Source organism: Oryctolagus cuniculus, chromosome 7, assembly GCF_964237555.1.
Source record: "Oryctolagus cuniculus chromosome 7, mOryCun1.1, whole genome shotgun sequence".
Classification (NCBI taxonomy): Eukaryota; Metazoa; Chordata; class Mammalia; order Lagomorpha; family Leporidae; genus Oryctolagus; species Oryctolagus cuniculus.
The window spans coordinates 117,025,075-117,097,163 of record NC_091438.1 but is presented as its reverse complement, the minus strand read 5'-3'; the positions used below and the strand labels follow the sequence as shown (position 1 = coordinate 117,097,163).

General features: G+C 40.4%; 1 long non-coding RNA gene across 2 annotated transcripts; it reads right to left on the bottom strand.

Moving 5' to 3' along the window:
* Nucleotides 1-37,199: 37,199 nt before the first annotated feature.
* LOC127493454 (uncharacterized) lies at nt 37,200-53,708 on the bottom strand. Of its 2 annotated transcripts, none has more exons than XR_007923624.2 (3): nt 51,768-53,708; nt 46,815-46,943; nt 37,200-40,613 (listed from the first exon to the last, which is right to left on the bottom strand). It is a non-coding gene; the product is annotated as an uncharacterized lncRNA (long non-coding RNA). The 2 variants fall into 2 exon arrangements; XR_011390163.1 differs by lacking the exon at nt 51,768-53,708 and adding an exon at nt 49,571-49,786.
* Nucleotides 53,709-72,089: the final 18,381 nt, after the last annotated feature.

The window sequence follows — 72,089 nt, the reverse complement described above, 5'->3', positions numbered from 1 at the left end:
CCAAAGACATTCTTCGCAGATCTAGAAAAAATGATGCTGAAATTCATATGGAGGCACAAGAGACCTCGAATAGCTAAAGCAATCTTGTACAACAAAAACAAAGCCGGAGGCATCACAATACCAGACCTCAGGACATACTACAGGGCAGTTGTAATCAAAACAGCATGGTACTGGTACAGAAACAGATGGATAGACCAATGGAACAGAATTGAAACACCAGAAATCAATCCAAACATCTACAGCCAACTTATATTTCATCAAGGATCTAAAACTAATTCCTGGAGCAAGGACAGTCTATTCAATAAATGGTGCTGGGAAAACTGGATTTCCAAGTGCAGAAGCATGAAGCATGACCCCTACCTTACACCTTACACAAAAAACCACTCAACGTGGATTAAAGACCTAAATCTACATCCTGACACCATTAAGTTATTAGAGAACATTGGAGAAACCCTTCAAGATATTGGCACAGGCAAAGAATTTCTGGAAAAGACCCGGGAGGCACAGGCAGTCAAAGCCAAAATCAACTATTGGGATTGCATCAAATTGAGAAGTTTCTGTACTGCAAAAGAAACAGTCAGGAGAGTGAAGAGACAACCGACAGAATGGGAAAAAATATTTGCAAACTATGCAACAGATAAAGGGTTAATAACCAGAATCTACAAAGAGATCAAGAAACTCCACAAAAACAAAACCAACAGCCCACTTAAGAGATGGGCCAAGGACTTCAATAGACATTTTTCAAAAGAGGAAATCCAAATGGCCAACAGGCACATGAAAAAATGTTTAAGATCACTAGCAATCAGGGAAATGCAAATCAAAAACACAATGAGGTTTCACCTCACCCCGATTAGAATGGCTCACATACAGAAATCTACCAACAACAGATGCTGGCGAGGATGTGGGGAAAAAGGGACACTAACCCACTGTTGGTGGGAATGCAAACTGATCAAGCCACTATGGAAATCAGTCTGGAGATTCCTCAGAAACCTGAATATAACCCTACCGTTCGACCCAGCCATCCCACTCCTTGGAATTTACCCAAAGGAGTTTAAATTGATAAACAAAAAAGCGGTCTGCACCCTAATGTTTATTGCAGCACAATTCACAATAGCCAAGACCTGGAACCAACCTAAATGCCCATCAACGGTAGACTGGATAAAGAAATTATGGGATATGTATTCTTTAGAGTACTATACCGCAGTAAGAAACAACGAAATCCAGTCATTTGCAACAAAATGGAGGAATCTGGAACACATCATGCTGAGTGAAGTAAGCCAGTCCCAAAGGGACAAATACCATATGTTCTCCCTGATCGGTGACAACTGACTGAACACCAAAAAGGAAACCTCCTGAAGTGAAATGGACACTATGAGAAATGGTGACTTGATCAGCATAGCCCTGACTGCTAATGGACAACTTAATACATTATCCCTCATAGTATTTTTTTTTGTCTGTTCTACTTAATATGACTGGTTTAATTCTGTAATTATCACACAGTTATTCTTAAGTGTTGAAAATTAACTGAAATGTGATCCCTGTTAAACATAAGAGTGGGAATAAGAGAGGGAAGAGATGTATAATTTGGGGCATGCTCGGGCTGACTTGCCCCAATTGGTAGAGTTGGAAACATACCAGGGGATTCCAATTCAATCCCATCAAGGTGGCATGTGCCAATGCCATCTCACTATTCCAAGTGATCAATTTCAGTTCACAATTGATCATAATGAAAGGACTAAGAGTCAAAGGGAGCACATAAACAAGTCTAGTATCTGCTAACACCAACCGATAGAATAAATAAAGGGGAGAGTGATCCAACATGGGAAGTGAGATACTCAGCAGACTCATAGAATGGCGGATGTCCTAAATAGCACTCTGGCCTCAGAATCAGCCCTAAAGGCACTCGGATCTGGCTGAAAAGCCCATGAGAGTATTTCAGGCATGGAAAGCCAAGACACTCTGGCAAAAAGATCTCTGTGAGTGAGATCCCAGTGGAAAGAACAGGTCTTCAAAGAGGGAGGTGCCTTTCTCTGAAGGGAGGAGAGAACCTCCACTTTGACTATGACCGTGTCTAAACAAGATAAGAGTCGGAGAACTCAAGGGGCTTCCATAGCCTTGGAAACTCATAACCGGTGCATAGGGAGATTACTGATGCCATAAACAGGAGTGTCAATTTGTAAAGTCAACAACAGGAGTCACTGTGCACTTACTCCTCATGTAGGATCTCTGTCCTTAACGTGCTGTACACTGAGGCTTAATGCTATAACGAGTACTCAAACAGTATATTCCACTTTGTGTTTCTATGGGGGTGCAAACGATTGAAATCTTTACTTAATGTACACTAAACTGATCTTCTGTAAAAAAAAAAAAATTATCAATTCCCAACTTGATTCTCACTGGGATTAAACATGACAATAGGTCTGATCTGATTTCATCATCATTTAAAAAAAAATCATCTATTATATTTCACTTTATGTTTCTGTGTGTGAGCAAACTGTTGAAATCCTTACTTAAGGTATACTAAGCTGATCTCCTGTATATTAAGATAATCGAAAATGAATCTTGATGTGAATGGAAGGGGAGAGGGAGTGGGAAAGGGGAGGGTTGTGGGTGGGAGGGACGGTATGGGGGGGAAGCCATTGTAACACATGAGTCGTACTTTGGAAATTTATATTCATTAAATAAAAGATAAAAAAAAACAGATTTAAAGGCAGAAAATTAAATTTGAATACTACCCTTTCATCTTTCACTTTTAACAAGACAACATTGTGCATATCACTTGACTTCTTAGCCTGTAACTCTTCTAGATCCATAAATAAGTCATGATGTACATGTCAAAAAAGTTGCTGCTGTGACCAGAGATATTTTGAGATTAAACCTTGTAAGTTGAAATCTCAGCTCTAAAACATATGGTATATGATCTTCGGCAAGTTATTTAACTCGGGTAATTTTCTTATTTTCTAGAATTGCAATTGTATATATGTACATAGTATCCATTTATCTTTCTACTTTAATGAGGAATAAGTGAAGCAATGCCTATAAAGCATTCAGCACAGACACCAATACATAGATAGTCTTTGTTATGGACTGAATGTACGTGTTCACCCCGCCCCACATCCCAGATTCCTATATTGACACCTAAACCCCAGAGCTGCTGCATTTAAAAGGAATTAATTAATGTTAAATGAGACCCTAAGGATGAGTCCCTGATCTGATAGGAGTAGTGACATTATAAGATAAGGCTCTCTTTCTCTCTCTCCTCTCATCCTCCCTTTCTTCCTGCCTGCCCATCTCTCTCTTTCTCCTTCCACCCTGACAGTGCACACCAAGCAGGGGTTGTGAGGGAACACAGCAAAAAAGTAGGGTCATCTGCAACGAAAGGGGAGAACACTCGCCAGAAATCAACACTTGATCTTGGACGCCCAATCTCATTAACTGTAAAGACATAAATTGCTGTTGTTTCAGATACCAGTCTGTGGTACTTGACTATGGCAGCCCAAGCAGACTAATTTAGCACTCAACGAATGTTTTCAATTACCTTCATCATTGTTGTTAGCATCACCCTAGCGTGATCATCACTATTATAACTGACATAATATAGTCCCTGACATATTAGTTATCCAATAACTTTCCTCTGTCATTATTAAAATTAGAATTAAAGGGAAAAATATCTTTACTACTGAAGCCAGTAAACATTGTCCTACTTGCAGGTAGTCACTATACATTTGAGGTAAACAATCTTGTTGTAACTACAACTCCTTAAAATATATACACTAAATGGCATTTTCCATAGCTTTTTTTTTCAGAAACAAAAATGAAAGTGGCAGATTATGGAAATAAAGTCATTTTGTCTGTGGTCAACTAGCCAGTTCCAGCTGCAGCCAGACTGATACTCTGTCATTTAAATCTTAGACCAACTGAAGCCTCAACTGTGTCATTATCATGGAGTCTTACAGCCAACATGGAAGCAAATATCGAAAGATCTGGATTTGGATTTGAAAACAAATTTGGCCAGTTTTCAGTCACATCACTTTGCCCTAGATGATTAACTTCATCCATGCCTTGATTTCCCAGACCATCATTGGAGGGTTATCACAGTGAAGGGCCTTACAGGAAGCTGGTGGTACACACAAGTGAGATGAGTAAAACTAGCCAATGAATGGACCACAAAAGGGTAGACAGGGCTGGAAAACCAACGTTACACAGTGCAGCATAAGGGCAGGGGCAGGCAGACCTTGGAGAAACCATAACCGCTCCTAGGTTGTGCCTTGATGCTCTACCAGGAACCCTAGGAATAGGACCTCCTGGAAGGAGCCACGACCTTCAGAAGAAGTACTCCAGCAATTCAGAACCTAGCAGGATGGATTCCAAAAACATGATTGGTGGACCTCGCTTTTCTCCTGTCCTCTGGTTATCTGCTATGAGAAGCAGAAGCCATGGGAGCCCACTTCACCCTTAGATATCAGTCTCCAGGGGCACAGAGCAGGGTTTCAAAAGATGAGAGCAGATCCAGAGGGGCAAGGGAAAAATCTGCACCACCACGGATCACAGCCTACCCTCTCCGAGGGAACGCACATTGTCATCCACAGAGCTCAGAAGACAAAAGCCTTCTCCTCTCGCCCACGTGACTGTTCCGTGAAGCCAGAAGATAGAAGTTTTCATCTTCTATATTGCCAAAGAAGAAACGCCTAGTTCATCTCAGAGAAGTGACATTTCACCTGCTGACTGGCATTTAAACACTTATCTCCACCACTCTGAAATCTTTACTCCCTTTACTATTTTAAGCAGCCTCTCTTTCCATGTGAACACATCTGTGGTAGCTTAAAGGCACCTTTCATTTTCAGAGACAGTATGCATTTCCATTATCCCCTCTCATGCCGCTTTCCCGAGAGCATGGCATCACGCGCAGGCACACGTTGCCTTCTGATGAGCTTCCCCTGTTTGAGTTACCCCAGCACACCCCCCAGGCAGCAGAGCTGAGCTTGTTTTTCACACACTCCCAGCAGTGAGAGCTGCCCAATCTATTTGGACAAGGGGTGTGGAGGCTGCCCTGGCAGCATGACGCCCTCGAAGATAAGGGAGACAGGATGCCACATAACCTTCTGACATTTGCCACAGCACAGACTGGCAGGCATTCGCGAGGGTGTGGTCGTGCCGAGCTAATCGGGCAAAGCAGACTAAACAAGCCTACACTTTCGGACCATTTCCTTCCTCGGGGTTTTTAATGAAAGTTCTTTTTCCCCAAGAGCAAAAACAGTCATTTGTTCATTCATTTAACAAGCACTGAGCACCTACCTTGAGACAGACCTGGTGCTGGCCACGAAATGAGGCCATACAAGGAATGCAGTCCTTCCCTGTAAAGAGGCCAGAGTTTGGTGGGGAGGACAGGCAGGTGAAATAGACAACCAGGAGACAGGGAGATGGGTGCTGTCCCAGCCTGGGGGGAGGCACTGAGGAAAAGCAGTGCTCTGTCTGGGACTGGAGCTCCCGGTGGAGCTCACACTGCAAGAGAGATTAAAAGGGAAGTAGGAATCTACCAAAACAAGGTTAATAAGTGTGACAATAATTCTTGTACTGTGTTGACTGCCCATCATGAATCCAAACAGGCTAGGTGCTTCATAGCCTCCAAGAGTAACTCTCAAGCTAATCACATTTCAGAAACACAGAGCTAGAATCGGGGCCCACACTACGGCCTAGCAACTTAAACCACAGCCTGCTTCCCATATAGATGTCAGTTCGAGACTTGGCTGCTCCACTTCTGGTCTGGCTGCCTGCTAATGCACCTGGCAAAGCAGCAGAACATGGCCCAATTACTTGAGCCACTGCCCTGATATGGGAGACCCAGATGGAGCTCTGGGCTACTGCTTCAGCCTGGCCCAACCCTTGGTCATTTGTAGCCATCTGGGGAGTAAACCAGTGGATGGAAGACCTCTCTCTGTTTCTCTCTCTCTCCCTTTTTCTCTGTAAGTCTGCCTTTCAAATAAAACAAATCAATCTTAGAAACAAAACAAAACAGAGCTGGGATTCAGAGAAGTAGCAACTCATGCCAAATCCACAGGAGTGGTGGATGGTGGAGGTCAGTCTTGGGCCCAGGAGTTCCTGGCTCTGAGAACTGAGTCCCTTCAGTCTTGCTATTTACTTTATTTTATTTTATTTTGACAGGCAGAGTGGACAGTGAGAGAGAGAGAGAAAGAGAGAAAGGTCTTCCTTTTTCTGTTGGTTCAACCCCAATGGCCGCTGTGGCCAGCGCGCTGAGGCAGGCACACCGCGCTGATCTGAAGCCAGGAGCCAGGTGCTTCTTCCTGATCTCCCATGCAGGTGCAGGGCCCAAGCACTTGGGCCATCCTCCACTGCACTCCCGGGCCACAGCAGAGAGCTGGCCTGGAAGAGGGGTAACCGGGACAGAATCCGGCGCCCTGACCAGGACTAGAACCCGGTGTGCCGGCGCTGCAGGTGGAGGATTAGCCTAGTGAGCCGTGGCGCCGGCCCCAGTCTTGCTATTTCAGATGACGCTGATCAAGGCAGAAGGATGCCTGCAGGTAGAAGTGGGGTGTTTCGCATAACTGAGACATTCATTCAGCCAACGAGGAAAAGATGTGAGTGCTGAGGCTGGGGGATGGCAGTGAGCTCCGATAGTGAAAGTCCTTGTAGGTGTCACCCTTTTAGATTCTCTTCCCTTGGAATTATCAGAAAGCTGTAATTGGATTTATAGTTAAGGAGCATCACTGAGGCAGAAATGAAAAGCTAGAGCTGATGGAAGGCTGGGAGACCAAGCAAAAAGCTGTGGCTTCCTCCAGGCCGGAATCATTTGCGACCTGAATGAAGAATGTACCTAACAAGGGTAGTGACAGCAAAATCAGCCTGAGCCGGGGCAGCAGGGCGGAACGTGACTGTGCTTTCACTTTCCATAAGCCCTTTTGGTCATCTGCGTTTCGCAGATGGGAAGTTGGGCCCAGAACGATGAGGAAGTGCACAGAGACAGTGAGCCCCGGAGCTCAGGCCCACCTCCTGGCCCACATTGGCTCTGACGCCCCCTCCTCTAGGCATGACAGCCATTCATGGATGCTATAACACAGGCCCTCACCTCCGCGTCCCTGGACATTCCCTCCTGTGGGTTGTGGCCGTCTCTCTTTCCCAGCAAGTCTTTCTGGAACATCTCCCAGCACATGGACAAGATCCAACCTTCTAGGAAGCCTGATGGGAGGAAGCCCCTAACAGTGAGCAAATGTTCGGGGAAAACCCCTAGTGACTCCCCAACATGAGCTGAGGCAAAGCAAAGCTGCCCGGAGCTGACGCTTCACTGAGCAGGCAGCTTGCCCGAGCAGGACCAGGGGATGAGAAAAGGCAGAGTGGCGTGGTCTGCAGCCCTGGAGACAGGCTTTGAAGCCGAGGCCCAAGCGCAGCCATTATCAGGAAGATCGCTTCCCTTCCTCTGTGTGCCAAGGATGAGTGAGGGAGTGGGGGAATGCTGTGCAGAGGAGCTCTCTAGCTGGACACCTGGGGCGGGTAAAGACCTCGCTCTGTGCTCACAGTGACCACACCAGTTCCAACATCCTGCACAGACTCTCACTGGCCTCCTTCGGCCACCTGCCCAGCGTCCCAGGAGGCTCTGCTGGTTAGCTCACATTTCCTCTTTGCCAAGCCATTAGCAACCTGATCCACAGCAGACAGAGGGCTGATCTCATTCTTACCTCCCATTGAGCCCTCTGCCTCGGAAGGGGGCATCTGCCCGCCGCAGGGAGAACACAGCCTGTGGGCCAGTGGTAGGGTGCCTTTCCCAGCTCACCAGAGCCTTGTTTCGGGTAGTGTCCTCAGCCTCCTGGCAAGCACAGCCTGGGAATGACACCACACCCATGCCCCTTGGCTGGAAAGGACCTGACTGCCAACAGCCAGTGACCCCAGGGCCTTGCTTGTCTCACAGGAAAGGGAATGCGTCGACATTAGGTAGTTAAGTGAGTAGAAAGTAATACAGGAAAAAGCATAAAGCCACAATAAAAAGGATACAAGGAACCAAGGGAGGCAATGAACAGGGCACATGGAGGACCCCCAGAGCGGAGTAGAGCACCTGCGACAGCACAGGGGTCTCAGTGCGGCTTACTTGGGGGAGGCAGTTTCTTCTCACAAGGCCAAGAAGGGAAACAAGGCCTGCTGCTCCTCTGTAGTTCTCTCCCACAACTCGCCTGTAAGCACCTTCGGTGGAGCCAGTGTTGTGCACACCCCCTGGAAGTGTTCTGGCCACTTCCACCGCTCCGCCTCCCTTCCTTTCTCTTTCCTGCTCAGCATCTTCTCATCTTCCCCTTGACTCTTGCTCACAGTTAATATTCCAACTCATTTTGCACCCTCCCTCTTATACAGCTTTCTGCCTTAGTTTGGGTCACCCAAACACAGACCACACATACACACACACATACTCACACACACACACACACACTCACACACACACACACAATAGCTTTCATCGGAGACCTGCATGCTAGTAATTTAAAAGTGATCTGATTCTAAGCAGAAATGTGAGAGTGAGGAGTGAAACAGGGAAGAGAAAAGTGATGTAAGGTATTTGTCAAGGTTGCCATTGCCAGGACCACCTAAGGAGTAGATGAGAGGCCTCCCAGAATTATCCATCAGTTGGAAGGGAGACTGGGGTATTTATTTGCAGACTCTCTGCCTTCACATCCTCTCCTACTCACTGGAATTGACCCGAGAGCACTGTCTTTGTTTACTTAGCTTCCCCTAGAAGCTGATCCTAAGAAAAGGATCCAAGTGAGTCATTCAAGTCATCCACCTATATGGAGTAGGGGCTTGATACTGGGAGGGAAGGAAGCCGATCGTGGGTGTGTCAGCAAGAGAGTTATCCCTATGGGCACCTGGAGCTTAATCCTTCTGGGGAATGAATGAAGGGAGCTAGTGCAGAAACTTGCCTTGGAGTTGCCCTGCAGAGAGGAGAGGGACTCCAGGACTCCCGGCATCCACTGCTCCTTGCTGAGGTCTGGAGCCTGCTCCAAGGTTCAGGTGGGAGTTTAATTCTCCAGCTTTTCCAGCATTCCCAGCATGCATGCATGTAGAATGGTTGTAGAAAAAAGCTAGCAAGCAAAGGATTACAGCTACTGGCTTTTGGAAGTCATGTCCACTCAGGCTAAGGAACATGGGTGTGGCCTCACTCAGTATGGACAGAAGGCTCCCTGGATCTGGAAAGCTCCAATGCAAGAAGCTGAAACACAGGGACTCTCACAGTGCAGTAGGCCTGAGGTGTCTGCCGCAAGCATGGCTGAGACTAGAGGTGGGACAAAAGCAAGCGGGGTACCAAGGGTCTGTCCAACACCACTGCTTGCAATGCCAAGCCATGCCAACTTGCCCTCTAAACTTGTCCTATTTTCCCAGTAATCATTAGGCTGTATACAGATTCCCCTATATAAACAGGTAAGTTGAATACTTGAAACAGGTGAAAACATTTTGGAATGAGGGTCTCTGGCTTAGTCTACTCAGCGTGTAACCCCAGGTCCTGTACCTAATTGTGACTTGGTTTACCGTTGCAGGGAAAGTGAAGCAATACTGCAGGATCTCCTTCCCCTGACTATCTCTAAGGTTATGCTCATACAGAACCACATAACATTATGTCCTCACACATCCTCCCGGTCTGACCTCTGCTATTTCTTACTTGGAAACAGGAAGAATATGATCACTTTCCCTGATTAAGACAAGCCCGTCTACTCATACTTTTGATGTTGCTGACTTTGCTTCTCTCCCAGGAATCCTCACATCTTCCAAATTGTCTGTGGAGCAGGTGTTTGGGCCATGGGGGACCTGCAGTCTGGATCATCCCACCCCATTTCTGCTTTGCTTGCGTTGGGATAGAGTGCAGGATCCACGGTGAGCACTCAGGTCTGCCTCCGGCAGGGCAGCCCCAAGGCCTGCATCCCATTGAGCCTGGCAAGAGACTCCCTTTGGCATAATCAGTTGTGTAACATCAGCCTGGGAAAGGGGGCACCTGCTTTCTCTTTCCCTTCAGTCCTGACAGGGTGAGGACAAACACGACGAGCTTGCAGGGCTGGAATGAGGCGTGAAAATGCCCTAGTCATGCCCAGTGCACGTTCCCTGCCCAGCCTCTCCAATTCTGAGGCCTGTTATTTCCTAAGACCCAGCTTAACCTTCCAAAAATGAATGGCTCCTTGTCAAAATCATTAGGATTCCTTTACCATATAGAAGCGTCCTCTTGTCCTCCATGAAATCTAGAAGATTAAGTGGCTTCAAGATGTCGAGTATGGATCTGAGAAGTACCATATCCTATCTGTCACATCTTCTGCCTCCTCGATACCTTTAGGGAGTAAGATTGGAAGTGAACGCACAGCCCTTCATACCTTTGGAACAATTAAATCAGGCATGGCACTGTCCTTGTTCGGCTCCGTCTTTTTCCTCTTTCTAATTCTCATTCCTCATTCTTTCTTGACACCAGCCCTCGTGCTAATGAGTTTGAAATGTGTCCTTATCCATCTAGATTTGTAAAATATGTAGTGTTGGCTTGGTGTATACATGTCTTTCTGTGAATTCATTCTGTGTCTTACTTCTATCAGTCAGTCAACGGTAGGGTTTTTGGGAGATAAGAGGATTTTCATGTTTGTTTAATCTTTCATTTCATTTTGTTTGAAGTGTATCACAGACACAAAAGAGTACATGGACTTAATTTTCTTTAAAAGATTTATTTAGTTATTTGAAAGGCAGAGTGACAGGTATGCAGAGACAAAGAAAGAACTTTCATCTGATAATTCACTCCCCAAATGGGCAAGAGCCAGGGCTACTCCTCCAAGCTACAACCAGGTTCCAGGAACTCCATCCTAGTATCCCACATGGATGGCAAGGGCCCAAGTACTCGCACCACCTTCCTCTGCTTTCCAAGAATTGGAAGTGGAACAGCTGGGACTCTGATGTGGGATGCTGGTATGGCAAGCAGTGGTTTAACCCACTGTGCCGCAAGGCTGGTCCAGTGTCCAGGGACTTTAAAAACCCCATATACTGCAGCCCTTTCTGATATCACTCCCCTCTCCTGACTACAGAAATTCTTTAGGGGCCGACAATTTGGTGTATTGGGTAAAGACACTGCCTGTGACACCTGCATCCCATATGGGCAATGGTTCAAGTCCCAGCTGCTCCAATTCTTTTATTTTTAAAAGATTTATCTATTTATTTGAAAGGTGCAGTTGCAGAGGCAAAGGCAGGGGCAGAGAGAGAGAGAGGTCTGTCATCTTCTGGCTCACTCCCCAAATGGGCCGTAATGACCAGAGATGGTCTGATCCAAAGCCAGGAGCCAGGAGCTTCTTCCAGGTCTCCCACATGGGTGCAGGGGCCCAAGCACTTGGGCCATCTTGTACTGCTTTCCCAGGCCATAACAGTGAGTTGGATAGGAAGTGGAGCAGCCAGGGCAAGAACTGGTGCCTATATGGGATGCCAACACTGCAGGCGGCGGCCCTATCCAGTACACCACAGAGTCAGCCTCTGCTTCACTTCTGATTCAGCTTCCTGTTAATACACCTGGGATAGCCCAAGTGCTTGAGTGCCTGCACCCATATGGGAGACCCTGAAGAAGCTCCTGGCTCTTGGCTTTGGCCTGGCCAAGTCCTGGCTGTTGCAGCCATTTGGAGAGTGAATCAGCAGATGGATGGCCTCTCCATCTCTGTCTCTCCCTCTCTCTTTCTCTCTGTAACTCTGCCTTTCAAATAATAAAGCAAATCTTACAATTGTGAAAAAAAAAAACACAATTCTTTAAACTAAATCGCTGTTTTGCTGTTTTATCTCTGTGCAGTATTCCATTGATTGTCCCTGGTCTGGGCTGTATACAGGCTGTATTCCTCTGTGACTTGCTGTGATAACTCAACATTATCTTTTTTAATTTTCCATGTTGATGAAGTAGTATTCATTTTCATTGTTGCATAATATGAGTGTACTTCAAAAAAGTTCACAGAAATGGAATTAAAAGTTTTTATTTTGGAGTAAAATATTCCTAAAATTCATGCAGAGTTTTTCATAACATGCACTTTCTGTGAACTTGAAGATCACTTATGTGCATGAATCTTAAGATATTTGCATCAAAATAAACTTATCTTTAACTATCCTTTTCCATGAACTTGTTGACATACTCTCATATGTTGTTGTATGACTACATTATAGGTGGATATTTGGATGCACTGTTGTTTCTGCTCTGAATAATGCTGTTATGAACATTTTGACCAATATCCATCTACAATTGGAGTGGAGTTTATCAACGGTACATAGCTGGAATTGAAATCGCAGTGTAACAGAGCAGACACAATTCTGTTTCAAGCAATACCATGCTGCTTTCCAAGGATAGAATGCTCAATCAGTCTCTGATATGTTTGTTTCCTTGTCCATACCCTTGGCTGCACTGAATTTGCCAAAATGTTATTATTGTCCATGCGGTGGCTATGAAAAGATAATTATCAGAGTTTCAATATGTATCCCCTTTATGGCTAATGACCTTGAGCATCTTTATATAACTTAAGGGAACATTCATATTATCATTATATAAAATTCCTGGGTATTCCGAATATCTTCTTCCAGTCTGGGGCTTTAATTTGAGTTTTATCAGTTGATCTTTAATGAGTAAAAATATCTAATTTTATTGAGACAGTATTTATCAATTGTGTTTGTGCTGTGTCTTGCATGACAAATTCTCCTTTCCCTGATGATCATTAAGATATTCTTCCATCTAAATCAAACATTAAGAGGGAACATTACTATGGTCTTACTAATGTTTTGACTTTCTGTGAAACTTGATATGTGAAATTCTTAGGAGTTTCATAAAGATTGTAAGTGACAAGTATGTGTGCAAGAGTCTAGCAAAGCTCTTAGCACATCATTAACACTCAGTGGATGTTAGTTCATCCAATGGAGTACGGGCCTGGTTCTATTTTTCAAAGCTGCTTGATTTTTGTAAGGAACCTAATTTTTGATTCAGGTTGCATTGATTATATAACTGGATATTTTAGCAAATGTTGCATCTTTCACAACACCTGAAAAGAATCTGAGAATTCTGAGATGAGGTCATTAAGGGTCAGAAAGAATCAATGATTTGCCTTGGATCACACAGCCTCTAAATGGCAAAATCATCACTTATCTTTTGTAACCTGCAAGGCTTTCTATGAAATATTTTATATTTATATCTTTGTTCTGAGAATAGGCAGAGCCCTGTGGCATTAGAAAGGAAATTCTATCTATCAGTGTGTGGTGTATGCCTGGGGACGTGGCAGAGAGACGGGAAAGATGGTCTATACGACATCATTCTGCACTTTGCTGAGCATTGGTGTGGTTTGCCCAGTCTGCATTCTCCATTCCCTGAGACCAGATCACTCTTTGAAAGCCACCCACCCACCCTGTTCAGGGACTGTCTTGAGCTTGCAGTTTTCTGCTTTGCATCCTGAAGACGGTGCTCAAACTGTAACCAACCACATTGCTCCTCTCCAGGGAATTCCACATCAAGCAGAACCTCACTGCCGTCATCATGAAACTGGACTCCAGTGATTATCTTCCTGTCAGAACCTGAAGTCACGCGGGACACATGTGTCAACAGGGCTTGAGACTCTCTTTGCCTCCCCAGATACAGATTGAAACAGGACCGGCCACTGCCAAACTGCCCAGACAACCAAGGGACTCAGGAACCACTTGCTAAAGCTAACACTCTCTTGGCATTCAACTTTCCACCAGATGAATATAACATAGTATACACTGGGTTCATTGAGATCACTGCCTGTTAGATTTGGAAGGACCTTGGGAGTCATCTGGACATTAGAGCACATTAGAGTCATCCACATTAGAGCAATAAGGGAGCAAAATTTGAAGACTGAACACATGGGAATAAAGTCTTTACTTCAAATGTACATCGCTGGTTGAAGGACATTGTATGATTGGATTTCCTTTGTCTATAAAACAAAGACTAGAAAAAAAAACTATCCTTCCTGTATTATATGGTTGTTGTGAGAATCAAATCAAATAATATCTGTGCTTCTGGGCAGATCTGCTTTAATCCAAATACTTAATAACTATGGGTAATGGGTTTCAGGACACCCTCAGAAATGCCTAAATCTATGGATGTTCAAGCCCCTTATATAAAAGTTGTAATATTTGCATATGACCTACAAATATTCTCCCACATGCTTTAAACCATCTCTAGATTATTATAATACCTAATACAATGTAAAAGCTATGTAAATAATTGCATTCGTCAGGGAATAATTATAAAAAACAAGTCTGTGTATAGTCAGGACAGAGGAACTTTTTGTAAATATTTTCTATCTGTAGTTGATTGAATCCATGAATGTGGCATCCATAGATCCAAAAGGCCAAACTGTATGAAACTGGGGACACAACAGAAGAAGAGCAAATACAAATATTTATGGGTTACTCAAGGTTTCTAAAAAAATCAAGTTTAAATAAATCAATTGTTCCATAAAATGCATAACAAAATATTAGAAATTTGGATAATTTTTCCTTGTGCCTAGATGGACATTATGAAGCAAAGATCCAGGCACACATCAGATTTCACACACACACAAGCACACACACACACATACAAAATTTCAGTAATTCTCAATTTTAAGATGTATCTACAGAGAAGATAAATGCCATCATTCTGTGCTATCCATGCCTATGAAAGACATTGCTAATCAATAATAGATCTCCTTGAGGTTGGCATTCTGGCTTGGTGGGCCTGAACTCTATCTGTGGCCCTGGCATCCCATGTAGGTGCTGGTTTGTGTCCCAGATGCTTCTTTTCTAATCGATCTCTCTGCTTATGGCCTAGAAATGCAGTGGAAGATGGTCCAGGTACTTGGGCCCCTGTACCCCTGTGGGAGACCTGGAGAAGGCTCCTGGGTCCTGGATTTGGATCAGCTCAGTCTGGCAGTTGGATGAGCTCAGCTCCAGCAGTTGTGGCCATTTGGCAAGTGAACCAGCAGATGTAAGACCTTCTCTCTGTCTTTCCTTCTCTCTGTAGCTCTAACTTTCAAATAAATGAATAAAATCTTAAAAATTTATTAGTTCTCCTTTTAAATGATCACTGACATACCTTTAGAACCTTTCAACACAGCATTTCCAGAAGCCACTCTCAAATATTTTTTGAACTTTAATTTTTGTTAGTGTTATAAAACAGTGAGTTCAAGGCTATATTATACGATGAATTCCTGAATTAAATTGTTTTGCTTGTCTTTTGCTGGTTAACTCACAGTCTCAAAGCAACAGCAACTAATTTTTTAATTGGGTTGGGGTTCCTCTGATGAGTTTGTCTAGGTTTCTTGTGCATCAGTGTTCTGCTAAAGATCTTCTAGTTTGAAATGTCCAAGATGGTTTCACTCACACACTTGGTTGCTAATGTTGGCCATTAGTTGGGGTGCCTCAGTTCTCTTTCCTGGGGCCACTAATCTCCTAAGAGACTAGATTGATTTTGCTTAGATGGTATCTCAGGGCAAAATTCTAAGGGGAAGGCAGAAGCAGCAATGTCTTCTAATACGTAGCCTCGGAAGTCATATAACTGAACTTCTGGCAATGCTCCTGGTGGAAGCAAGTCGCTAGGATGTATAGATTCAAGAGCATATATTTGCAAATTCTCCACCTCTGGATGAGAGGAGCAGCATAGTCACATTATAAAAGGGGCAACACACGGGGTGGGAGGAATCTGTGGCCAATAAGCAATCTTCCTCTTAAATGTATTCACTTCCAAACAAAGCTTCAGAAGTCTCCTCCCAACTGTTTGTCATCTATAGCTTCAGGACAAATCATCCCCAGTGTTAGCTATCTTTAACTATACTAAGCATTGACTATCTCACACCATTATGACAGTCAAAAATTCAGCAGGTTGGTTGGGTGCTTCTGGGTCAGAGTCTCTCGTGAGGTTTCAGTCAAAATGACAGCCAGAGTTGTAGTCATAGGAAGGCTTAAAACATGTCAGAGGATCTCCTTTCATGATAATTCAAGCATATGGATGTGGACAAGAGGTTTCAGTTGCTACCTAGATGGACTTAGCATGCAGCTGTGTAAGTGTTACCACAACATGGAAGCTGGCTTTCCCCAGAGTGAGTGATAGAAAAGGTGAAAAAAAAAAATCTGAAGTGTTTATATGTGACCTTGCCTTGGAAGACCTACAAGTACATAGTTTCGTAATATTCATTCGTTACCCAGCCCCATGCACTTGGAAGAGGCTGCAAAAGGGGTCATTTTGGAGGCTGATAACCATAGAACCTCTGGAGACCTATGAACCAAGGAGACAATATATCTTTGCCAGACACACCAATGTCTGACAATCAGATAGGGAGAACTTATCTATAAAACATAATCCTATCATACTTGGAGGCTGGGAGACACAAAGAAGTCACACATGCCTACAAATTCTGTCCAGATGTCACACTTGCCAGGTTCCCTCCCTCCTCTGGGGGCAGGAAATAGACTTTGGCCAGGAATTGGTTCTTCCCCTGGGAGCAAACTCAGTGATCTCCTCAGTTCTTCACTCCATTTCCCAGATTCTTTTTTCTGAAAGACTTTTTCTTTTCCAAAAGAAATGGCTTATACTTGTATCTGAGCAGCTTTCCTCAAAAGTTTGTGCTTCCTGCTTTCTACAAACCTTTTTTCATTTGTGTTATCTCTATCTCTTTCAGTTCAAGTTACCTAAATCCAGGTTACCAATGCTGTTGGCAACATAATTCTCTTAAAAGCCTTGTGGATTTCCCATTAATCTTACCATTGTTTAGTACATATCCCCAACAGCCAAATCCATAATTCTTTTTGACAGAGATCTCTTTCTACTTTAGAAATTATTCAAGCTTCTTTTGTCCAATGCAATTCTTATGAATAGAAGCCCTGTGTCTAGCTAAGACAATTAGGCACCTTAAAGTTAATAAGATTGTAACAAAAGATAATATAATTGCACCTTTTTAAAAAAAATTATTTATTTATTTATTTTTTACAGGCAGAGTTGATAGTGAGAGATATAATTGCACCCTTGATTTGATTAGACCTTTTCCCTGAATCTATTTTTTCCTTGATAATATTCTGTTAACTGGAGACATATAAAAATAAGTTTTATTTTCCAAACCAATAAGTCCACATTCTTAATATTTTTTAAAATTCTTGCAAATATTATGGTTCTTTCAATTGCTCATCTATTCTCCCACCCTTATATGCACTTAAAGATGTCATTTGGTATTTTTATCATTCCATCTTAGTATCTCTGTACCCGAATCCAACAAATTCATTGATTAAATTTTTCTTTTCCAAAAAACTAAATTTCTGTCCCTTTCGACCAAAGGTTGTCTTTTCTTTCCTTGCCTCTGGTAGTAAGTTCCTTTCTGCTTCTCCTTCCTCTCTTTTTTTCTTCTGTTTCCAGCTTCTCTCCACCATCGGGTTTCAAAGCCAATGCCACATAGTTAAGGTTTTTGTTAGAGCAGCTTCTTGCTTCTATTTACCTATCTGATTCCATTTTCTATTGCTGTGTAACAAATAGTGAAGGGCGGAGTATGAGCTTAACCACACACGTGTAAGAGCCCCTAACCCAGGTACTTTTTTGGTGAATAGTTCATCTGGATTGTTGATCTTCATTCTTTTCAATATTAAAACCAGATCCAGACAATAGTCTAAACTCTCCTCTATTTATTTCTTCTTTCGCCCTTTTCTTCGTAGCTTAGCTGTCTTTCCTAGAAATACAGCTCAAGGCAAGGATTAAAGTGCTAATGCTTTATTTGGGAGATCTAATTCTATCACTGCAAAACTGAGAAAACAGGAAGTGAGGCAGACAAGAATGTGAAGCAATGCAGGTAATGTGTTTCATAGGGGCATTGACCTAGTTCTATAAGATATTTTAAAGTAGGGTGATGCTCCTTGGCTATTGGAAGAAGAGGAAATTTATTCAGCAGATTTCTCAAATCCCCTGAATTCTACTGCTCAAAGTTTGTCTTCCAGACACTTAACTACCCCACACTCTTGGGTAGCATATCCCAGCCCCTTTAGCTGCTGCTCAGGAAACCAGTTCTCATGCCTGCAGCTTGGTCTTCATCTGAATCCAGAAGTGCTGTGAGATATGCATGATTGCATGGCTTCAGGCAGCTCCTCCTTAAGTTACCACATGGTCAGACAGCTACAGCAGCTGGAGTGATACAGGAAATCAGGGATTCAAGATACGGGGACATGCGATATGCCTGACAGACTCCTCAGTGTTCTCACTGTAACCCACTTCATTGAAAGGAAATCGTTCTAGTTTGGATGAGCTAGTCTATCACTTGGCAGCTGTAACGTGTCAAGAAGAAACCCCAAATCAAACCAGCTAAAATAGCAAGGAAATTTTTTGGCTCACATAACTGATAGTCCACAAAGTCAGCAACTCAATCATTTTTTAAGTTTTTTTTTTATTTATTTGAGAAGTAGAGTTACAGACAGAGAGAGGGACAGAGAGAAAGGTCTTCCATCAGCTGGTTCACTCCCCAAATGGCCGCAACAGCCAGAGCTGTGCCGATCCGAAGCCAGGACCCAGGAGATTCCTCCAGGTCTCCCATGAGGGTGCAGGATCCCAAGGACTTGTGCCATCCTCCATTGCTTTTCCAGGCCATAACAGAGATCTGAATGGGAAGAGGAGAAGCCGGGACTAGAACCAGTGCCTGCATGGGATGCTGGTTGCACAGGCGGAGGATTAACTTACGGTGGCGTTGGCCCCCACAACTCAATCCTTATTAGGCATCCTTCATAGAGCAACATTCTGTTGAGGCTATGACTGGAATGATTGCAACAACTCTAGGTCTCCCAGCCACACTGTCCACTTCCAGATATCCAGAGCAAGTAACATACTGTCTCTCCATTTGGTTCTCTCTTAAAAATCAAGAAACATTTTTAAAGGGACCATTAGTAAAAATCTCTTACAATTTTCTTTGCTGAAGCTAGGGGACATCCATTCCTTGGCAGTTCCCTTTTCAGGGACTTTAAACGTATTGATGGGCAGGGGCCTAGGTTGCTGAACTAATCACTATTGAGAAAGAGGTCTCACTGTAATTGCTTAAATCAACCAGGGCCCACCTAGAGGTGTGCACTTAACTCCTAATGTACGTAGGAAAGCAACAGAGGATGGGCCACGTGCTTGGACCTTTGCACCCACATGGGAGACCTGGATGAAATTCCTTGCTCCTGGTGTTGGTCTGGCAAGCCTGACTTTTGGAGTCATCTGGGGAGTGAATCGATAGATGAAGCATCTCACCCCTTCCCTGCCCTGGGCCCCTCTAATACTGTCTTTCAAATACATAAATCTTGAAAAAAATTACAGTGTCAACATAATTCAAAAGTTTCTAAAGAAATCAAGAACCTACAAGAACAAGAACAAACCAAAATCAAAATTAGTAGGAGAAAAGAAATAATTAAAATTAGAGAAGAAATAAACAAAATTAAACCAAAACAGATACAAAAAAGAGTGAAATGAAGAACTATTTTTTGAAAAAATAAGCAAAATTGATATACTATTGGCCCAACTAAACAAAAAAAGGCAGGGGGTGAAGCCCCAAATTAATAAAATCAAAGAAGAAAAAAATAATGTTACAATAGATATCCCAGAAAAAAAAGAATTACCAAAAATTACTACAAACAGCTATATGCCATCAAACTAGAAAAATATAGAAAAATGGCTAGATTTCTGAAAACATTCAATCTACCAAAATTGAATCATAAAGGCATAAAAAACCTAAGTATACCAACAACCAAGACAGAATTTGAATCAATAAGAAAGACCCTCCCAACAAAGAAAAGCCCAGGACTAGATGGATTCTACCAAACTCTTAAAACTTTTAAGAAGAACAAATTCCAATTCTGAGGAATGCCTCCCAAACTTCTCTGAGGTTAACATCACCTTAACTCCAAAACCAGAAAAAGATACAAGAAAGAAAGATAACTCTAGACCAATTTCTTATGAACATAGATGCAACAATCCTCAACAAAATACTAGTTAATTGAATCCAACAACATATAAGAAAGATCATTCACCCAGATCAAATGGGATTTACTCCTGGTATATGGGGATGGTTCAACATATGCAAATCAATAATTGTGATACACTATGTTAACAAACTGAGGAATAAAAGCCATATGATTATCTCAATAGATGCAGAGAAAGCATTTGATAAAATACAACATCTTTTCACTATAAAAACCTTAAACAAATTGGGTATTGAAGCAACAGTCCCTATCACAATCAAGGCAATATATGACAACCCCACAACCAGCATCATATTGAATGAGGAAAAGTTGGAAACATTTCTTTTTTTAAAGATTTATTTATTTATTTGAAAGTCAGAGTTACACAGAGATGCAGAGAGAGAGAGAGAGAGAGAGAGAGAGAGAGATCTTCCATCCGATGGTTCACTCCCCAATTGGCCACAACAGCCAGAACTGCTCCGATCCAAAGCCAGGAGCCAGGAGATTCTTCCAGGTCTCCCACATGGGGTGCAGGGGCCTATGGACCCAGGCCATCTTCTACTGCTTTCCCAGGCCATAGCAGAGATCTGGATTGGAATTGGAGCAGTGCGATGACGGTGCTTCAGGCCAGGGCGTTAACCCTCTGCACCACAGTGCCGGCCCTGGAAACATTTCTATATAGGTCCAGAACCAGGCAAGGATGGCCACTCTCACCACTGCTATTCCTTATAATTCTGGAAGTTTTAACCAGAGCCATTAGGCAAGAAAAAGAAATCAAAGGATACAAATTGGGAAGTAGGAAGTCAAACTATCCCCATTTGCAGATGACAAAATTCTACATAGAGAGAAACCAAAAGATTCCACTCAAAGACTTTTGGAACTCAGAAGAGATCTTGTTAAAGTTGTAGGGAATAAACTCAACACAAAAAAATCAATAGCCTTTGTATACACAGACAATGCCCTAGCTGGGAAAGAACTTGTAAGATCAGTATCATTCAAAATACCTACAGAAACTTTAAATACCCTGGAAAATAAAGTTGATTAAGATGTGAAAGATATCTACAATGAAAATATACAAAGCATTAAAGAAAAAAATAGAAGACACCAAAAAATGGAAAAATATTCCATGCTCATAGATTGGAAGAATTATTTCATCAGAATGAACAGAGCTCAAAAAAATGTAACATGGGACCTGCACTGTGGCATAGCAGGTTAAGCCACTGACCGCAGTGCCAGCATCCCATACATGCAGCAGTTCAAGTCAAGTCTGCTCTACTTCCGATCCAGCTCCTTACTAAAGCTAGGAAGGCAGCATAGGACGGTCCAAGTTCCTGGGTCTTTTCACCTCCATGGGAGACCTAGAAGAAGCCTATGGCTCCTGGCTTCTGCCTAGAACAGCCCTGAACATTGGGGCCATTTGGAGAGAGAACCAGCAGATGGAAGATCTCTCTCTATCTCTCCTTCTCTCTGTGTCAGTGCCTTTCAAATAAATAAATAAATCTTTTTTTAAAAAAAAAGTACACGATCAATATTTTCAAAATGCACTTCTTGGACCCAGAGGCTCTGTAGAGTTCTCTCAGATGTGGCTTTAGAAGACAAGAAAGAAGAACTGAATAGTGGCACCTTAAGCCACCACCACACCCACTCAAGCAAAGCAGTTCTGAATTCATTTATTTTACATAGTCACATATTTCACTTTAATTTACCTTTTTAGAAAGGATTTCTTGGGGATATGAAAATATTAAGAATAAAAAATCATATTATGCTAATGAGAGAAGTGGAGCTCAGAGAGGAAGCTGAAGGATGTGCAGAAGGTTGCAGTGCACGTCTGACCATCTTCCTGCAAACACCTATGCCACTACTGCAAAAGACCCATCATCTCGTGCCTCCTGAACCTTCTCTCTTCCCAATGGCTCTGGCTTCTTCAAATCTCACCCATAATGAAGAAATTCCAAATAATCTCACCAATCCATTCCTCAACTCCTTGTTAAAGTCACACTTCAAATGAGCTGCCAGAAAATGAGCATGATGGGAGAGGAGCAGGCATGGCCTGTGCGTTGCCAGAACATTGCACTCCTAATAATGTAGCCAGGGGCCACATGAGCTAGCTGGCAGGCACAAAGCACCATTGCCTCATTCTTTCTATTAAAACTCTTTTTCTGTATGTTGCTGCAAAAACTCTTCTCCCCATCCTGTTTTCATCTTCTTGATTACTTGGACTCAGCTGTAGGACTTAACATTTATTTTATTTATTCCATGTTTCTACAATTCTAAGTGCCCATAGGTGCATTTTAGGGCATTTCATTGGTGCAGTTGAAATTTCAGGGCAATTGATAATAAAGGCAGCTACTTTAAGCAGCCAGGCAGGTAAGGAAGGAGGTTATCTAAAATAAAAAAAATGAAAGTTTCCAAGAATCATTTGAACCCATAAGGTAGGAACACTGGTGAACTGGAGAACTTGGGGAACACATTTTGCTTAGCCTCAGTTAGTCATTGCCATACATGGAATAAGCCCAAGGTTGCCTGGTTTTTCAAAAACAGTTGGTATATGGATGTTTACTGGAAACAATAGGTTTTTTAAATGTTGGCTACTAATTCACAAAGCTCTAATACACTTCAAAGACCAAACAAAGCACATCTGCAGGCTGGGTTCAGCCTGTGAAATTGAAGTTTCTGAAATTTGCCCTATGGGGATGAGGGAGTCGAGCAGCACTGTTTATTGAGAAGAACATGCAAAATGATTCATATTATCTTATATTTCATAACATAACATTATTTTTAATACTCTCTTGCTAATCAAAGGCTTGAGCATTATTAAGTAGGAAAGAATCTCTGAGATTATACTGCTTAATCCTGCTGTTTTAAAAGAAGTAAGCTTTAATTACTTCTAAAGGTACAGTTTAAAAACTTGTCATGGTATTCCAAATCCCATTAAGCTGGGTGGCAAAAATGCCATCTTAAATGTTAGAGTGATCATATTAAGTGATAAGTGAGCATATAGATAGGATTAAGTGTTAAAGGCATCATATAAATAGGATAGAGTGTCTGGTACTAATAATACATAGGATTAAAAAGGAAAGAATATTCCAACATAGGAAGCAGTCCACACAGCACACTCATAGAATGACAATCACTTTAAGTAATACTCTGACCTCAGAATCAGCCCTTAAGTCTTCTGGTCTGGCTGAAAAGCCCATAAGAGCATTTCAGGCATGAAATGTGGCAAAAAATGTTCCATTCGAAGAATCTCTGTGAGTGAGACCCCAGTGGAAAGAAGCAGTCATCAAAGAAGGATTTACTTTTCTCTGAAGGGAGGGGAGAACTTCTACTTAGCTTATGGCCTTGTCCAAATACTGATGGAGTCTGTGGGCTCAAAGGGCTTCCATAGGCTAGGCAGCTCATGTCAAGAGCCTCAGGTGGTCAATGATGTCATACATAAGAGTGTTAATTATCAAATTAACAACAAGAGTCAATGTGCACTAACTTCCCATGCAGGACCTCTGTCCTCAATGAGTTGTATTATGAGAATTAACTGTAAAACTAGTTCTTGGATTTTTTTGTGTGCCTGTGTGTGCAAATTTTTGAAATCTTTACTTAGTATAGAGTTGGTCTTCTGTGTACAAAGTTAATTGAAAATGAATCTTAATGGATAATTGGACTGGAAAGGGGAGAGGGAAGAGGAGGAGGGGTGAAAGTGTGTGTGGGAGGACAAGTATGGTGGGAAGAAAATTATAATACTAAATTTGTACTTATGAAATTTGTATGTTAAAAAAATAATCAATCATTTAATTAATTAAAAAGAAGGAACCTTTGATTCAAAGAGAAGTCACTTGGATTTTAATTAAATATATTCATGCAAAATGAATATTAAAATCAGATTCTCAGAAGTAGGGGGAGTTATATATTGATCCACCTGTCTTAGGTTTCTCAACCTAAGTACAACTAACATTTTAATTAGATAACTCTTTGTTATAGATTGTTGCCTGATGTCCCTAGCTTCTACCCACCAGGTGCCAGTAACACATTTAGTCCAGAGCAGCAAAATAGAGGAAAAAATGTCTCTGGGTGTTATCAAATGTTCCTTGGGAAACAAAGTCACCACTGCCCTTGGAAAACCACTACCTTTCCCCAATCGTATTTTCTTATACATCAGGGAACTCAGAAAACTCAACTTTGCCCAAGATCACATAGGGAGTTATTGGCACAGCTGCTACCAAGACTGATGTCTCCTAATTCCTGATAGCACATTCTGTTTACCAAACCTGCAAGTCTGAACAACAATTCTCTCAATAACACTGCATCATTTTAGAGAAAGATGATGCATTGTATGCAATGCTGGCTATGAAATAGGGACTCAGTAAATGGAAGCTACTATCATTGCTATTACTATTAACTAAACTTTGGGTCAGAAAATGCAGCTCACCAACTGAATTCAGCCTTCTTGTTTTTATAGCCAGTAAGTTAAGAATGATTTTTTTTTTTACATTTTTAAGTGTTAAAAAAAAAACAGCAGTGGGCATTTGGCTTAGCAGTTAAGACACTGATGTCCCATATTGGAGTTTCTGAGTTCAAGTCCCAGCTCTAGGTCATGACTCCAACCTACTAATGCAGACTTTGTTAGCCAGTGGTTCTGACTCAAGTAATTGGGTTCCTACCATCCACATGTGAAACATGGATTGAGTTCCTGGCCCTAGCCCTGTCCTTGTAAACTTTTGGGAAGTATATCAATAGATGGGAGTACTCTTTCTCTGTCTGTCCATTTCACTCTCAGCCTCACAAATATTAATATTAATAATGACAAATTTTTAAAGAACAAAAGAACAATATCATCCTCTGACACATGAAATTCAAAGGTCAGTGTCTATAAACAAAGTTTTACTAGAAAAATAGTGACATGTACTCACTTACATATAGTCTATGGCTGCTCTCATGCAATAACAGCAGTTAAACACTTGCAACGGAGATCAGACAGTAGACAAAGATGAAAATATTTACAGTCTGGCCCTCTATAGAAAAAGATACTCTTAGTCTCCTTGTAGAAAAGCAGGCAGCCATAATCTTCATAGAGCCCTCTGGAGTGCAGAGGTAACAGCAAAATAGTTCATGGTTGCTTTCTGATGCATCCTGCAGTTACTGCACCTCTGGCCATTGTTGTGAATGCACTTGAGACATTTCCCAGCATTTGTGGATGCCCAGTATTTCCAGGAAACACAGGTTCCCAAGTCATCCAGGGGACATGAAAACCCTTTGCTTTTTATAGATGCTTTCTCTTGAATAAATCTCATTGTAGAAGTAGTGCTTAGAGGTATTTTTTTTAAATCTGGAATATTTATCAAAAGGAAAGGAAACGGCTTGCTCAGTGTTAAGCCAACCACATATTTTAAGTGTTGCGCTACTTGGACAGGACAATAACGAAGGAAATCCGGGAAAAGGGGAAATAGATAAGAGCCATCTGCCAAGACTGAAATTTAAGAGATGTTGTCATGTCACCTTCTTTTTAAAATACCTTGAGCATCTTGGTTATGATTTAGTCTTACCAGAGGCTGAGTTTAAATGTCAGGAAACCTGTTTACAGCCCTAGCCATGCCACTAACTAGATTTGTGGTCTCCAGAATTCCTTTTCAACTCAATACTATGCATATATTGTGTGTCTAATACATGCCAGGTGCTATGCTGTGCATCAGAATTGCAAAGATAAATTAAATATGGTCCTTACCCTAAAAGATTTCCCTGCAGATCTGGTCAAGGCATTGGACTTCTTTGAGTGTCATTTTCCCATTTATAAGAGTAGAGCTTAGAACTAAATATTGTATTCACTCCAAAAATTTTATTGGCTCCATTGCCTTGTCATATACTCTAGTAGATATTAAAATATGAAAAAAGGATTGTATCTCCATGATCATTCAATTATACAGTAGGCCTAATCTCTGTCCTTTGATGTAGCTCATAGTTTATGTGGGAAGTGAGTGAAAGGAAGCACCTTTTTTCTGAATGAGGAAGGACAGACATCAAAGGAGAAGTAACATTAGGATAAGTTTTAAATGATGTGCTTGTTACAGATGTGATGTGTTGGGAGGGGATACAGCCAGATGACAATATCTGGTGATGTAGCTGGTGAAAAAGATTGGCCAATAGAGCCAGCCCCTCCCTCAGTGGAGCTGGCAATTCAAGACCAAGTCCAAAGGGAAATGTCAAGATTCACACTAATCTAATACAAGATAAGGGTGAATATGGCCCAAAGGAATGAGACAAGGCATCTGATTCAGACTTCAGAGTATTTGAGATTTTGGATTTTACAAACAATTCAAAAAGGGTCACTTTGGCAGCACATATACTAAAAAGACTCATTCTAAAAGATTCAATAGAAGCAAGGCACCAGGTTCCACCGAGGAAAGGGTTAAGAAGAACTGGGATGGAATTAGGCCCAATATCTCACGACTTAGTTTTTAGGATTCCACACTGGACCAATAGGAAAGAAACAGGCACCCAGGATCAGAATCTAGGAACAGCAACCCTGCGCTCATGGGTGTCTGGAAAACCATGCAAGTGTGAAGTCACAGAGAATTCCTAGACCTCTTGTGCCTGTGACAAGGGAGCTTTGTGTGGTTTCTCATTCCTAGAGGATCATAATCTTCCTATGCTGAATATGATACAGGAAACTCATGCAGTGAAGGGGAAGGAGCAGGCAGTTTGTTGTGAAGATATAGAAGGAGGAAAGGACTTTTTAACTGGAAGCACAATGTGCACAAAAGCACAGTGATGTGCTTCTAACTCTCAGTGGATACCAGCCTTCCTGTTAGTGCCCTCCCAGTTACCACCTGCAAAAGCGGCTGCAGTACTGATGAGGGCACTACATCGTGACTCTCCATTTAATGAGTCCTGAGTAGTTTGGCAAAAGAAGCAGGACTTCTTCATATGCATTGTTTAATGCTGTTCTGATTAAACTTAATTGAATTCCAAACTTTCGATCCCATTGCACAAGGCACAGGACAGAGCCAGATCTGCCTTCCTTGGGAAGGATCCCTCAACATTCAGACCCTTGAGGACTCTGCAGAAGTTTTTGGATGCCTCTGCCTAACTCAATGAGTACATCTTCCCTCTTCCCTGTTTCTCATTATAACATTTCCAAGTGTCCTTTGCAAAGGCCAGTTCAGAGCACACCTGGCCTCAGCAGACCTCAACCTCTGCCCCCATCCCACCACTGCTCATGGGACCCAAGTTTTGCTAAGTTCCTGATGTGCTGTGCCAAAGCCTTCCTTTCTACCCCACACCCCACATCCCACACCCAACCTCCAATCCTCTCTTAGGCCACAGTGAACTTGGGGGAAATTCAATCCATATGTTTCCTTTTCTTTCTACAGAACGCATCCAGCCATTGTTTAAAGAGGGAGGCAACAGCCAAGAAGAGCCATGTGAGGCCTCTCTTGGCCTTGCAGTACTTCATCAGGGAACAGCAAATGGAAGACTTTGCCAAGAGCAAACCTGAAACATTCCTTTGGGTTTGGTTCAATGTCTGTAAGTCACGTTTCTTTACAAAATCGTCCCCAGGACTGAGGATGCAAGCACTATCAAAGGAGTCTCTTGGATGAAGAGATGGTAAAACTGCCACCACTACTGGCCAGGCTCTGTGATGTGTGTAAAGGCATCAGTTGACAAGAAATGTTTTACAGCATTACCTTCCAAAGCTGACATGTGCCCTCTCTGAGAGGAGCAACTCTCCTGGTTATAAGCACTCACTGTCAGAGAATCAGCAATTCTAAAGTGCAAAGGGGCCTGAGATCTCTATTAGTTCTCAGTCATCTCAAGAGAAAACTTAAGATGACAAGAGACTTGTCAAAGCTACAAGAGCTGATGAGAGTTTCATTGACTTAAAGGTTCAGGACTTGTGATTACAAATTCAGGGTTCTGACCTCAGGGTCTTGTGCCCTGAACTTACACAGATACGAGGTGTCCGATAGAGACAAAGCACATTTTTGTTCTTTAGCTTTTGTTTACTCACCTTATCTATTTTTGTTGTATTCTTAAAATAAAACCTGTGGCAATTGGAGACCTAAGATTCTGCTACTAAAGCACAAGAAAGAAATCTTAAGTATAATACTGTATCCCTCAAAAGCTGAGTAATTACTAACAAGAATTGTAGTAAAAAATTAATTTATGCTATTGAGATGACAAATCAATAAATCTAGTTTTTTAAAAGCAAGGTCCTGTGTGAATTTTTAAATATACTTTTTCACACACATCTATTAGGGATCTTCTATGTACCAACTTTTCTTTTGGAGAGTTGAGGATTGCATGAACATCAACAAGGTTCATTCTCAGGGTATTTTAGTCTGAAACCTCTGTGGCTTAAAGGAGGAATATTGATTTGATTAAGATGGCAGAGTAGGGAGGGAGCTTGCTGCTCTAGTCTAAGAGAAGATAGTTTTTAAAAAGTGGAGAGAGTGCAGAAGAGTTAGGGAGAAAACAGCAGAGGAAACTCTACTAAAATTGGAGGGACACAGTGGACCTACATGGAGACACACACAATCCAGGACCCTAACAATCAAAAGCCTCCTCACCAGTGCTGGAGAGTGAGGTGAGACCAGATTGCAACAGCCCAAGAGGTACTCTGGCTTGGAGCTCCGTGGGGATAGTGTACTAACAAACTAGAGGAGAACAAGCAAAAGGGGGGACCACATTTTACCTCTCCCCAGTCATCCTTCAAAGGTGTCCTGTAACAAACACAGAATGTAGGAGCCATTTTGGACACATGTAATAGCTGTGCCAGCTAATTTCTGCGCACAGCAATGAGACAAGCAGAGCCTCCTGAATCTGGTGGGGACAACAGACAAGAGGCTAGGTACTCATGACTATGGGAGGCTTGTGTACTGGGACTGTGAAAACACTGAGGCTTCATGGGAAGACTCAGGGTGCAGCTGGGACTTTGGGCAGTCACTGTGGGAAGCTAAACATGATCAAGGCTCCCTGGTAATCTGGCAAGGGACATTGCTGGGAATCCAAGCTTACTCTGAGGACTTCTCAGATCATTTGTGTGATACTTGTGACAGAGCAGAAGAATAATACACCCACTAGGGCTAGCGCCTAGGCAGGGGTCTCCTTTGAGGAGAGAAGCTCACCTGAGCCTATGCCAACAGATGAGAACAAACATCCTCTCTGATTAAAAAAAAGAGGAGATGGAGGAATTTGGAAAACATCATGCTGAGTGAATTAAGCCAGTCCCAAAGGGACAAATATATGTTCTCCCTGATCGGCGACAACTAACTGAGCACCAAAGGGGAAACTTGTTGAAGTGAAATGGACACTATGAGAAACAGTGACTTGATCAGCTCTTGTCCTGACTGTTGATGTACAATGTAATACTTTATCCATTTTAGTATTTTTTTTGTTCTAGTACCATTGGTTGAACTCTGTAATTAACACACAATTATTCTTAGGTGTTTAAATTTTAACTGAAAAGTGATCCCTGTTAGGAATTTGGAAAACATTATGTTGAGTGAAATAAGCCAATCCCAAAGGGACAAATACCACTTGTTCTCCTTGACAGGTGACAACTAACTGAGCACCAAAAAGGAAACCTGTTAAAGTGAAATGCACACTATGAGAAACGGTGACTTGATCAGCCCTCACCCTGACTGTTGATGAGCAACTTAATATGTTATCCCTCTTAGTATTTTTTTCGTTTGTTCTACTTAATACTTTTGGTTGAATACTGTAATCAATACACAATTCTTCTTAAGTGCTGAAACTTAACTGAAAAGTGATCGCTGTTAAATATAAGAGTGGGAATAAGAGAGGGAAGAGATGTGCAATTCGGGACATGCTCAAGCTGACTTACCTCAAATGGTAGAGTTAGAAATATACCAGGGGATTCGAATTCAATCCCATCGAGGTGGCATGTACCAATGCCATCTCACTAGTCCAAGTGATCAATTTCTCTTCACAATTGATCATAATGATAGGACTAAGAGCCAAAGGGATCACATAAACAAGACTAGTGTCTGCAAGTACTAGCTGATAGAATAAAAAAGGGAGAGAATGATCCAACATGGGAAGCGGAATACACAGCAGAGTCATAGAATGGCGGATGTCCTAAACAGCACTCTGGCCTCAGAATCAGCCCTTAAGGCATGCGGATCCAGCTGAAAAGCCCCTGAGAGTATTTCAGGCATGGAAAGCCAAGACACTCTGGGGGAAAAAAAAAAAAAACCTAAATGAAAGATCTCTGCGAGTGAGATCCCAGTGGAAAGAACGGGTCATCAAGGAAGGAGGTACCTTTCTCTGAAGGGAGGAGAGAACTTCCACTTTGACCATGGCCTTGTCTAAATATGATCAGAGTCGGTGAACTCAGGGGGCTTCCATAGCCTTGGCAGCTCATGACAAGAGCCTAAGGTGATTACTGATGCCATAAACAAGAGTGTCAATTTGTTAAGTCAACAACAGGAGTCACTGTGCACTTACTCCTCATGGAGGATCTTTGTCCTTAGTGTGCTGTACATTGAGATTTAATGCTATAATTAGTACTCAAACAGTATTTTTCACTTTCTATTTCTGTGTGGGAGCAAACTGTTGAAATCTTTACTTAATGTATGCTAAACTGATCTTCTGTATATAAAGAGAATCAAAAATGAATCTTGATGTGAATGGAAGGGGAGAGGGAGTGGGAAAGGGGAGGGTTGCGGGTTGGAGGGACATTATGGGGGGAAGCCATTGTAATCCATAAGCTGTACTTTGGAAATTTATATTCATTAAATAAAAGTTTAAAAAAATCCAAACATCTACAACCAACTTATATTTGATCAAGGATCTAAAACCAATTCCTGGAGCAAGGATAGTCTATTCAACAAATGGTGCTGGGAAAAATGGATTTCCACATGCAGAAGTATGAAGCAGAACCCCTACCTTACACCTCACACAAAAATCCATTCAAAATGGATCAAAGACCTAAATCTACAAACAGATACCATCAAATTATTAGAGAACATTGGGGAATCCCTCTAAACATTGGCATAGGCAAAGACTTCTTTGTAAAGACCCCAGAGGCACAGGCAATCAAAGCCAAAATTAACAAATGGGATTACATCATATTGAGAAGCTACTGTATTTCAAAAGAAACACTCAGGAAACTGAATTGAAGAGGCAACCGATAGAATGGGAGAAATTATTTGCAAGCTAGGTAACTGATAAAGGATTAATAACCAGAATATATAAAGAGATCAAGGAACTCCACAACAACAAAACAAACAACCCAGTGAAGAAATGGGCAAAGCACTGAAACAGATATTTTTCAAAGAGGAAATCTAAATGGCCAACAGACACATGAAAAAGTGTTCAGGATCACTAGCCATTAGGGAAATGCAAATCAAAACCACAATGAGGTTTACCTCACCCCAGTTAGAATGGCTTTTTTTTTTTTACAGGCAGAGTGGACAGTGAGAGAGAGAGACAGAGAGAAAGGTTTCCTTTACCGTTGGTTCACCCTCCAATGGCCACCACAGCCAGTGCACTGTGCTGATCCGAAGCCAGGAGCCAAGTGCTTTTCCTGGTCTCCCATACAGGTGCAGGGCCCAAGCACTTGGGCCATCCTCTACTGCACTCCTGGGCCACAGCAGAGAGCTGGCCTGGAAGAGGGGCAACCAGGACAGAATCTGGCGCCCTGATGGGGACTAGAACCCGGTGTGCCGGCACTGCAAGGCGGAGGATTAGCCTATTGAGCCATGGCACTGGCCCATACAGAAATCAACAATAACTAATGCTGGTGAGGATGTGGGAAAAAAGGTTCCCTAATCCACTGTTGGTGGGAATGTAAACTGATAAAGCTACTATGGAATACAGTATGGAAATATCTCAGAAATCTGAATATAGACCTACCATATGACCCAGCCATCTCACTCCTGGCATTTACCCAAAGGAAATGAAATCAGTATATGAAAGAGTTATCTGCACCCAAATGTTTATTGCAGCTCAATTCACAATAACTAAGACATGTAATCAACCTAAATGCCTGTCGACTGAAGATTGGATAAAGAAAGTATGGGCTTTGTACACCATGGAATACTACTCAGTGATAAAAAAAAAGTGAAATCTGGTCATTTGCAGCAAAATGATGAATTTAGAAAATATCAAACTAGTGAAATAAGCCAGTTCCAAATGGATAAATAGCATATCTTCTCTCTGATCTCTGATAACTAATAGAGCACCTAGAAGGAAATCTGTAGAAGTGAAATTGACACTTTGAGAAGCAATGACTTGAACAATCCTTGTCTTGACTGGGAAGGGAAAGAGTTTTTTTTTTCTTTTCTTCTCCATACTTTTTGTTGAACTCTTGACTTTTAATAGAGTTAATCATATGTGTAGAAATATAGTTGAAAATAGATCTCAGTAAAAAATCAGAGCACGAATTAGAGAGGGAGGAGAAAATTTATAACTGTAAAGCTATGTAGTTCTGCATACATTTCTATGGACTTACTTCTAAGGGTACAGCTTAAAAACTTGCCATGGAACCCCAAATCCCATTAAGCTATGTGGTAAAAATGTCATCTTTACTGTAAAATGATCATATTAAGTGTTAAAGTGATTATATAGATAGGATTAAGAGTTAAAGGAATCATACAAATAAGATCAAGTCCCTGGTAATAATAGATAGAATTAATAAGGAGAGAACGTTCCAACATGGGAGGCAGTTTACACAGCTGAATCATATAATGACAATCACTTTAAATAGCAGTCTGACCTCAGAATCAGCCCTTAAGGCTTCCATGTCTGGCTGAAAAGCCCATGAGAACATTTCAGGCAAGGAAAGCCAAGACACCGTGGCAAAAAAGTGTCCTACATGAAGGGTCTCTGTGAGTGAGACCCCAGTAGAAAGAAGTGGTCATCAATGAAGGATTTACTTTTCTCTGAAGGGAGGGGAGAGCTTCCACTTTGCTTATGGCTTTGTCTGAACACTAACAGAGATCGTGGATTCACAAGCCTTCCACAGTCTAGGCAGCTCATGTCAAGAGCCTCAGGTGGTCAGTGAAATCATACATAAGGGTGTTAATTGTTAAATTAACAACAGGAGTCACTATATATCTAATTCCTTTGTAGGACATTTGTCCTCAATAATTTGTGTTATGAGAATTAACTGTAAAACTTTTTCTCAGTTTTGTGTGTGTGTGTGCATATTGTTCAAATCTTTTTTTTTAACATTTATTTAGCAAATACAAATTTCCAAAGTACAGCTTATGGATTACAATGGCTTCCCCCCCCCCATAACTTCCATCCTGCCCGCAAGCCTCTCAACTCCCACTTCCTCTCCCATTCCATTCACATCAAGATTCATTTTCAATTATCTTTATATACAGAAGAACAATTTAGTATATATTAAGTAAAGATTTCAACAGTTTGCACCCACACAGAACATAAAGTGTAAAATACTGTTTGAGTACTAGTTATAGCATTAATTCACATTGAACAACACATTAAGGACAGAGATCCTACATGAGGAGTAAGTGCACAGTGACTCCTGTTGTTGACTTAACAAATTGACACTCTTGTTTATGGCATCAGTAATCTCCCTAGGCTCTTGTCATGAGTTGCCAAGGCTATGGAAGCCTCTTGAATTCACCGACTTCGATCTTATTTAGACAAGGTCATAGTCAAAGTGGAGGTTCACTCTTGCCTTCAGAGAAAGGTACCTCCTTCCTTGATGGCCCGTTCTTTCTACTGGGATCTCACTTGCAGAGATCTTTCATTTAGGGTTTGGGTTTTTTTTTTGTTTTTTTTTTGTTTGTTTTTGGGTTTGTTTTTTTTTTTTTTTTTTTTGCCAGAGTGTCTTGGCTTTCCATGCCTGAAATACTCTCATGGGCTCTTCAGCCAGATCCGAATGCCTTAGGGCTGATTCTGAGGCCAGAGTGCTGTTTAGGACATCTGCCATTCTATGGGTCTGCTGTGTATCTCACTTCCCATGTTGGATCATTCTCTCCCTCTTTGATTCTATCAGTTAGTATTTGCAGACACGAGTCTTGTTTATGTGATCCCTTTGACTCTTAGTCCTATCATTATGATCAATTGTGAAGAGAAATTGATCACTTGGACTAGTGAGATGGCATTGGTACATGCCACCTTGATGGGATTGAATTAGAATCCCCTGGCACATTTCTAACTCTACCGTTTGGGGCAAGTCTGATTGAGCATGTGCCAAACTGTACATCTCCTCCCTCTCTTATTCCCACTCTTATATTTAACAGAGATCACTTTTCAGTTAAATTTAAACACCTAAGAGTAATTGTGTGTTAATTACAGAGTTCAACCAATGGTATTAAGTAGAACAAAAAAAAAAAAAAACACTAAAAGGGATAAAGTATTAAGTTGTACATCAACAGTCAGGACAAGGTCCGAAAAATCTTTACATAGTATAGAGTTGGTCTTCTGTGTACAAAGTTAATTGAAAATGTATCTTAATGGGGAAGGTGACTAGGAATGGGAGAGAGGGCAGGAGGTGGGTTGGGAGGGTGAGTATGGTGGGAAGAAACACTATATTCCTAAAGTTGTGCTTAAAAAATTTGCACTCACTAAATAAAAGATTTCTATAGAGAAAAAAATTAAATGTTAGCTTCCACAAAAAATAAATAAATAAAGGAGGATTCTCAGGCACCAAAAAAGGCCAGAGCCAAGAGAAGAAGAGAAAAAGTGCCTGAGACTAGGCAGTTGAGAGCAAGACAGTGGATGGGGACCTTGAGGGTTTGGAAAGTACATGGGATACGGATAGGAAGTGGTAAAGGTAGAAGCTGAAATCCGAAGAACTCTGAATTAATAGTGGTTATGGAGCATGAGGTCATAAAGGACCATGGACTTGAGAACAAAGCAATAGGAATCCAAATCCCAAATCTCACACCACTAGTTAGAGAAGCTGTTTAACTTTCAACTATGAACTATTCTAAGCCCCTATCTCTTCGTCTATGAGATAAGGATTAGGAAACCTCTTCAAAGGATAAAATGAGATCAGATCAGATTCTAAGTGTCAGACACACACTGGACAACAAAACCAAATACTTTTCCCCTACATGTAAGAGGAAGCCTAGAGAGGCAGGCTGTTTCTCTGCTCTGACCTTTGCTAGTCTATTTTGACACCAGACAAGCTTTTCCTCTTGACGAGGGAGCACTGCAGTTTTAAACTACAGAAGAATGAAATCCCCTGGGCTAAGCTCCATTGGACTGTTATGGAGGGATATCCCCTTTCCACTCTCACCCAGTGAGCCTGGCTTCATTCTTCCTGCACACACCTTGCCTTGGGCGAAAGTGAAACAAACTCAGATATCAAGGCATACCCAGGGTGGGGCAAGGGCAGTGTGTTGGTCTATTTGCACAGCTGCACTCAATTAAGAGAAGCCATAATTGTTTTATACTATTATTCAAAGCTTAATCCTCTAGAAAGAAGAATGGACGGTAGGTTTTTCTTTTTCATCTTTCAGGGGTGTTTTTTGTTTGTTTTTATTTCTCATCATAATATTTAGATAGCATTTGTGAAAGCAAAGGCAGGCAGAATGAAATGGATAATCAAACAGAGGGCTCCAAGACACATTTACAAAAGCCTTCAGCTCAGAAATGCTTCATTTACCCAGACAGCAGGCAGTGCAGACCATGGGAAAGTCAGTTGCCATGGACAGGGGGTAATTCATGCCAATCGGCCAGAGTTCCTCTTTCAAAATGCTCCTTATATAGCATGTAGCATAATAAATCACTCCAACAAGGAAGTAGTCAAGAAGCACCACATGCTTCTGCAGGTGCTGAACTTGTGCTAAAGACTGGAGGTGCCAATAGGAATAGAAGGCAAGTCTCAAGGCCAAGATAGAGGTGAGGTGAGTGAGGTGCTTGCCTCCAGAGAAAAATGTAAGGCAACACCAAAATATCTGGTTAGTAGGATAAATAAGATTGCAACACATTATTTTTAAAAATCTGAAGCAGTGAAAAGAAAAATCACGCAGGTAAACAAAATAGCAAGAAGTCAGTTTACTATTAATTTGGATAATTAGATATACATAGAGACTGTGAAAAGTATCATGAAAGTCAATTTAAGAGTAAAAATCCAGTATTTATGTAATCACAAAAGGAAGCTTTGTGAAGCGACAACTATACAGAACAGACCAATTACAAAAATCACCATACATATTTTAAATCTTCCTTTTAAAGACTAAAACTGATATTATCATCTAAAATAAAATCCCTTGATTTGAAATTTGTAAATAAGATCAAGAGTCAAAAATATTCATTTCCTTTGATTCAAAAATCATACTTTAGGAAATCTTTCATAAGTTCAGCCAAAACATGGAAAAAGTGTAATCTCTAATAAAAAAATTTTCAAACAATGCTCAACAGAATATTATCCAGTCATTTAAAATAATAAAACCAAACAATGTTACAAAATGAAGAAAAAGTGAAAAAGTTGGAAATTTAAATGCATGTGTAGTACATTAATAACCATATAGCAACTGCATAGGAGAACTGTTAAGGAAAATAAATATACTAAAAATTATAATAATTTTATTTTGATGGTAGAAATCTGGCTTTCTCCTTTCTTTCCTTCCTTCCTTTATTCCTTCCTTCCTCCCTTTTCTTCCTTCCTTCCCTCCTTGCCTCCTTTCTTTTTCCCTTCCTTCCTTCTCCCTGTCCTGTTTTTTAGAATTTGCACTGTATGTTCTATCTTATCTCCATCCAGAAATTCTCAAATATATGTGAGGCAGATTCAAAGGAATAATTTTTTTAACTTTTATTTAATGAATATAAATTTCCAAAGTACGGCTTATGGATTACAATGGCTTCCCCCCCATATCGTCTCTCCCACCCGCATCCCTCCCCTTTTCCACTCCCTCTCCCCTTCCATTCACATGAGGATTCATTTTCGATTCTCTTTATATACAGAAGATCAGTTTAGCATACATTAAGTAAAGATTTCAACCGTTTGCTCCCACACAAACATAAAGTGAAAAATAATAGATGATTTTTTAAATGATGATGAAATCAGATCAGACCTATTGTCATGTTTAATCCCAGTGAGAGTCAAGTTGGGAATTGCTAATTTCTTCTTTTTTTTTTTTTTTACAGAAGATCAGTTTAGTATACATTAAGTAAAGATTTCAACAGTTTGCACCCCCATAGAAACACAAAGCGAAATATACTGTTTGAGTACTCATTATAGCATTAAGTCTCAATGTACAGCACATTAAGGACAGAGATCCTACATGAGGAGTAAGTGCACAGTGACTCCTGTTGTTGACTTTACAAATTGACACTCCTGTTTATGGCATCAGTAATCTCCCTATGCACCAGTCATGAGTTTCCAAGGCTATGGAAGCCTTTTGAGTTCACCGACTCTTATCTTGTTTAGACAAGGTCATATTCAAAGGAATAATTTAAGAAGAATGTAATTACAGGATCCTCTCAGATACAGAGTAAAGTTATAAGGAAATAACAAAAGATGATAAAATATTAAGGTCTAGCAATAGCTGGGGATTATTGCTATTTCTAGGTCAGAATGAGAGAGAGGAGGGAACTGTTTCTGAAACCAGGAGAGAACTATAATTATATTGAAAGCTGCCCAACAGGAAGTATAAGCACCGAAAAACTGCAATATGGGATAGCAGTTAACACTTCATCTTTATTTCCTACATCCTTCTAGTATCTTCATAATGTCTTCGTTTGCTGAACTCAATTGAACAGCATAGTATAAAGAGACTGTATCTGGTGGTGAGCCTCTTGGGGCCCAGAGTAGCTAAGAAGGATGCAATGTGGATCTGGAGAGGAAAATAGAATATTTTCTATAGAAGAATTGATACAACCTTATTTCTAAGAAAATATATATATATAGTGATTTGAAACTCACTTCCCTTATTCGTCAAATGTAGATAAACATGATTTCTACTTCGTTAAGTTATTAGATAAACTTGAACCCAGTGATACCAATTAACCTGTTTTATCATTAATAGCAAAATTATTACATGTGTGCTCATGATGAGGAAGTAGTGGAAGAGACGGTGATGGTGATGATGCCGGCCATGATAGTGATGGAAGGCATCATGGTGTTGATGATGATGGTGGTGTCTGTCGTGGAAAGAGTTGAGGTGGTACTGAGGATAATGGTGATGGAGACAGTGATGATGTTGTATATAATGGTGAAGTTGGAGTCGTGGTAGAGGGTACTTCAAAAAGCTTGTGGAAAATATGACTAAAATGTACATTTATTTTTGTGCAAAAATGCAAAATTCATGCATAAGTGTAGATAATACACATTTTTCATGAACTTGTTGAAGACCTCTCATATGCAAGTGTTTCAAGGGTTTTGAGTACCAAAATAAACTTATCATCTTTTAATTCCATTTTCTATAAACCTTTTGTAGTACCTCATATGTGGTCGTGATAGTTACGGTGGTAGTGGTGGTGATGGTGATGGTGGCAATTATGGTGGCAGAACACAGGATGGGATTTGATGATAGCAGTGGTGGTGGCTATGTTATTGATACATTATTCTTTCATGTTCTGTTCTGTTACATTCTCTCTTATATTCTATACACTATTTTCTTGAACTGTGAGTTGCAAGTAATACTAACTTATTAAGTAACAATAATAAACATGTATATATCTTTTATGAGACCAAGCATTAACAAACAGTAAAATAGATATCCAACAGGGTCTATCCCCATGGTGGATTTTTGACCCATATACAAATTTAACTCAACCCAGAGTGCATTCACTGAGCGATATTTATCTTCAGAAAAGAATGAATGTTCCTACCTTCATAGACTTCACAGCCTGAGAGCAGGGACAGGAAACAAACATACAACACTGAAAACACAGCATCCTAGACTCTTGCGATTTTCTTCCCAATGTGTAGCAGAATGCCTACCACATGTGGCCTTGAAAACTGTTTATTCAAGGAATTAAGGCAAGTGCTAAAATTATTTTGAAAGTAAAAATCACCATGATTGTATAGAGAAGATGATATTGAGCACTTGGCCCTTTGAAGTACTTCACATGTTCTAACTCATTCAATATTCTCTACAGTCCTCTGAAATGGATACTGATATTATTCCCACTTTGCAGATATGGCAACTGAGAAAAAAATTAAACAAATAGCTTTAAGCCCCACAGCTTTCAAATGAATAATTTGGAGTTCAAACCCAGACAATGCCAGTTCTACAGAATAGGATCTTGCCCATAATGTCCTCAGGAAAGACTTTATGGTGGAGAACCTGGAATTAGAAATAGACCTCAAAGTATGAATAGTGACTGAAAACACAAAGGGAAAGCCACCCAAGGCCAAGGAACTATCATGAAGCAAAGGCCAAAAAGGAAATACACAAGTAGCTTGAATGGCATTCTCAGAGATGTGCTCCAGGAAGATGATCTGGAACTCGACTCATAGGCGGATTGGAAAGTATCATCCATGGATCAAAGAAATAAACAGAAAACCTGCTGCAGTGCATTATCACACATTCTTCAGGATGGTTGGTAGATGTTTTATCCTCTGTGGAGGGAACTGTCTCCTGGATCGCCTTCAAATGTGAATGACGAGTAACAGGGGTCACACGCCCTCAAATGTGATGCTGTTGTAGCCACAAGCCTGACCAGTGGTCTCAGCAGAAAGAGTGTGGTGGCCTAGGAACAGGAATGAGCTTTAGCTGTAGCTATGTCCTATCCGTGGGGGGCAGCACTGGTGTGGTCAAAGGGAGTCTTGCAACAGGGAGCAAGAAAGTCCAAAATGTGAGCAACATCTGGAGTGAAGGAGGCCTGGTTAGGTGCTCCATGAAGCACCCTGGGACTGCAGCATGGGGCAATGCTGGGAACCTTCTCTCCAGTTTCTTGTTTTCCATCTGTATTTTATTGGCCAAATCCACCTGCCCCAACTCTGCCCTCTCCTCCAGCATCTAATATCACAGCAACAGTTCTAATTGTTTCTGCTACATTAAAACTGTCTGGCTTATGGGGACAATCACTATACCTCAGAACAGGAAGACAAATGAGGACAGGCATATTTTTATTTTGAAATTTCCTTGGAATAAATACCAGATCAGAGGTGGTCAGGAGCACAAAGGAGAAAAACAAAACAAAACAAACTTGAACTATCCCAGGCAGGGAAATGCATGAGAAGAAAACACTGTGAAGGCATGTGTTTGCCTTCTGGTTTGCTGGGGAATCTTCCAAGTGAGGAGCTCTTTTCCTGGCACTATGTTGGCTGTGTTCGGGCTCCCATCTTGGATCACCAGGGCCCGTTAGACCAAGCTCAGGCCTTTAAGGGCAGTCTCTGCCACAAGGTTCCCTGCTGTGTGGCCAAAGCCTGTGGTTTGAGCGCCTCCCCACTTCCCTTGACTCTTTCGTCCCTCTTCTTTGACAGGTGGTCTGGAAAAGCTGTTCCTGCTCAGCCAGCCCACTTCGCTCCATTCGGGCCTCAACCCTCTTGTGTGATACATGGAGCTAAAACAACTTGCCAAGGGGCCCTCACTGAGGTGAAGGGGCTGGTCCTCCCTCACCCTCCTGGAGAGGACAGGGATGGGCCCCTTGTGGGTACACGGGCTGGAAGGGGAACACCTCAGGTCCTCATATACAGGGTAACGGGCAACTTCCAGATGCTGTTGGGCCAGGCAAAGATGGCAATCAAAGAAAATTTACAACGAAGAGAAATTTAAATGATCCACCTATAGGCATTAAAAAAAAAAAAAAAAAACCACAAAATTTGGTTACCTTTATCCAGGAACAGCACACTAAAAATAAGAAGCCCATTCAATAGCCTAAGCAACAGTACAAATGTGATAAGCCAAAATTTGAAAAATTTAGCTTTTAGCAATGTATTTTTTATAAATATGTGCTGTATTCTCAAACTTAGCATTCTACTGCATAATATATATTCCAGGCACCTAACACTGGATGTTTATTAAATAGTGTAAAAAAGACAAACTGATACATCTCTCCCATAATAGGTCTTATATTTCAGTGGAGGTGACAAATTTTAGGAACTCAGTCAACCAATAAATCAACACAAATTCTGATAAATATTGTAAATTAAAAGAAAATAAGCTCCTTTTTAAAAATTACTTGTTTAAACTTGAAATAAGCCAGTCCCAAAGGGACAAATATCATATGTTCTCTCTGATCGGTGACAACTAACTGAGCACCTAAAAGGAAACCTGTTGAATTGAAATGGACACTATGACAAACAATGACTTGATCAGTCTTTGTCCTGACTATCAAGGGACAACTTACTACTTTATTCCTTTTAGTGTTATTCCTTTTAGTGTTGTTGTTGTTGTTGTTGTTGTTCTACTTAATACCATTGGTTGAACTCTTCAGTTAACACACAATTATTATTAGGTGTTTAAATTTAACTGAAAAGTGATCCCTATTAAATATAAAAGTGGGAATAAGAGAGGGAGGAGATGTACAGTTTGGCACATGCTCAATCAGACTTGCCCCAAACGGTAGAGTTAGAAATGTGCCAGGGGATTCTAATTCAATCCCATCAAGGTGGCATGTACCAAGGCCATCTCACTAGTCCAAGTGATCAATTTCAGTTCAAAATTGATCATACTGATAGTCTAAGAGTCAAAGGGATCACATAAACAAGACTAGTGTCTGCTAATACTGATAGAATTAAAAAGGAAAGAACAATCCAACATAGGAAGCAGGATACACAGCAGACTCATAGAATGGCAGATGTCCTAAATAGCACTCTGGCCTCAGAATCAGCCCTTAAGGTATTCGGATCCGGCTGAAAAGCCCATGAGAGTATTTCAGGCATGGAAAGCCAGGACACTCTGGCAAAAAAAAAAAAAAAATGACCTAAATGAAAGATCTCTGTGAGTGAGATCCCAGTGGAAAGAACAGGCCATCAAGGAAGGAGGTGCCTTTCTCTGAAGGGAGGAGAGAACTTCCATTTTGACTATGGCCTTGTGTAAATATGATCAGAATTCCTTAGCCTTGGCAGCTCATGACAAGAGCCTAGGGTGATTACTGACATCATAAATAAGAGTGTCAATTTGGTAAGTCAACAACAGGAGTCACTGTGCACTTACTCCTCATGTAGGATCTCTGTCCTTAATGTGTTGTACTATGTGAATTAACAGCATAACTAGTACTCAAATAGTACTTTATACTTTGTGTTTCTTTGTGGGTGCAAACTGTTGAAATCTTTACTTAGTATATACTAAATTGATCTTCTTCTGTGTATAAAGATAATTGAAAATGAATCTTGATGTGAATGGCATGGGAGAGGGAGTGTGAGATGGGATGGTTGCCGGTGGGTGGGAGGTTATGGGGGGGAAAGCCGCTATAATTCTAAAGTTGTACTTTGGAAATTTAAATTTATTAAATAAAAGTTTAAAAAATTATTTATTTAACTTTTTTTTTATAGACAGAGTTAGACAGTGAGAGAGAGAGACAGAGAGAAAGGTCTTTCTTTTCCGTTGGTTCACCCCCCAAATGGCTGCTACAGCTGGCGCGTTACACCGATCTGAAGCCAGGAGCCAGGTGCTTCCTCCTGGTCTCCCATGCGGGTGCAAGGCCCAAGGACCTGGGCCATCCTCCACTGCCTTCCCGGGCCACAGCAGGGACCTGGACTGGAAGAGGAGCAATCGGAATAGAACCAGCACCCCAACTGGGACTAGAACCCGAACCCGGGGTGCCAGCACCGCAGGTGGAGGATTAGTCTAGTGAGCCAATGTGCAGGCCTATTTAACATTTGAAAGGCAGAGTTACAGAGAGAGAGAGCGAGAGAGAAAAGGCAATCACTTCCATCTGCTGGTTGAGTCCCCCGATCATCACAGTGGCTGGGGCTGGGCCAGGCTGAAACCAGGAGCCTGGAGCTCCATCTGTGTCTCCCTTGTGCATGCCAGGGTCCCAATCACTTGGGCCATCTTCCACTGCTTTCCCAGGCGCATTAGCAGGGAGCCGAATCTAAAGTGGAGCAGGCAGTCATATGGAACACCAGTATCTTAGGCAGTGGCTTAAACCGCTGCACCATTACATTAGCCCAGTGTCACATCATGTTTGTCTTTGTGACTGGCTCATTTCATGTAATGTAATGTCCTTAAGACTTATCCATGTTGCACCTGTCAGAATTTCTTTACTTCTTTAGAGAGAATTTAAATCTATATAAGCTGGACAAATTTCATGTAATCCATATATACAGATCCAGAAGCTGAGTGATACTTCCCACCCTACTCTCCCTCCTGCCCCTGCTCCCACCCTCCCTCCCCCTTCACTTCCTAAACCTTCTTCTAATTTAAACATTGATACACCCCCCAGTCCTCTTCATAATCACAAGCTTAATCTTCCTCCAAGCAAAGAATTCAACAGAGTGAAAAGAAAAAAAAAAAAAAAAAAAACACTGTTCCTTAATAGTTAAGACAAGCACTGTACACAATAATCAAGTCTCAACATGTCAATTTTGCTCATATACATTACATTTTGTGTATGCTATTAGTTACCACAGGGAAAACATGATATTTGTCTTTTTGGAACTGGTTTACTTCACCAAGTATAATGGTTTCCAGTTTACTACAAAAGACGTAATTTCGTTCTTTACCACTGAGTAGTATTCCACCATGTATATACACCACATTTTCTTTATCCAGTCATCAGTTGATGGACATCTGGGTTGATTCCATGTTTTAGCCACTGTGAATTAAGCTGCAATATACATGGGGGTACAGATCACTCTTTCCTGAGCTGATTCCATTTCATTTGGGTAATTTCAGGAGTGCAATGGCTGGGATATTTCTGTGGTGTCTCCATACTGTCTTCCCCAATGGCTGTACTAGTTTACATTCTGACCAATAGTGCATTAGAGTACTTTTCCCCCACATTCTCACCAGCATTTATTGTTTTGTGACTTCTGTATGAGAGCCATTATAACTGGGGTGAGGTGAAATCTCATTGTGGATTTTATTTGCATTTCCCTGATGGTTAGTGATCGAAGGGGCTCAGGAATGCCGACTTTGTGAATATAATAGCTGAGCTAAGATCCGAAGACTGAGCAGGAGCTGACTGTGTGAAGAGTGATGGAGCAAACATTACAGGTAGAGGGAACTTGAAATAGAAACGCACTTGGCAAAGATGATGCCAGTTTGCTAGCGTGCTGTGGGCAAGGAATGAGAAGGGGTTGCAATGGCAGGAAGGAGCCAGGTCACCCAGTGTCCTGTAGGTGGTGTTACGGCCTGGGGGTTTTATTTTAGCTGCAATGAGAATTCCCTAAAAATTTTAAGCAGTGTAGGAACATGACCCATGAAAGCGGAAGCAGTGAGACCAGTTAGGAGGCTGTCACCATACTCTGCAGAGACACAAGAGTGACTTGAGCTAAAACGACTGCAATGGAGATGAGAAGAGCCTGAGGCTCCATGTTCTAGTGAGGGGTGAAGTGTAAGTGACTCGGTGCCTCATCAACTGTGGCGTGGAAAGGCACAGATGGCCAGGAAAGCTCCTAGAGGTCCAGTTTGAGAAACTGGGTGGGAGAGTCCATTTGTCTGGACTGAGGAGCTCACAACAAAGACTTTATTGGCAATGCAATTACGTAAGAGCCGTGCTTGGGGAATACACAAAGGATTACAGGAGCAGGAAGGAAGGAGCCAGTGACTCTGCTGGGAGTCGAAGGAACAGGCATCAGGGAAGGTGGAGCTGGCAGCTGAAAGATGAACAATGTTGAACAGGTTGGAAATGAAAGAAGGTCTTCTGGGGAAAAGGAACAGAATCTTTAAAAATATAAATAATGCCAACCCTACAGAACTTTTGAGATTACATGGGCAGTATATGTAGAAGTCCTTAAAAACACGTCTTGGAATCCATTGATGATGCTTCCGCCACCGACGTCAAGCCATCCATCAGCGAGAGTTGTTCATGAGCATCTCATTCCTCAGCCAGTTCAGATGGGCTCCCCCACCTCTTCCTCATCTCAGAGACAGACATGAAATGATAAGCACTTCTTGACCTGCAGGGCTACTGACTGAAGGTTACAACAAAGGAATTCATTTGTAAGGTATTTATTTTCATGCTTTGCATTTTAAAAATGCATGTCCCTTTAAGATTTAAAGCCTATTTGAAAAGTCCCTATTTCTCCATTTGCTTCTGTAACTTCAACAGCAGCTAGCACATAGCCTTGCACAAGGAGATGCTCAACACAGCGGCCAGTGCTGTGGCACCACTTGCAATGCCTCCAGCCTCCCCCATACCAGAACCCAGGCTCAAGACACTGCTGCTCCACTTCTGATCCAGCTCCCTGCAAGTACACCCTGGAAAGCAGCAGAAGATGGCCCAAGGGTTCGGGCCCCTGCCACCCACAGGAGAGACATAGATAGAGTTCCTTATCCCCAGGCTTTGGCCTGACCCAGCCCTGCTGTTGCAGCCGTCTGGGGAGTGAACCTGGGGAGTGAATGGAAGATTTTCTGTATCTCCCTCTCTTTATTTGTCACTCTGACTTTCAAACAAATCAATAAATCTTTTAAAAAAAAAAAAAAAAAGTCCACTAAGCATTGTGAGGCAATAGAGCATTTATGGAGCCTCCCTTTTCTCCATAGACTATATTAGGTCTGGGGGCACAAAGAAAGCCAGAGCAAAGTTTCTGTCCTCAAAGATGTCAGAGATAAATCTAAAGGAAGAAAAACATGCACACGCACACTCCAACATACAGAGCGTAATAAATGTGTCTAAATAATAAAGTCCCTCTCATGTGGCCCCTCCCCAGAATGCAGAAGTGAACGGAATACAGCCAAACCAAAATATGTTTCGATCTGTAAGCATTTGCAGGCTTGGAATCTCCAAAGCAGAAACTTGAGGGTACAAAAGCAGACTGAAGTACAGTCAGTGGAATTCTTTGAGGTTACCCATAAATATTCACCAAGCCTTTCCCCAGTCCTATACCTAGTCATAAATCCCCGTTTCTCTTCAAGAACTTTTACATTTGATCAACGATGCAGGGTGATGTTTAAACCAGGCCACTTGGAATATTCGATTTTCATACATAGCTTTAAGATTTTAATTTCCACCCTGCAAACCAGCTCGGATTTTCCCTGTCCTGAAATAAATCAGGATTTCCAAGACATGAAAGCAGGCTCCGAGCACAGAAGGGCTTTCTGAGCGTTCAGCCTGGTTGCGTTGCTCAGTCAAGTCATACAAACAACTTACCTCTCACCTCATCTCGGTCCCATGGGGTTGGTCTGCAAAACTGGCAGCTAATGTGGTGAGAGAAAAATGCCCAGCACTCAAGATCAATCAGTCAAAAAAGGCAAGAGCCATTCATCAAAGGAGGGAAGGACCAACCCAAAGACGTTGTGGCACATTTACCCAACCAATCTCAAACTAATTGGCCCCCCTGCTTAATCTCCTGTTCCCCTCTATGTCTTGCCAATGGCCACAGAGCTAGAAGGGGAGAGCCAACTCTTAGCAGCAGAATGGTTGATGTATACAGGATATTGCTAATATATCACAGAATTGGAGCACATCAGAGCTGAAATGGTTTTTAGAGTTCATTTAGCAAAATGCTCAGTTTAGAGAGGTGGTGTGGTAGGGTCAGAAGGGGACAGAAGGAGCTTGGGCTTGGGTCACACTGGGGCAGGTTTCTAATTAATACTCCATTATTTTCAAGCAATATCACTTCAATCTGAGTGCAAATTATACTACTCATCTTTCAAAAGGGGAGAAATGTCATATTCATAGGACTCCATGAGAGTATGATAACATAAGTAAATGTACCTTAGAAACTCCAAGGAATATATACGTGAATGAGAACTTAGTATCATTGTAAAGAAACCAGTAAATGCTACCTGAATCCAAACAATACGAGGTATTTATCTTAACTGAACCTTCTTTACCTTACAGATGTAATAGAATCACCTATGGCTCCCACTCACATTGTAAAACATGCAGTCAAGCCTCTGGACCGGAGACTTGCAGAGCTGTGGACTAGTCCCTAGGATGCCAGAATTGTTGATGAGAAGTCCATTGTATTTGCTCCCATTCGCTTGATTTCATCTGTATTTCTGAATACAATTGCAAAGCCAAATATAATGTAAGTTGCTAAAATGAGTTTTATAAAGAGATTTGTTATGTAGATAACAATACAGTTGACAGAACTATACCAATACAACTTTTTAATAAAACTGCATCAATATGACTTTGTTGTTAATTATGAATAAAGCCATTATAAAAGATGGAACTAAAAATCATAAAAATTTAGGAGAACTGCACATTCAAATTTATTCCAACGGCCTTTAATATTTTCCTTCACTTTGAAGAAACTGAAAATTTTAAAGTTTATGAGTACAACCATTCAAGAGAGTCAACTGATATTCAGCCTTAAAGGCGGGGGCGGGGGGGCACTGTGGTGTAGCTGGTAAAGCCACTGCCTGCAGTGTCGGCATCCCATATGGACATCAGTTCGAGTACCAGCTGCTCCACTTCCAATCCAGCTCTCTCCTATGGCCTGCGAAAGCAGTAGAAGATGGCCCCTGTCCCCGAGAAGGAGGAGAGAGACAACATGCAGGAGGAACATCTGAGGAACCCCTGAGAGAGCCGGACGGCAGTGTGCCGCTCCTCCACGGAAGCGGGGGAAGCGGCAGGGGTGCCACCCCTCCGCGGAGGCGGGCAGAGTGGCAGCAAACCCAGGAAGGGCCGGGAAAAGAGAACAGTGCAGGGTCCGGGGTTGCTCCTCTGAGAGTAGGGGAGTGACAGGTATCAAAGAGAGCACTCAATTTCTCAAAATAGCTGATGACCAGGGAGAAAGGCAGAAAAGCAAAGAAGGATGGGAAAAGAGACAAGGGGAGAACAAGGGAGTGGGGAAAGGAGGAGGGACTACTAAGGGGCTGCCCTGCCCAGCATGTTCACATAAGCTGGCTTTAAGGGAATAGTGTGACATAAATGTTGAACACGCTGAGTTTTGGAGGCAGCAGCACTTCCAGGGATGTTGTGTAATGAGCAACAGCTAAGAAAACAGGAGGTTCATCTCTTAAACATCTTTAATAATGAAATATTGTGATAAAACATCTAATCTGTATTGAACACAAATCTCATGCCAATCACTATGCCAAACTTCCCATGCATAAGCAATCTAGTGTAATCTCCTCAGTGATTATAAGAGGTACCAGGACAATAACCATAATAACTAGCAGCCTCACATATAGTCACTGTGCTGGACGTGCCTTTAAACGTGCACAGGGGCCAGTGTTGTGGCACAGCAGGTATGTGAAGCTGGCACCCTTGTGGGTACTGATTTGAGTCCCAGCTGCTCTACTCCCAGTCTTGCTACCTGCTAATGGCCTGGGAAAAGCAGCAAAGGATGGCCCAAGTGCTTGGGCCCCTGTATCCATGTGGGAGGCCCAGAAGAAGCTCCTGGCTCCTGGCTTTGGCCTGGCCCAGCGCTGGTGTTTGTGGCCATTTCAGGGGTGAACCAGTAGATGGATGATCTCTCTGTGGGTCTCCCTCTCTTTCTGTAACTCTGAATTTCAAATAAATAAATAAATCTTTTGAAAAAGTTTTACGTATTTTAACTCATTCAACTGTTACGGCACTTTAGGAGATAAGTATTTTATCACTGTCTCCACTTTACAGGTGAAAAACTGCACTCAGGAAGACTAAGGTGGCTTTGCCAAGATGATGTGACTAGTAAGTAAATAAGCACATTGGACATATGTAAATGTCAGTAAGAATCCACATGGCTTAAACATTGAGTCACCACAGTCTACACTCTCTGACAGGCACGTATCTGGCACTGATAGTGCAAAAAATAAATTAAGATTGGCAATGTCCACCTTCAAGGAACTCAGTCCACCAGGAGAGCAGACCTATGCAGAAACAGAATAATACTCAAGTGGAATCCATACAAAGGCACAGAGGTACGGATTCCGTCTGGGACAGGCACGTCAGTCTACAGAGAACCCATCTCCAGGTAACTGAGTTTGTAAAAAAAAGATACAAATTTGCCAGTTAGGGAAGAGAGGAAAAAATGAAGACTGTCAGAGAAATACAGAAGCTTAAGCCACCCTTGGGGAACATCAAGATGTCCTGGCTGGTTGAGAATTTATAAAGGTGGAAGGCAGCAAAGGCAGATGAAAACATCCGAGCAGATGGAGCCAGACTGAAGGATTTAGGTGCCAGGCTGTGCACTGAAAGCTTGGAGAAAGCCCATATTTTTAGCTTTTGCATGAGCACTGTGCATTTAGCAGCTGCAGGTAAGGAGGAGAAATTGAAAGAGAGTAATGTGCTAGGATCTGTATCTGAAATATGTCCCCTTAGCACCAGGGTAGACCTTGGATTGCCAGGGGGCTAGAAAACTTGAGAAGGTGTATTCAGGAGACCGGCAGAAGGTGGAGGGAATAAAAAAGGATAAATTAAAACAAAATTTCAGAATCCTAAGCTTAGACCTGCTTTCACTAGGGGAACATGTCCTCTGGCTTTCTCTTAATCACTTAGAAGATAATTTAGAGGGAGAACTCTCATAAATCCAACTCATTTCGGCCAGGCTGAACAAATTATTGTCCTCGGTTGAAAGAAGAGCTGCTGTTTTAACTGCTTTGTGCTTGTGTCCATGATCCATCTCTTTCCGTGGAGGACTCAGGCGTCTGGAAAATCACGAGCAAGGGCGCAGCGTCTGCTGACAGGGGCTTCTCACCAGCAGAGCCCTGGCCGCGCGTCGGCTGCTCCTGCCAAGCGAGACGGGTCCAAGCTGAAGCTATCAAGAAACATCCTCTGCGTCAGCTCCGGACTCCACGTGGCTGGCCCTTCCTTTCTCTGGAGAAACAAATGGTGAGAAAATGTCCAGTTTGCTCTCCTGTTAAATTGGACCTTTCTCTGCAAAGAGGAGGAAGTGTTCCAACCGGCAGTCAGTTTCAAACAGAACCTGCACGCCCTTTCCTGGAGACACTCAACATTGTAAAGAAGACAGGGCAATAAATCAGACCTGAAAATGAGGCACTGTCTTAATCTTAATACAACTGAAGTCAACGGAGGAGAAACTCTAAAAAATGAAGATATATATATATATATAGATATAGATATAGATATAGATATAGATATATGTATAGATATATATACACTCATATTTGTGTTTGCTAAGCATGTATTCACCTTCTTAGTCACATTTAATTCTTAATCAAACCTGCAAAAGAGGCTGAGAAACAATTATAATTTCCATTTCACAGATGAGAGAATTGAGTTTAGAGGTCAAAAGACTTCCTGAAAGTCACAGCAACATTGTATTAGTGACAGAATTAGGTCTAAATATCAATTTTAGTAATTCTCATTTCAAGGAAAATGAGTGTTTTAGAAAAATAGTAAGAGACAATATTTAGAGGAGTTATTATGCATCCAGTACTATGCTGTACACATTATCATTTTTAATTCTAAAGCTACTCTGTGATAGAGGTAGAATCATTATTCTCATTTTATAGATAAGGAAACAAAAGCTAGAGATGGTGATTACTCTAAGGTAGTATAGATATTTATTGGTGGAGCTAGGATTCAAATCAGTCATCTGATGTAAAATCTGGCTCTTAAACAAGTAAGCATCTATTTAAATCCTGCTACTAATACTTATTAATTAATTATTTTCCCTGAACAAAATTCTGGCATTTTTGGAGCCTCTCTGTTACATGGTTTATGTAGGTAGTTTGTTCCAGAATCTTATTCTTAGTAGACTACAATGAACATTATTTTCCTTTTTTTTTAGATTTATTTACTTATTTAAAAAGCAGACATACAGAGGGAGAGGGAGGCAGAGACAGGGACAGAGAGACAGAGATATAGATATCTTCTACCCTCTAGTTCACTCCCCAAATGGCTGCAATGTTTGGGGCCTAGAACTCCATCTTGGCCTTTCATGTGCGTGGCAGTGACCCAAGCACTTGCGCCACCTTGTGCTGCTTTCCGAGGCACATAAGCAGGGTGCTGGATCAGAAGTGGAGCAGCCAGGACTCAAACTGGTGTTCATATGGGATGCTGACACTGGTCCCAATTTCTGTTCTTCCAGCCATAAACATTTACTAGCAAGTTTTATGATACAAATAGCCATCTTGGTTAATCTAACATCATAAAATAACACTTATATTGACAGTTGAAAATAAAAAAAAAAAACAACCATGTCTTAGAATCATCTTAGAGTCATATTTAATTACTGTTTTCCAAGTTTTCTCAATAGGTTCTTTAGGTAAAATTAAATCTTTATTTTGAGGAAGAAACAAAAACTACATGTGTTCATAAAATTATCTGGCCAACAAAAGCCCATTTGTTATGGAATTCCTGAATGACCTAAGCATATTAAATCTGTGTTACTTAGTAAGACTACAGTTTAAATAAGTAAGAGCATGTTAATTGAAGACCAGTTCCAGAAAATTGTCCTGCAAACACTGTAGGCTTTAGAACTTTGAAACCAAGTCACTTTCATTTGAAACCATGCCATAGTTGAAAATCAGAGCTCTGACAGAGTGGGTTTTAGCTCTTCATGTAAAAGTGCTCCTTTTTAAACATAAAAGAATTTATGGATCTACCACCAATCATATCATACAAAAACCTGTGATTAATGTATGTTATCTTTAACAGTTGTAGTTACTGAAAACAACTGTATATTCATTAATTCATATTTTATTAATCCAAAGTACCTACACATACCTACACAAAAATGATAATACTTTGAGATACCAGCTATTATTTTTAGTATATAAATTTGTGTGTCTACATGACTTTATGGATTCCTTTCCCTCAAAAACATCATTCGACGATGATCCATAGCTGAAAACCAATGTTCTAAAATATTAGCACCAAAAGATCCATTTAATCACAGAATACCTAAAAACCAAAAAAGCACATCTCACCTTGAACATTTTGAATGCTAGGACTGTGTTATCTGTTTGAACTCAGTCCAAGACCCCTTAGTTGGCATGGCTGGACCAGGCATGGTCACTGAGACAGGGGTGAATTAAGTGCTCACAAGTTGGCTTATTCCACTGTGGAGATACTAAGAAACAGTTTAGAAAGAGATTAAATCTGCTTATATCTCTCATATCCTATATATTATATCAAACGAGGGTCTCATTAGGAAAACCAAAACTCTACTAGTTACCTCAAATGCTTGTGTGTGTGTGTGAGCATATATGAGTGTATGTGTGTGTGTGAGTGTGTGTGTAAGACTACAGTTTAAATAAGTAAGAGTATGTTAATTGAAGACCAGTTCCAGAAAATCGTCCTGCAAACACTGTAGACTTTAGAACTTTGAAACCAAGTCACTTCCATTTGAAACCATGCCATAGTTGAAAATCAGAGCAGTGAGAGAGTGTGTGTGTGTATGTGTGTGTGTGTGTTGGAGGACAGGAGGGGAGACTAACACAAACACCAAAAGCATTTGAAGGCAAAGAAAGTCAAAAGAGAAGGGCAAATAATGCCAGAAATTGGTAACTGCAGTGGCTTCTACCACCCACCAGCCTGAGCCCAGAAGGCAGGAGGTGGTTTCAGCACAGTCTGGGAGCACCAACTACGCACTCAGCTGCCAAGTGAAACAGCAGCCACTGCATCTGCTGCTGTGGTCCTAAATGCCTAAAGCACTGATTCCACTGAAGCTCTGCTGAAGTTGGCAGCCATGAGCAAATCACTACCTGATCTACTGCTGCTAGATCTACTCAAGGCAGCTGGAATACACAGTCACTCATTTCTGCCGGAAACATTAGCAAAATCAGGAAGAGCAGAGCAATGTCTTTCTCCTCTCCCCAACTCCCTCCCCCCATTTTACCCCTATTTTGCAATATGCTGCCACTACTTCTTACTGGTTAAGTAGAATGGGAAAGCCACCATCAAGGGAGTTTCTGAATGGTAGTTTGCAGGAGTCTAGCCCCAAGAGATTCATACCAGAGCATGGATAACTCGGAGGACAACTGACTGCAATAGGTAAACTATCAGCTTAGTCCAAACACTTAGCCATACATACCTATACTCACCCTTTAGCATATTTAATTTCTATTGGTAAGAGAATCCTGGCCCTATATACATGATACATCTCTTCCCACCATAAAGATCCGCTAGTTTTTTCAAAAAAAAACTAAGTGTCATAGAGCCCCCATCAACCACAATATCCATGGGTCACCATTCCTCCTAGATATACTGTAACCAAAAACTAAATTAAAAAGGCAATTACCACAAACATAAAATAGTAAGATGAGGCCTAGAAATTCTGAAGAGAGTCCTACATTAGAACTAAAAGGATCATAACAAACTTCATAAAAACACGACATTCTTTAAAAAAAAAGAAAAAATTAATAAAATGCTGACATGGTGCAGCAGGTTAAGTCACTGCCTGTGATGTTGGTTCAAGTCCCAGCTGCCTCCACTTCCAACCCAGCTCCCTGCTAATGCACCTAGGAAAGCAGTGGAAGATGGCACAAATCCTTGTGTCCCTACATCCATATGGGAACACTGGAGGGAGTTCCAGGATCCTGGCATCTATGTATCCAGCCCCAGCGATTGCTGCCACATGGGGTGTGAACCAGCAGATCGAAGGTCTCTGCCCTCATTCTGTGTCTCTACCTCTCTCTATCACTCTGCCTTTCAAAAGTAAGAAAACAAACAAACAAACAAAAAAACACATGACAGTACAAAATTAATTAATAGAGCAGATACACAAAAGAGAAGAGAATCCAATGTTACAATGACAGAAAACTACCAAAACACAAAGATTATATGAGGTGAAAGTAGAGAATAACTAAAACAATCAGTAGGCAATCAAAAAGGACAAGTTCATCTATATTCTATAGTTTAATCTATCAATATGAATCTTGAATGTAAATTGATTAAATTCCTTAATCAAAAAAATATAGGTTGACTGGATGATTAAAAAAAAAATCCATCCACTTGTATGCTGTCTAAAAAAAAAAAAAACTCACTTCATGGACTGAAAGTGAAGATTTGGAAAAAAATTTATCATGCAAATGGAAAATAAAAAGTGCTGGAGTAGCTATATTTATATGAGCTAAAAAAAACTATAAAAAGAGATAAAGAAAGTCATATATGTTAATAAGATGATTGAGCAAGAAGATACAACAATCCTAAATGTATATACAACTAATCCAAGACCACCCATTTTAAAGCAAATATTATTAGACATAAAGGTAGAAACAGATTCTAATACAATAATAGTGGGGGACTTTGTCCCTGGCATCAATGGACAGATCATCCAGACAATCAATAGATATACATCAGAATTAGAACAAATTGATCTAATAGACATTTACAGTACATTTCACCTAACAGCTATGGAATATACATTCTTCTTATCAGCACATAGAACACTTTACAGGATGTACCACATATGATGGTACAAATCAAGTCACTGAATTTTAAAAAAATTGAAATCATACCATGTATTTTCATAAACCACAAATGAATAAAACTAGAAAACAGCAATAAGAAAAATGATGGAAAAAGTGCACTTAAACAACATGCACTTGATTCACAAATGGGCAATTAAAGAAGTAAAAAGAAAAATAAAAAAAAATTGAAACAAATGAAAATAAAACCACAACACATCAAAACTCATGGGATACAATAAGAGAAATATTAAGAAGGAAATTACAGGGACCAGTATTTGGGCACAGCAGGTTAACCTGAAGCTTGTAACTCTGGCTTCCCATATGTGAGCTAGTTCAAGTCCTAGCTGATCCACTTCCCATCCACTTCCCTAGTAATGTACCTGAGAAAGCAACAGAATATGGCCCTAGGGTTTGGGCCATGCCACAAATGTGGGAAATATGGATGAAATTTCAGGTTCTTGGCCTAACCCTGGTCATTGCGGCCATTTAGAGAATAAACCAGCAGATGAAAGATATGTCTTTCTGTTTCTCCCTCTCTCTGTGTAACCCTGCCTTTCAAATGAATAAATAAATCTTTAAACAAATAAAAGGGATGTTATAGCAATAATTATATACATTAAAAATTAGAAAATTTTCAAATAAAGAACTTAATAATAAAACTTAAAGACTTAGAACAGAGCAAACCCAAAATTAGCAGGAGACAAGAAATTAAAATGATCAAGAGGAAAAAAATGAAACTGAAACAATAAAATACAAAAGTTAAACAAAATGAAAAGCTGGCTTTTTGAAAAAATAAACAAAATTGATAAACCTTAGCCAGACTAACAAAAAAAATTCATACAAATAAAATTAGAGTTGAAAAAGATACCACAAAAATGCAAAGGATCTAAGAAACTTCTATGTTAACAAATTGGAAAACCTCAAAAATTGTATAAATTCCTGGATATATGTGACCTACCAAGATTAGGTCAAGAAGATACATAAAATCTAAGCAAACCTATAACAAGTAATGACATTGAAGCAGTATTTAAAAGTCTCACATCAAAGAAAAGTTCAGGACCTTATGGCTTTACAACTGAATTCTACGAAACATTTTAAAAGAGGAACTAACTCTTCAAACTATTCCAAAAGATTGAAAAGAATGGAACTTTGCCAAACTCTTTTTATGAGGTCAGCAGTACTCTGACACCAAAATGAAACAAAGACAAAACACAAAAAGAAAACTACAGACCAAAATAGTTGATGAACATAGCTGCAAAGATTCTCAATAAAATATTTGCAAACCGAATCCAACACTACATGAAAAAGAGCATGCATCATAATCAAGTGGGATTTATTCCAGAGATGCAAAGGTGACTCAACATTCACAAATCAGTAAATGTCTTAAATCACATAAAAAATGAAAAATAAAAAACATATGATCATCTCAATAGATGCAGAGGAAGCATATAAGATTCAACATTCTCTTACGATTAAAAAAATTCAACAAATTTTCTATAGAAGAAACATACTTAAAAATTATAAACACTATATATGACATCAACAACCAATATTGTACTGAACGGGGAGATGGAACAAGACAGGATGTCCACTTTCACCGTTCTTATTCAACAGAGTATTGGAATTCTTAGCAAGAGCAATTAAGGGTGAGAGAGAAATAAATAACATCAAAATTGGAAGGGGGGAAGTCAAAGTATTTATATTTGCAAATGATATGATGTTGTACATTGAAAAACCTAATGGCTCATCAAAAAGCTATTACAACTGACAAACCAATTCAGTCAAATCACAAGAAACAAAATCAGCATACAGAAAACACAAGCATTTTTATACATTATTAATGATCTCACTAAAGAGAAATAAATAAAGAAATCCTATTCCCAACAGCTATTGGAAAATGAAATATCTAGTAATAAATTTAACCAAAGAAGTGAAAGATGTCAAGAAAATAAATTATAAAACATTGATGAAAGAAATCATCAAGGACACACAAAAAATTGAAAGATATACCTTGCTCATGGATTTGAAGAAATAATATCATTAAAATATCCATTCTACCCAAAGCATTCTATAGATTCAAGGCAATCCCTTTGAAACTATCAATAACATTCTTTACAGAATTAGAAAAAAAAAAAAACCCTGAAAGTCATTTGAAACCACAAAATATCCAGAATAATCAAAAAAGAATCCATGAGGGAGGAAAACAGGCTGGACATATCACAATATCTGATTCCAAAGCATACTATAATACTACAGTAATGAAAACAGCAGGGGTCCAGCTCTGTAGCGTAATAGGTGAAGCTGCCGCCTGTAGTACCAGTATCCCATATGGTGCCGGTTCAAGTTCCCGCTGCTCCACTTCAGATCCAGCGCTCTGTTAAGGACTGGGAAAGCAGTAAAAGATGGCCCAAGTCCTTGGGCCCTTGCACCTGCATGGGAGACCTGGAAAAAGCTCCTGGCTCCTGGCTTTGCGTCAACTCAGCCCCAGATGTTGTGGCTATTTGGGGAGTGAACCAGTGGATGAAAGACTTTCTTTCTCTCTCTCTCTCTCTGTAAGTCTGCCTTTCAACTAAAATAAATATATCTTAAAAAAAAAAAAAGGCAGCATGGCACTGGGATAAAAACTACAACAGAGATCAATGTAACAGATTGGAAAACAGAAATTAATTCATGTACATAAAGCAAACTAAGTTTTGACAAAAGAGTTGAAACATTCATGGAGGAAAAGATAGACCTATCAATAAATAGTGCTAGCAAAACGGAAAATGCATATGTAGAAGAACAAACTTAGATGCTTACATCTTATGATACCCTAAAATCAGCTCAAAATGGGTCAAAGACCTCACTGTAAGACTTGAAGCTCTAAAGCTGCTAGAACCAAATGTGGGGAAAACACATTAAGACATTGATGTTATTAATAGTTTTAAATGACCTCAAAAGTGTGAGCAATAAAAGCAAAACTGGATATGCGGGGTTACAGCAACTCAGCAGCTTCTTCACAGCAAAGGAAGCTATCAACACAGTTAAGAGACATCCAACAGCATAGGAGAAAATATTTGTAAGCCACTTATCTGACAAAGGATTAATATCCACAATACTTCAGAAACTCAAAAAACTCAACAACTAAACAGCAAATGGACAAAGAACCTGATTAGACAGTTCTCGAAAGAAGAGATACATATGGCTGATACATATATGGAAAAAATGCTCACTGTAAATAGCCATTAAGGAAAAGCAAATCAAAACTACAATGAGGTATCCATCATTTTACCTCTGCTAGAATGACTGCCATCAAAAAGACAGGGTAACAAATGATGGTGAGGATATTAAAAAGGGGAATTCTTACACGTTATTAGTGGTAACACAAGTTAGTACCGCTACTACGAAAAACAGATTTGAGGTTTACTTAGAAACTAGAAGTAGAACTGCCACGTGATCCAACAATCTCACTCCTGGGTAAATAGCCAAAAGATATGAAATCACTTTATCATTTATGTGCTCCACCTTGTTTATCACAGCGTTGTTCCCGTTAGTCAAGATATGGAATCAACCAAGGGGTCCATCATCAGATGAATGGACAAAGAAAATATGATATATATGCACAGTGGAATGCATTCAGCCATAAAAAATGAATAAAATCCTATCATTTGCAGCAAAATGGACGGAACTTGAGGGCATCATGTTAAGTGCAGGAAGCCAGGCATGGAAACACAAATACCTCAGGCTTTCCCTGACGTGTGTAAGCCAAAGGAAACAAAAACCGAAGGCAGAAAACTCAATCTTGACACACAATAATGATTACTAGAGGCTGCCCTGAACAGGAGAGGAATAGTGGGAGTTTGAATAGTGGGTACCAAATTAGTCTTATAACAAAGGAGTAAGTAATGCACAGTATTACACAGAGTGGGGAAGGTGGGGGCTATAATTCACAAAAACCCAGTATATACTATGTGAGCAAATTGACTGAAGAAGTTCCAAGGCTCCACTCGCAAAGTCATGTCAAAGAAGGTTAAACGTTGATTACCTTGTATTGACTGTACACCTCATCATATTGTATCTCATAAATATGTACATCCATAATTCATAAAAACATCCATAATTCTAAAAAAGCAATAAAAGTTATCATAGCAAAAATAAATAAAATACTAAGAATAAGGGAACTAGAAACCATTAAAGAATTTGGCTATAAATACACAAACATACAAATATGCACACACATATGTGCATAAAATACAAGACAGAACATAGATGTCTTCTTGGTATTTTTGTTTATGTCACGGGTTATTTATTCCATGGTTAATATTTACATCCCTGCCCTTGCCCTTGTCCACAACAGTGGTGGAATTATACAAAGCTCACTTACTGTTCCATATTTCCTTGACAGCATCAGCACCACTCAGAACCAGCCCCAGAAAATAAGAATTTGGGGGCTCCACCCTTGATTCAGACCAATCTGGACAAGATCTCCCTATCTTGACAGTCATTGTTTATCTACTTTTATGAAATGTGCTTTTATTTCAGTTACTCACTTTTTGAACTTAAATGCAAGTATATTGTTACCATTTATATTACATATGGAAATATTGTTATTGATATATTTTTCACCATGATTGTGTTCAAATTTACCATATTGTGAATTTTCTATTGGTCTTACATGTGTTTTTAATCTATGTATCAGGATTTTTATTAATTATATAATTTCTACTTTACTTCAAATTTTCTATTATTTATTAATAACAACATTTTGTTTTATTTATTTAGTGATTCCTTTATGATATACTGTATGCACCTTTAACTTAATGCAGTCTACCTTCAAGTATTTTACTAGCTTACATAGAACGTAAGAATGTTATCACACTGTTTTTTTCGGATTTCTTGCTTGCTTGCTTTGTGACCCTCATCACACATTTAACCTTCACAAATGTCATTAGTATCACAATTCACTCTTAGTATTAGTTACTTAAGTAATCAGTTGTTCCCTTAAAGATTTCCTAATGTGAAAAAAAAAATATTCTGTCTTACCCATATATTTGCCATTTCCGGTGATGTTCTTTCATTTTGTTATGTCCCAAAGCCATTTGGTGTCATTTGCCTTCCACACTGAAGAATTCCTTTAACACTTCTTATACTTTAGGTTGGTGATGAAATGTAATATTACATTTCACTTATTCAAAAATGTGTTTATTTTTACTTCCCTTTATGTGTATTTCCCACTTTTCCTCCTAGAACCTTTAGTACTTTAATCATAATTATTTTATATTTTCATTCTGATAATTCCAAAATCTAGAATAATTGCAAAATATCTGAATCTGATTCTGAGCTTGCTTTCTCTCTGGACTGTGTTTTTCCCTGTTGCACATGGCTTACTTTTGTTGTTGTTGTTGATAGCCTGAGAGGATGAAGTTAAAGAAATTAAAGTGAATAGGTCTCTAGTATGAGCTATAATGTTTATCTGACTGGGAGTTGGGTTTTGTTTGCTATAGCTGTGGGTGTCCGAAGCTACTATTTCCATCAGGTTCCATCTTCCCTGTTATTTTCGGATTTCCTTAGAGAATATTTCTGAAAGTTGGTCTGAGATTGCACTTCCTTCAGCTGTGATGTCCTTTATTATCATTAATAGACTAATGATGCTGTGTTACAAGGCACAGTCATTACCAACAGGCTTCTGCTTCTGGGCTGTTGCGTTCAATAACCTGTGATTCCTTATAGCTTCCTGTCTCAAAACACTGGGCAGCAACTTCTCCTGTGTGACCTGAGTTCTCAGAAAAGTTATGGATTTTTAGTTTGTTCAGCTTTTTTCTTGTGGCTGAACCACAGTGATAACATCCAAGGTCTTTATACATCAGATTACAATTCAGAAGTCTGAGTGTCAAATTTTTTATGATATTTTTTCTGGAAATAGAAATTCAGCTTGACAATTTCTTTCTTTCTCCCTTCCTTCCTTCCTTTGTTTCTTTCTTTCTTTATTTTTAAGATTTATTTTTTTATTTGAGAGACAGAGTTACTGAGAAACAGAGAGAGAAAAAAAATGGTCTTCCATCAGCTGGTTCACTCCACAAATGGCCACAATGGCTGGAGCTGAGCCAATCAGAAGCTAGGAGCCAGGGTGTCCCAAGTGGGTGCATGGGCTCAAGCACTTGGGCCGTCTTCACTACTTTCTCAGCCCATAAGCAGAGAGCTGGATTGGAAGAGGAACAGCCAGGACTTGAAACAGCGCCCATATGGGATGCTGGCACTGCAAGCCGGGGGCCTAGCCTGCTATACCACAGTGCCAGCACTCTTTTTCTTCTTATAGCATATGAAGATGTTGGTCCATTGTCCTTTGTTTTGATTTGTTTCCAGTGAGAACTTATTACAAGTCATTATTATTTTCTTTTGTATGCCTCTTCTTCTCTGATTGATTTTAAGATTGCCTTATTGCTGATTTTTGAAAATTTGCTACAATGTACCTTGGTATTTTCTTTGTGTGCTGTTGAGATTTTTAGGAAAATTGACATTGTTTCTACCATCATTTCACTTTTCTAACTATGTAGATTTTAGACAATTTTATATTTTCTCAAGGTAATTGAGGCTCTGCATTTTTATTGTGTCTTTTTCTCTATGTGCTTTCACCCGTATCTTTGAGTTTGTTAATCATCCATCATGTTGTTATGTCCATTCAGTCAATATTTCTTTTCAGATACTACACTTTTCATTTCTAGAATTTCTATTTGGTCCTATTTATATATTTAATCTTTTTAATCATTTATTTTATTTATTTGAAAGTCAGGAGCTTCTTCCAGGTCTCTTCTTGAATTATATTGTTATATTATGAGTTAAATTCTCAAAAATATTTATAATAGAAATTTTAGAGCCCTGGTCTGCTAATTATATCATCTATGTAACGTCTGAGTATATTTCTACTGAGTGATTTTTATTCCAGTTATGGATGTAATTTTTCTGTACTTCAAACATCTAGTAATGTTTACTTGATGATGGATACTGTTAAGTTTCACATTATCAGATATCAGGATTTTGCTATATTCCTTTAAAGAGTGTCAAAGCTTCTTTTGTCAGGCATTTACATTACTTATTGAGTAGCTTAATATTTTCAATTTTTGTTAGGGTAATTCTAGGGTGAGGCCATGTTTACTTTGCTACCATGACCAAACCTTCTTGGTTCTCTACAGAGTGTCCTGGATATTCCAGGAAGTCTCTGTAGAATGGCTGGTCAGCACTTCTTGCCCTGTGTCAGCTCTAATAATTTTGTGACTGACATATTCTTTACAAACATTCTTTGTCAGACACTTATTCTTTATTTGACCTCACAGTCCCACTCTACACACACACAAGACATCATTTGGTCAAAGACTCAAGGGGACTACTATGGATATTTCTGGATCTATTTCTGTGCTTACCTCCTTCATCTCTGGCCCTCTTCCTTGCAGCTCGTGTGACTTAGGCCTTCTCAACTCCTATTTCTGTTTCCTTAACTCTGTGAAACTATCAAGTTTGCTTGAGTTCCTATTCCTTGTTGCATGATTGAAAAAGAAATTCCAGATGTGAAGCTGAACTGATGGCAGGCCTCAATTCATTTGTTTAACCTTCTCTTATGAAGCACAGCTCTGTATTGTCCAGGGCCTGAAAAGGACATATTATGTGTGTGTGTTCAGTTTTTTCCAATTTCTTATGGCCATGAACAATTCCATTACCACTTTCCAATTATAGATACTTTCAGCATTTCACCACAGAAAAATTATACATGACAGAGATCCAATATGGCTGAATAGAAAAAAAAAAAGGCTTGGTTTGAACACAGGAAAAGACTAGAAGTACAGGGGAGGGCCTGCATTCCCAGAGGACAGATGGAGAGAAGTTTTCATAGAAAGCCTCCAAAACAAAGAGAAGCTCTGTGGAGCATCAAAGACAGCATCAACACACCATAGCAGGCAGGACTCCCGCAGCTGGCAGCTGGTGAGCTTGCCATCTTCCCAGAGGAAGGTGAGAGGAGCCTGCAACAGCCCATGCCCCACTGGTGACCTTGCCTATGGGAGAACCCTGTGGACTCTCGCCTGATACACAAACACCAGATAGAGCTCCCTGGCGTCACCCAGCACACACCTCTTGATTTCTGCTGAAGGTGTAAGCATTCACTAAGCCACTTTCCAAGAACAAAGCCTTCAGAGAAGATACCAATGACTGTTTTCCCAGATGTGTAAAAATAAATGTAGAAACATAGGAAACATGAACAAGTAGACAATATGACTCCTCAAAAGGAACACAATAATACTTCAAGATTAGGCTATGGTGTTCAGTCAGTTGTCACCGATCAGGGAGAACATATGGTATTTGTCCCTTTGGGACTGGCTTACTTCACTCAGCATGATGTGTTCCAGATTCCTCCATTTTGTTGCAAATGACTGGATTTCGTTGTTTCTTACTGCGGTATAGTATTCTAAAGAGTACATATCCCATAATTTCTTTATCCAGTCTACCGTTGATGGGCATTTAGGTTGGTTCCAGGTCTTGGCTATTGTGAATTGTGCTGCAATAAACATTAGGGTGCAGACCGCTTTTTTGTTTGCCAATTTCATTTCCTTTGGGTAAATTCCAAGGAGTGGGATGGCTGGGTCGGACGGTAGGGTTGTATTCAGGTTTCTGAGGAATCTCCAGACTGCCTTCCATAGTGGCTTGACCAGTTTGCATTCCCACCAACAGTGGGTTAGTGTCCCTTTTTCCCCACATCCTCGCCAGCATCTGTTGTTGGTAGATTTCTGTATGTGAGCCATTCTAACTGGGGTGAGGTGAAACCTCATTGTGGTTTTGATTTGCCTTTCCCTGATTGCTAGTGACCTTGAACATTTTTTATGTGCCTGTTGGCCATTTGGATTTCCTCTTTTGAAAAATGTCTATTGAGGTCCTTGGCCCATCTCTTAAGTGGGTTGTTTGTTTTGTTTTTGTGGAGTTTCTTGATCTCTTTGTAGATTCTGGTTATTAACCCTTTATCTGTTGCATAGTTTGCAAATATTTTTTCCCATTCTGTCGGTTGTCTCTTCACTCTCCTGACTGTTTCTTTTGCAGTAGATATCTGTTAGATCAATTTGGGCTATAGTGTCGTTTCAATCTACTGTATCCTTGTTGATCTTCTGTCCTGTTGATCTGTCTATTTCTGAGAGTGGAGTATGGAAGTCCCCCAGTACTATTGTATTGGGGTCTAAGTCTCCCTTTAAGTCCCTTAACAAATCTTTTAAATAAACCAGTGCCCTGTAATTAGGTGCATATACATTGATAATTGTTATATCTTCCTGTTGAATTGATCCCTTAATCATTATATAGTGTCCCTCTTTGTCTCTCTTAACAGTTTTTGTGGTAAAGTTTATGTTGTCCGATATTAAGATGGCTACGCCCGCTCTTTTTTCATTTCTGTTGGCATGGTATATCTTTTTCCAGCCTTTCACTTTCAGTCTGTATGCATCTTTGTTGGAAAGATGTGTTTCTTGTAAGCAGCAAATAGATGGGTTTTTCTCCTTAAGCCAATCAGCCAATCGGTGTCTTTTAACTGGACAGTTCAGGCCTTTAATGTTCAATGTGACTAATGATAAGTGATAACTTTGCCCAGAACCGATAAGAACCCAATAAAAATACCAAAGACATTCTTTTCAAATCTAGAAAAAGCAATATTAAAATTCATATGGAAACTCAAATAGTTAAATCAATCTTAAATAATAAAAACAAAGCTGGCGACATCACAGTAACAAATTTCATGACATATTATGGGGCAGGTATAATCAAAACAGCCTGGTACTAGCACAGAAATAGACATGTGGACCAATGGAACAGAATTGAAATCCCAGAAGTTAATCCACACATCCACAACCAGTTAGTCTTTGTCAGCCAATGGTGCCAGAAACTTGTATTTTCAAGTGCAGGAGTGTGAAACAATATCTCTTTATACAAAAAACACTTTATACAAAAATCAATTCACCATGGGTCAAGGATCTCAAACCACAATCTGATACCATCAGATTACTAGAGGAAATCATCAGGGAAACAATGTAAGAGATTGGCCTAGACAAAGACTTCTTGGATAAAACCCCAGATACACAGGCAGTCAAAGCAAAAGTAGACAAATGGGATTACATCAAGCTAAGAAGCTTCTACACTGCAAAAGAAACACTCAACCAAGTGAAGAGGTAACTGACAGAATGGGAGAAAACATTTGATGCATAATTGATGTCCAGAATATACAAGGAGCTATAGGAAACTAAACAACAGCAAAACAAACAATTCAGTCAAGAAAAGGGAATAGGCAGGCATTTTTTAAATGAAAAGTATAAATGCCCAACAGACACATGGATAGCTAGCCATTAGGGAAATCCAAATGAAAACCACAATGAGATTTCACCTCATCTCAGGATGTATCTTATGCAAAAATCAAAAAATAACTGGGCCCAGCGCTGTTGCTCACTTGGCTAATCCTCCGCCTGCAGCACCAGCATCCCATATGGGCATTGGGTTCTAGTCCCGGTTGCTCCTCTTCCAGTCTAGATCTCTGCTGTGGTCCGGGAGGCAATGGAGGATGGCCCAAGTGCTTGGGCCCTGCACCCGCATGGGAGACCAGGAGGAAGCTCCTGGCTTCAGATTGGTGCAGCGCTGGCTATAGTGGCCATTTGGGGGGTGTGAACCAACAGAAGGAAGACCTTTCTCTCTCTCCCTCTCTCTCACTGTCTGTAACTCTACCTGTTAAATAAATAAATAAATAAATAAAATCTTTAAAAAATAACAAAAGCTTACAGGGTGTGGAGAAAAAAATACCCTAATACACTGCTAGTCAGAATGTAAACTAGAGGAACTATCATAGAAAAGTATGGAGCCCTCAGAAATCTTAAAACAGATCTACCATATGATCCAGCCATCCCAATCTTGTGAATATAACCACAGAAATGAAATCAGCATATGAAAGAGTTATCTGCACCCCAATGTTTATAGCAGCTCAATTCACAATAGCTAAGATATGTAATCAATCCAGATGTGTATCAACTGATGACTGGATAAAGAAAATGTGGTATATATACATTATGGAATACTACTTGGCTCTAAAAAAAGAAGGAAATCCTATCTTTTGTAACAAAATAGATGTAACTGGAGACCATTATGTTTAGTGAAATAAGCTAAACCCAATAAGATGAACATAATATGCTGTCTCTGATTTGTGATAGCAAATATATAGAGTACAAAAAATACTCTGAATGTAAGAGTGAAATTGACATCTTATGATTTGATTATTACTTATAACCCTTGGCTATATTCCTGCCGAACAGTGGTCTTTCTGTTTTTCATTTGTTGAACACTATATTTAATGGAGTATTAAGCCTGTAATTGAAAGTATTTGAAAGCATGTTATTGCAAAAATTAAAAGAAAAAAATGGAAGGAAGCAAGGAGGAAAGGTAGGGGGAGGGAGGGAAGTATCCTTATCCTCTTAGAATTGTATCTTTGAAATACATGAAACTGGTACTGCTTAGATTAATAAGAATTATTTTTTAAAGGAAAAAATTATACATGAGATTCCACACATTCACTTATGTTTTAATTTGAAAAGCAAGCATAAAATATAGAATAAGCTGTGGGCACTATACTTCAAGAAAAGGTAAAATGGTAGACTGGAAAAAAGTCTAAACTTTAGAGTCAAGTAATCTTGGCTTCAATATTGGTTCTGTATTTAGTTGATCTGGACAAATTATTCAACCTTTTTAGGTTTCAGTTTTCTTACTTTTAGACCAGGATAATGATATGCCTACATTCTACTATTACTGTTAGGATTAAATATTTTGTCTGTAAAACACATAGCCAATTCCTCTCATATAACCTGAGTCTGATTGATTACAGTTATTATTTTTATCAAATGAACGATAGAAAGACTGAAGGGACAATAAGTCAGCAGATTGGAGTGAAAAAGGCTTCCATTGGAGACTGTAAAAGCCCTAGGCCCGGCAGTAAAAGGACAAACTGGGAACCATCCAAGAGAAAGAAAAAACAATGAAAACCGAGAGCTTAAAGAAATAAACCTGTCCCCCGTCTTAAGCAAGGGAGAGACTCACAGTACGCAATCTTTGAATTTCCTAGGAGGTCACCCAGGCACACGCAGGCACTGGGATGCAGTGCTGCAGCTCCTGATAGAGAGGTTGGATTTTACGAGGACAGAAGATGGAGCACCATAAATGAGAGGGTCTCTATGTCAGGCAAGTTCCTGAGGCACAGATGAAGACTGATGGGGAGAGGACCTTCGGAGTCAGTCTCCATAAATCAGGTGGAGAATTCTCATTAAACCTGAGATTTCCCTGTGTGCAGAAGGAGATTTTGCCAACTCGGTTGGCCAAATATTAAAACAAGAGTATTTAAAATTAATTAAACTTAGTAGCAAAACCCTTTGATTTGAGGGCATGTTCTATTTTTCAGAAATTCTCATGAGAGCTGCAAGAAAAGAGGACTGAGGGTAAAGGAAGGAGGGTAAATGCGAACTCATAAATAACCCATGCTACTAATTAGCTGGGGACTGAAGTGAAAGAATGAGTGATGTAGGTGTCAAACTTTACATCAGGCCATTTTCAAACTCCGGACAAATTTAGATTTTGTTCTTTCTGCTCTAATGCCATCTTCTCAAAGTAACTTTAGTAGTAATGTGCTTAAGTTAATTAACATTGGGTTCATTTCCTTGTGTTTAGATTTATTCTCAGAGAATGGAACTGCCCAGAATTGAGTCAATGATGCCCTATTTTCTTGGTATAATATCAATAAATACAATACTAGGTACAATATGTCATAAAATATGACCTAAATACAACAATGAGGCCCATAGGAGGTATTCAATAAATATTTAAAGCATAAAAGTTTGAATTAATAGGTAGAAAGAAACTCCCAGTCTCTGACACAATTAGCAAGAAACAATTATGAAAGGATAACTTTTTCACGTGAAACTGACCACTGACAAATTAGAACTGCAATTCCTTATAAAAGGGCATGTTTTTGTAAGAAACTGTTAAATAAACCATCGCCCTCTCCTCCTCCCGTTGGATTTAGCCATAGAAAAGACACACAGTCGTGGTTACTTTGAAAAGAACTCTGAGACACTAACAGCAGGAGGAAATAAACCAGGGTAATTTGTGGCATGGAAACAATGAAATTTGGGAAATTTTATATAATATCCTCATTGTCATTGGTTTCCACTGTACTAATTAAAATTCTTTAAAATACAAGTCAACACAAAGACATTCAGGCACAGATAGGTCTTGTTAAACAACATTCTGTAAGAGAAACTACATGTGTGATTTTGCTTTCCATCTTTAGAATAATCAGTTTATTTATCAGTGAAATTTCAGGTGTTATTCCTCAAAATGGATCGTGGAGAGTGATCAAACTTCGCTGTGGAATACAACTCTATGAAGGCACCTCCAAAAGTTTATGGGAAAATGAAATTAAAATATAACTTTGGGGCCGGTGCTATGGCATAGTAAGCTAGGCCTCCGCCTGCAGTGCCACCATCCCATATGGGCACTGGTTCTAGTCCCGGCTGCTCTTCTTCTAATCCAGTTCTGCTGTAGCCTGGGAAAGCACTGAAAGTTGGCCCAAGTGTTTGGGCCCTTGCTGCTGCGTGGGAGACCTGGAAGATGGTCTGGCTATTGGCTTCAGATTGGCCCAGTTCTGGCCATTGCAGACATTTGGGGAGTGAACCAACAGATGGAAGACCTTTATCTTTTTCTCCACTCTCTGTTTGTGACTCTACTTCTCAAATAAATAAATAAAATCTTTTCTAAAAAAAGGTAAGTTAATTTTGGTACCAAAATTTTTTTAAATTCATGCTTGATTTTTTTCATAACATTTATTCCCATTGTCCCTTTTATGTTGTTTACACTTGATTAATTTGAGAATCATTATACATGACAAACTAAAAATGATAGCAATGATTGATTTGGTTTCAAAAATCACCTAACTTAGAGTCAAAGAGAGTCAGTCCCCCAGTCTGTCCTGAATTCCTTCTCTGGCCCTGTATCACACAAAGTTATCCCTTTGATACCATGGCTTTTCATTACTCTGTGAGCACACTTCTAATTTCCATTGACATCTACAACTTTCCGAAGTTGTATTCCAAATGTGGGTCAATTATACTTTAAAAGATTAGATAATGTAAACAAACATTCTCTAATAGGTATGTCACTAGTTACTTATTCTAGGAATAGGCTCATTCTCTATTTCCTTGACCTTACAATATCTACCTCTTTTTTCTCTCTATGTTCTATCCTCTCTGTAGTCAATATATTTATTTTTGTCTGAAGCCAGTACATTCACTCTGATGCCTCTGTCCTAATAGTGAAAGAAATACTTTAAAAATCCTTTTCATGCAAATAGCCACCACTTAGCCAGAATCTAAGCTTTCAAAATTGTACATTTTCACAAATTAGATAAAAAATAAATGAATTTGTTAAAGGTTAGATTTACGTGTAGAAAAGCACACAATATTGTATGTGTATTATAGATGAGTTTTGATAAATATGTGTACATCTGTGTAACTGACACTTCTATCATAAGATACAACATTCCCATCACCCAGAGAGTTCTCCCAAGTCCTCTGGCCAGAAATTACCCATGCCAGAGATTGCCATTCCAAAATTTATTTGCAGTCATAAATTATTTTGTCTATTTCAAGAGCTCATATAAATTGAATCATAGAATGCACTATTTTTTAGTCTGCTCTTTTTGGCTCCACATAATATTGGGAGATTCATTCATGAAATTCGTTCATTGTTGAGCAGCATTAACATGTGTGACTGTGCTACAGTCTGTTTCTCATTCATCTGTTGCTGGATAAAAGATTTGTTTCCAGTAAGGAACTGCTGTGGATATTCTTGTGCAAGTCTTTTTGTGGACATTTCTTTTCATTTTTTTTTTTGAACATGTACCTAAAAGAGGATTTGTGGGGTCATAAAGAAATGAATTTTAACTCTCTAAGAGATTTCTACACTTTTCCACAGGGGTTTAGAGGATGCTATCCAGGTTCTTCTTTCAACAGAAACATCCATTCCCTTATGTGTTAGAAATGTTGGTGACCAAGAGCCTTTATCTAAATCCCTCTCTGGGACTTGCCCTCCAGTGAATAGAGCCTCCCGCCCCACTCCCAGTCCAAGAAAACATGCACGCTAGAACAAAAAAGTGAGGCAGGTGAAGAGTTGAGGATGCAAAATTTGTGGAGCAACTTAATCTAAGTATAAGTGCAGTATGTTTTTACCTGCTGCCAACATATATTCATATACATTTGCACAATCTCTTCACCACCCTTAAGTGTTTGGTCTATTATCAGAAGAAATGCTACGACTTTAAGTTTTTCCATCATTAACAGCTTTTTCAATCTATAAAATATTAAGCAATTTACAAAGGAATCTTATCTATATTCCTTTTCTTCCTTGTTTGAATCTTGGCAGGTGAAAAGAGATTTTACAAACAATGAGATTGACTTAAGCCAGTAAGTGACATTGCCAGAATTTAAGTCCAGCTTCTAGTATATCATAAGCACCACATTATCCATCACTGACTTCCCAATATGCTATAAGTTCCTTCCCGGCAATATGGTTTTTTGAAAAAAGGTGAGTGAATGGAAAACGCATGGCCATGATGGTATAAACTTTCCTTCTGCCAAAATACAAGCCAATGATGGAGTACATTGGCTCTGCATTAGCAAAATAACTCTAGAAGCTGGGAATTATTTAACATGTGAAACTTACTTCTCTCATTATACTTGATTCTGTTTCCTGACCTGGCACTAAACTCTTAATCTTGCAGTTCTAGGGTTGATTCCTATACTTTATATAATGGTCTATGTCATTTTAGGGAAATCCTATTACTACTCTGAGTTTCACTTTGCCTATTTGCAATATTGGTTCCAAGAATCCATGATTTAAGAAATTGTGTGTGCGTGGGTGCATTACAACCGTGTGTGCACTTCCACTCTGGATCTTTCAGTTCATGGAAAAGAATGGATAAAGAAAGCCCTTTGAGTTAAGCTACTCAGTTAATGAGATCAATGAAAATGCTCTTGTGACCAAACCTGAGCTGAGGATCGGTCTTTGGGACTTACAGTCTTGGGTGATCCCTGAGTGCTCTAACTTATGAAGCTGTGAGTCCCTTTGGCCACTGAGACAACACAAGATGTTAAAAAAAGTGATCCCGGCCGGCGCCGCGGCTCACTAGGCTAATCCTCCGCCTAGCGGCGCCGGCACACCGGGTTCTAGTCCCGGTCGGGGCGCCGGATTCTGTCCCGGTTGCCCCTCTTCCAGGCCAGCCCTCTGCTGTGGCCAGGGAGTGCAGTGGAGGATGGCCCAGGTGCTTGGGCCCTGCACCCCATGGGAGACCAGGAAAAGCACCTGGCTCCTGGCTCCTGCCATCGGATCAGCGCGGTGCGCCGGCCGCAGCGCGCCGGCCGCGGCGGCCATTGGAGGGTGAACCAACGGCAAAGGAAGACCTTTCTCTCTGTCTCTCTCTCTCACTGTCCACTCTGCCTGTCAAAAAAAAAAAAAAAAAAAAAAAAAAAAAAAAAAAAAAAGTGATCCCTTGACACTAGCAGTGTATCATGTTTCTGATTTTCTGGAAAATTTCATTAAGCATCTGCCACTGAAATTCCTTGATTAAAGACAACACTTGATGATCAGCTTGTTTTGTTTCAGAACCATTCACATCCAGCACAGTGGCTGAGTCTTTAAGATCCCCACAAACAACACACTAGCCCCCAGCATTTTAAGCCCACAAGGCCACCTTGGTGTGCCACAGGAAATCACCCTTGCACTTGATGTCTGAAGCTGGAAGCAGAGCTGTCAATCACAGCAGTCAGCTCTAAAGACAGAAAACATTCAGAGGCCCTTCTGAAAGTGGAAAGGGGACAGCCAGCAGCTTTCAGGCCCCATTGAATGACAAAGCAATTCAGCTTTGTCCTTTATATTAGTTTTTTTAATCATTTACTGTTTATATACTTTTAATACTGTTATTTGAAAGACATGGGGAGAAGGAGATTCACAGACACACAGAAGAGAGGAGGAAGAGGGAGAAGGAGAGAGAGGAAGAGAGAAAGAGGGAGGGGGGGAGAGAGGGAGAGGTCTGAGATCTTCCATCTGCTGGTTCACTCTCCAAATGCCACATTAGACAGGGCAGAGTCAAGTCAAAGCCAGCAACTCCATCCAGACCTCCCACATCAGTTGCAGGGACTCAGTACTTGGGCCATCATCTGCTTTCTCCCATGTTCATTAGCAGAAAGCTGGATCAGAAACAGAGTAACTAGGACTTGAATCAGGCATCCAGAGGTGGATTGTGGGCATCCCAGGCAGCAGTTTAGCCCACTACACCATAGCACCCACTCCCTGATTTACTAATTTAAATTGTAGTGTATAAACTCCTGCAATAATAAGTAATAATTTACTGTGTTGTATTGTGTAGTGTATACACAGTATGTTTACATGATTTTCTCATTTAATCCTCATAGCAATCCTTTAAAATATACAAGGTCTTCCCATCCCATATATGGAGACAGTGAGGTACAGCCAAGGGGAATGATTTGTATAACACCACATAGCTAGGTTCTGGGACATCAGGTCTTTCCTTGTATTGCAATAATACATGATTACAATCTTGATGGGTAGACACCAAGTCTGCATCCACACCACCAATCCCAGTATCTAGCATACGAAAGGTGAGCAACAGCTACCCTTGGAGTGAGTGACCGTGTGGGTGAGTGAACAGATGCAGGCACCAGAATGCCAAGCTTCGTCCTCTCTTTGGGCATCTCTGGCTGCCATCACAAGTTTCCTGAGAACTCTGGA